General features: G+C 40.3%; 1 protein-coding gene across 1 annotated transcript; it reads left to right on the top strand.

Moving 5' to 3' along the window:
* Positions 1-25,662: 25,662 nt before the first annotated feature.
* Positions 25,663-54,732, top strand: TES (testin LIM domain protein). Its single transcript, XM_072861595.1, has 7 exons — positions 25,663-25,814; positions 37,841-37,926; positions 46,170-46,422; positions 47,572-47,901; positions 51,258-51,473; positions 52,037-52,195; positions 53,375-54,732. The coding sequence occupies exons 1-7, from the start codon at positions 25,788-25,790 to the stop codon at positions 53,564-53,566; spliced, it is 1,263 nt and encodes a 420-aa protein (XP_072717696.1). The 5' UTR covers positions 25,663-25,787; the 3' UTR covers positions 53,567-54,732.
* Positions 54,733-72,089: the final 17,357 nt, after the last annotated feature.

Here is a 72,089-nt window from a genome sequence, read left to right as displayed (position 1 = left end):
TTAGGTTTCGACATTCCTAACACCTACCAGCAACTTCCAAATCCGAAGGCCAAGAGTACATAACCACAAAGATTAGCAACTCTCTCCTCACATTTGCTTTCTAAATTATTTACTATAGCCAGTTTGCTTGCTATTTCTGAGTTTTGCCATTAAAATGCAAATGACCAATATACATACTGACAGTTTACAAAGTTTTCACGCTTCTGTCAGGCCAAAACCGCAGCCATTCCGCTGGCCACTGAGGAGCCAGGCTGGTACCCCACGAGTGTATGGGAACCACCTGGGTTCCTCCCACCCCTGCTGAGAGCACACTGAAGGCCACATTCCCATCTTAATGTTAGACATAACAAAATCTGATCAAATGTGGGTTATCGACCCTCAGGATGTTATTTTAGTTGATTTCCACCCATGCTACCCTTCTCTATACTCCCACGGTTTCATTATATTGCTTCACCTGAAATTCCCTGACTAGATACCCTGCTCCCCTCCCACGCATACAAATGCTGCTCCTCAACAGGCCATTTGGTTTGCACACTCCTGTGAAGGAACTTTAACAGAACATGTCCCCCCCCCAGAAAAAAAAATCTCCCTTTTCCATAGTTTAACCTGACTGCAAAGTAAATCCTCATGCCATAACAGCTATCCTGGGAAGCTGAAGAGTAGTAACAGCAAATGGCAGAAACTGACAAGTCACTCTTAATAGTGCTTAATAAATTTCTTCTTTGCAATGAATATATCCATTCTTTGTGTCCAGTCCCTCATTCAGCATCAGCAGCAAAATCTCCTAAGCCTTTAGAGATGAACCAGACCTTCTAGCCTGTAATATTACATAAAGTCTTCTGTGATAGGCCATTCTAAAGTATCTTCTAAGAGCCAAAGCTTCTGACCACTTTGTCTCTTTCTCCAGAATTTTTGATTGTGTCGACAGTCATGCTGAAGTAGGAAAAAGGAAATATTACTGGCATTTTTGTTATTATCTATTTTGTTATAGGAAGTTTTTCTATGTTTCCCTACTCTACTTACTGGTTACTTCTCCTTTATTCAATATGACTAATTTATAAACCGATAACAACCTAGTTCTTGTTAGAAACTCCCAGGAGGTGCTGTTGCAGCAGATGCTGGAGTTTAACTGCTGAGTCATTGTGTCATCTGATCATACCAAAAATGACTTCTAAATTTACAGGTTTATATCAAAATTAAATCAAAATCACTACATGGTCGTAAAATTCTTCGTTATGGATCTATATTTGTAGATAACTACTGTAAAGCACTCAGGATTAAGAAAATTTGCTGCAGACCTTTACAGTGGAGTGGCATGTTCAGTAGGATGGAGTGTCTGAGCTTCCTATCCACCACTCAGTAGGACCACAAGTCCCCGTCAACCTGGAAGAGTCCTTATTCTAGAAAACAGTGTTTCTTAAACTTAAGAAGAAAGAAAACTCTAGACATATAGCCTCAACTGACAGTCCTCGATATAGAGAACCAACATAGGTGTTGTAACATTTTTGACACTGATTTCATTAGCAATCTGTGGAGAGAGAGATTCATGTATTTTTAAAAGCTAAATCAAATGCATGATAATGACAGCAAATAGGAAGATGGAAATAAAGAAAAGAAAAATAATATGATTACCAAGACAAGGAGATGACCAGGGTATTGATGGCCTCCGTCCCTCTCAAAATATCTGTAGCAACACAGAAACTCAATACAGATATTGCAGGCTGGGTACCGCCACAGGCTGCGTCCTCAGGAGAGAGACAGGCAGAGGGAACCCGGGGGCGGGGAGGGGGGCACTGCCCCAGCACTTCCTAGTGATTCTCCAGCTAGGGAATAAGGAGAGGCAGGAATATAACCTGCGATAGCTGGGCACTGCCAGTAGTACCTACCAGTCCACACATTATATGCTTGCCTTAGGCAAACTAGCTGTCCTACTTTTTTCCCTCAAAGATGAAATCCTAATTTCAGCAATGAAATTCTAAGTCTGATGTCCCCTATAGGTTCCCTTGATTATATATGCCCCATATGTACCTCTTCTTAAAAAAGATGTCTATGTACTCTCCATTGATTGCCTGCTATCTGAATGCACATTTTTATCCAAATCTAGGAGAAGAAGGAACCAAGCTATAAGGGAAGAATTAGTAATTTTGTACTCAGGCAATTCTATCTTTGGTCATGTATTAACAAGGAAATGTTTAATGACAAATGATAAACTATGTCGCAAATAAAAAGTTTTTTCTTTGTGGTAAATAACTGCATGTCATGCTAGAACAGGAACAATAATTATTTCTTTAAAGTCAAAAGGAGAGATTGCTGGAGTGAGAGCTATATATGTTGTTCTACTCTGGCTTGCAATTTTATTCATGAGGCTTATCATATGACATACATACTTTTAAATTCCCTGAAAAAAAAACCCAAACTGATTCCTGCAATTAATACAACTGAAGTATAGCTGCAGACAAACCACCCACCCCACTGCACCTTCCTTTAAATGAGTAGCCAGGTAAAGACATGGAAGAGCATTAGATAGAAGAATATATTTCTCTAACTAGCATGAGGTTCATGCTTCTTTCATCTCTCTGAGTGTATTTAATATGGGCCTTACTCAGTGGGAGTTTGGCAGCTTTGCCCCAGAGACAGCAACCTCCACTGCTCCCTAACAGCCCTGTCCTCAACAGTGGCAATGAAGAAGACGGTAAAACCGCTGAGTGAAAAGGCTTAGCGTTCTGGCTTCAGTGGGGAGCCCACGCAGGGAGTGCGGTGTTAGGTACTGAAAGATATTGCGGAAGAAATCGCTGCTGCAGTGTGCATTGGTCCAAGCACCGTCAGTAGCCATCCCTAACCCGCAGTCAGCCACTAGAGGGAACACGTACATGCTAGAATTATCAACACAGGAAAATCAGATGTTTGCGTTTTCTTAATTGTTTATATTCCTTTTACAATTCCTTTATCAAAATTGTCACCTACATAATGTTTCTGAAATGTGCTCTACTGAGCCATTTCAAGTCAGAGGAAGTACAGCATTAAGGTTTAAGTGAAAGTGAAAGTGAAATTTTTTGAAGTGAAAAATTGTTACCTGCAATTCAACTTTTTGCAACCCAGTCTGCCCCATTTTCTTTTTGATTGCAGAAAAGCCCAATAATACTACTGAGCTGTTTGTGAGTAAATCTGAGTGAGAACTTTTCAAGGAAAATAGCCTAACAGAAAATGCTGACTCACTAAAGAATCCTCTTTTGCAGAAATGAAAACAATATTTAAAGTCAGTAAGTTCCCAATTTCAACTTCCATGGAATTTACAGGCAGAGCAAAAGTGTCAGTTGCAATATCGGAGAAGCAGTTCTGCCCTTCTTTCTGGCTTTCTTGCATCCCAGGTGAGAGACACAACCAAAGAGCTCTTGGATAACACTGAGCTGGTCTCTTTTCAGAAGCTGTTTCAGTTTGCATAAACACATGAGAAAACTTATTGAATAAGGATTTTTTTCCTTTCCTTATGAGGTGACTCTTTTAACTAGAGGCATATTTACTATTCTGGAACCTCTTTCTCCAAGAAATTTGTAAAGTTTCTGGTTTATTCTAAGTCAGCACAAGACTTTTTAAGGTCAGAAACTTCTGTATAACAGAAAATCTTTGCCCTACTCAGATCCACAGTTCCTCATAGTTGTCCCAAATAATATCATGTTTCGGTTTTTTCTTTGATGGGAAGCACGCTTACAGAAACACAAGAATTCAAATTCTGCTTGTAGTTGATCTTTCTTCCCTTGTACTTAAAAAGTCTGTAATTTTAAGTCTGAGCTTGTCTGACTTACGATTTGATCTGGATCAGTTACTTATATGTTAAAATGTATGGGAAACCATTATTATTTAATACGAGTATTTGCTTTTAAGATTAAAAAAGTTTTACATAGTCTTGACCCCTGGCCAGAGAGAAGGGCAATCCCTATGTATGGCACTCCAGAGTACATGGCAAGACCAGCATATCTTCAGTAGATATAGAAGGAAAATCCTTCAGCCATCAACAGGCAAGCCTATCAATGTAAAGCAGTATAGCATGTAGAGAGTTAAATGTCTGTCATGTGGACTGTTAATAGTGTTTTTAAAGTAGTAATTTAAGATCTTAAAAGAATTTCCACAAAATAATTAATAGACAACATAATAGACAAAAACTATACATAAGCTGCAATTAATAAAATATAAAAATGTGTATTTGAGTGGGGTGTTAATAAGTCCTGAGAAGACTGACCTTTAAAACATGAAATGAGGCAGTTAAATAAGGCAAAAAATATGGCAGTTCTTTTTTTATTAATATGCAATTAAAAATTAAAATAAAAAATTTAGGCTAGGAACAGGCTAGGCTCTCACAAGATCATCTATACATTAAGGAAAAGAATTTTAAGAACTATTCATAAGTGTTGCTTTACTTTTCGGAGAAAAATACTTCACAAAGCCATAAGGTGGCAGCAAACCCCTTTTTAGTTGAGAGCGGCAACTTTCCGCCCTTCCTTTTGCACAAAGGTGATGGTTTTGATGTGCTTCAGCACCGCCCCCCCATCGTCCAATTAACACCAAAACCATTAGTAAACCGGTAGCATATGTATTCCTCTAATTTAAAAAATATTATTTCTCACCAGGAACATCAGATGCTTTCAGAAAGTAAAACCAAACGCCAATTAGATCCTCAGGAAAAAAACCAAACCTCCCACAATGAAAGGACAGGACGTGCCCCACTGTGAACTGACCGGTAGCTCCTTTTCATGACAAATCCGCTGATCTCAGTGCTCTGGCTATTGAACGAGCATAACTAACAACACGGCTTTTGCAACAGTTCACTGTGGTAAAATCCCCTTCTCTAAGTGTTCACGTTACTGAGCCCCATGCCATTTTAATACTCAGTATCTCTGGAAAGCACGTATTTGCAAGCAGCATGGAAAATATGTTACTTTTCACAGTCATGTTTACAGCTAAGAAATCTCTCCATCTGTGCACTAGAGAGGTTCACTGTCAGAAATGAACAAGCTGTATTGTATATGAAATATTCCTATTGCTTCTACAACTCTACGGCTGCAACACAGTATCTGTGGTGCTGACAAGTCTGCAAGAGTCTCATCTACAAGCCCTGTCCTGTTTTTCAAATCTGCTTGATGCTGGAAACAAGTTACATATGTTTGGGTTTCCCCAGATATATTTAATCTTGTTGCACTGAAAATGTGTCCAGGCAGAGTGAGTGGTACTGTATGTACATCTGTCAAGGATTGCAAGGCTCGGAGTTATGGCTAGATGCCTGACCACGCAGAAATCCCAGACGCGGGTACTCTGCATACGCCTTCCTAACCTTGGTACACATACAGTTAGCCTGGTATTTCTGCAACGCATTTCATTCACTGAATCTATATTGCACAAACAATCCCACAATTTCATCGTATTTCCTGATTCTGTACAAATGCTAGCCTATAGCACCCACTGTACATAGGCCACACTAACAAACACACAGGCAAAAAATCACAGTTAAGTGTACATAGCAGCCATTTTAATTTTGATCATAATATACACAAGCCTAACCCCATTACTGGAGTCTATATTTAACAGTGAGAGCTTGTTTCTTCAGTTTTCAAACTAAGATGATTTTTATGCCTGCTACCCTGGCAATCTCAGGCTGGAGTTTTGCAAATCACGCTATGTTAAAAGCTGTTCATCTTGTAAAACATAGCAAGAATGAAGACTTGCATTTCTGAGTTATCAGAGCCTTCCTTGGCTTCATCATCAACCTAATGAATGAGCAACTTGTGGAGATCCGTAACAGTAAAACACAGCAGCCCGTGGAACTAGACCTGAACTAGATCACACTGCCTCATCGTCTGCAGGACTGACAGCTACAACTTCAACAGCTGTCACCTTTTCCTTGCCTGTGAAGGAGCGAGGAGGATTGAATTTGCTGTTTCCTGACTTTCTCACAGGTGTTTCCTTTCCTAGGCTTCTCCTAACTTAGTTCTTGTACTGTTCTGTAGACACTGTTTTCCCTGTTTCTGCTTCCATAAACCATCACTGAACATTGCATTTTGTCAGCTGAGACAAAAGAGGTCAGTGCACACTACGCTGATATAGAAATACCCAGCGTCAGGATATTCCTCTGACATTCAAAAATGACATCTTTTTTTATCTGCATTTCATGCATTAGTGTGAGCCATCTGTTTTTATGCTTTCCTGATTTCATAAGATCATATATTACTTTGTCATAATTAATGCACCAATATTAATGACTATACATTACTTTAAATCAAAAGAAGGAAAAAGAATGAAACAAGTCTCACATCTGGTCATTAAATTAATATTATATCAGCTGTGAGCTAAACTTGTTCAGAAAATTGAGCTGTTTTAGTCAAGAAAGTTTACCAATGGAGCTTTTACATGGAAGAACAATGACCTTTAGTTAGCACTATACTTTCTTCTTTGGACTTTGTTCAAAAGCTAAACTAACTTTGACTCTTGGGGCAGAGCAAAATAAGTAATAAAATGTCTTCTCTATGTAACAAAGAATAATTCTTCGGGCGGCTGGAAGACATTCCTGCTTCAACACATACATATTTTGGGAATGGTTTAATTAAACCATAAAAAACACAGTGGTCTGATTCTGAAATGTTTTATATATTGAATACATAAATATTTTTGCATGGAATAAAATCATGGCATGGGAAAGACATCTTCATTCAACACTTACTTAAAGATATATGAATCAATGATAGAAATAAATTTTCTGATGTCATACAGTTATTCGGTTCCTTCAGAGCTAGAAACAGCTCTTAGGATTGCCATCTTGGGCAATGGAAAACATGGGCCATTCATACTGCTACTTCTTACGTCAGTGGTTCTCTCATACCTCTCCCTTTTCTCCATGGGAGCTGTAACAATCTCAAGTTTATTTACATAAGCTGAACCCTTAGGAAAATTGAGCTTTTTAAGCAAGACACATCTTAGAGCTTTTATTTGTATGTAATTTCAACTGAAATGGTTGGTATGCTTTTAGAATAGAGAACAGCACTGCCAGAGCTGGATTTCTTACCATTGTAAGAAGTTATCAGCCTCTCACCCTTTCATTCCGTTTTGCTTTCTAAGATGCCTGCTGAGTTGTGCCAATTAAATTGTTTTCAGAGCCACATAATAAACGAGGCTGCTGTGATCCACCCACGCCAAAGTGGGCAAAGAAATGTGCACATGGGCACAGTTAAGAAGGAAGGGGATTGCTTCAGGGAAGTCAGTGGTGATTTAGATGTATCTCAAACTACAACCTGAGGATGCTGTTTTGACAGCTTCGGCCTATCATCTAAGTCAAAGGTGTCACAGTTCCTTCTGGTCACTTATTTCCTCCCATCCCTTGATGCCAACACTGGCAGAGTGAACTAATTCACACAGGTAAACTGGCAGAATATTTCTCTTGTCTAGGTTTCCTGCTGGCTTAGGAAGGTGAGAAAGTTCATTGCAGCATCAGACAAGCGGAAGAGAGTTGGTAAAACCCTGAAAATAGGAGCCAGAAGGTGCTGGGCAGCCTCCTGCCAACACCAAGTTTGATCAGCTCAAACTATGTGGAAAGGGAAGTGCAAAGGGGCAGCGTTTCACTGGAAACAAGTCTGTGGCTTTCAAAAGGAAGAAGGCGGCTGGGGGTGACGGGAACCATAAGTTGTTACTTTGCAAAACGGACTGATGAGCTGGGAAGCTCTGGAGACCAACGATTAATTGTAAATGACTAACTGATGTTTATGATATTATTTGGTTTTCTGCTTGACATAAAAGTAATCAAATCATAATTTTACTCCATTACTTTGTCAAAGTCAAATGCAACTGCAATCCCTTAGTATTATAAAAGGGCAAAAGACAGTAGTATTGCCATCATTAACTGATTCGAGCATTGATTAAAATTTGGCAGGGGAAGGGGTTAAGCAGGATGGATTGGAGGAAAAACAGGCAAAGAAACCAAAGTCATCCATGTAAGATGAAACCCGCTGTCTAAACTCCTTTGCATTATGCCCGCAGCTAGATAAATCAAAATACTACTGACTCAGCACCCAGATTATCTTTGGGTCCTATGAGTAATTTGGTTGAACTATTTGGTTGGGTATCTACAACCCAAAGGAGCTTTCAAGGTTACTTTCTTCTGAGTTTCTACAAATTGTCTTGCTTTTGATGAAAAACTCTAAGAGAAAGTTGTATACCTAATAATATCCGAGATAGCCAAACTAAGCAATATTTCTTGGAACCTTATTTAATGGTTACTCCCAGTTAAGATGTTAATTCATACAGTCCTCCTGCCACCTTTGCTTGGCTCTAACGGATGTCCAGAGGCCCTTCCAAGCTCAGCTGTTCTGTGATTCTGTGAAAATAAGTTAAACTACTCTGGCCTCAAGGCTGCAAAAACGCACGACAGCTAGAGGTGATCTGACAAAAAAGAGTGTGATTAACTAACCATCAAAGATAAAAAGAAACTGCTGTTTCTAAAGGATGAATCACATCACCCTAAGACTGGTGCCTAAGTAAGCCAGATGAATCACCCACTAGTAATACTTATTTCTTTCCATAGATGACTATAAAGGGAGCTTGGAGTGACTAGCTGTGACTCATACATTTAACTCCTACACATCTAAAATTGAATTATGAAAAGCTCTTGCTTAATAAAGAGAGACAACTGTATCTGTCTTCAGAGGAAATACAAGAAGTTGTAGATGATCTGCGTTTATACCTAGCAATAATGATGACTGGACAGATTTCTACTGAGCAATGATCTGTGGTAAAAGTAGGTACTGTTATCAGCAGCACTGCTGTTACACCACATATAGCCCCCATTGGTAGCTCTTTTCTCCCCAGTAGCTGGGGTTTGTTCTTTTATTTGCTTATTCTGGTTTGGGGTTCGTTCTGTTTATTATTCTTCTTCAGCTTGCTACTTCTTGTCGCTTCTAGGAACATCCACAGATAACAGCATCTGGGTGACTGAGGCTTTTTTAGGCTGGTTCATGATTAAAAATCACCTGCCTCTTTAGTCGTTAGCTTCCTACTGATTAGGGAGCAATCTGCTGTTCATCCATGGTGGGGACACCTATTTAACTGCTAAATAGGAATGCAGCAGACTTTCGTAGTTAGTAGGGCAGCTTGTTTAGAGAAGGCTTAAAAAAAACCTGCTCCAGGTGATGTGGGACTGCGCAGCAATGGTGGTGATGTGCTGTGTGGCACAGTCTCTGTCACCAGCTGGAGAAAGCACCCTGGCAGGTAAGAGACCTCAGACCCTGATGGCAGTCTGGAGAGGATATGTTGCGGCCAGGTGACAGGCTGCAGGGAGTCTCTGGGACAGGGTTAATGGTGGCCTCATCTGTGGGAGATGTGCTCTGTTGAGGCTGACAGGTAAAGGGGTTGCGGGGTGAGGTGACGGACTGCACACCATCATGGAGGAAGAAGAGGAGACTGCAGGGACTTCCCAGACACCTTACAGAGGCAAGAGCCTCAGCTACACAATGAAGTGAGTAAGCATGGCATGAGGCTATGCTTGAACCTATGGTGGATGGAGACTCCCACAGTGGGGGAAACTGGAAGCTTATGACTTCTGGCACCAACAGAATGGGTCCTCGTCCGCCTTCAGATCTGAGATAACAGTGTCCTAAGAGCCAACAAAGTGGCACAGCCTCCACTGGGGAGACTCTGGAGTCCAAAATGCGCATTAGCACCAAGACAACACGGTGGCTGATAATGGTTGGAGATCCCCTTATGTAGGGGATGGAGCTGCTGTCATGGGAGTTTGCTGTTGGCTGTGGACCTGGTCCAGGACATTGGGGAGAAACTGCTGGAGATCATGATGCCCTCAGACTATGATTTCTGATTGTTGATCCACACAGGCACCAAAGGAGACCTGCAGTAAATCTAGGGGGTTTACAGAGCTCAAGAGGCAAAGGTGAAGGACATGGGAATCCGAGGGGAATTTTCCTCAGTCCTACAGGTGAATGGGAAGGGTCTGGTAGGATTGAACATCCTCTGGCTGCTGTTACCAGCTGGCTGCGTGGCTGGTGTCACAAGCAGTACTTTGACTTTTATGACCATGCTGTAAATCCTTTTTCCCTGATAGGGGATCAAGTCAGAGGGATATGCAGGTCACAGCCAATATTTATTAGAGCACCTTTTACTAATTAAGCTGTTGTTATTAATAGCAGATAACTATTCACACAGTACGTTTCCCTCACACGGTTCATTTAAACACACATACACAGTTCCCAGTTGGAGCAACAGTTAAAAGGCCAACCCCAGCTGCTTACTCAGAAGCAGAGGGTCATATTGATGCATCAGTGGCTTGTACATAGGTGTTGAGAATAGTACCTCCAACGATCCTTTGTTTCACTAGCTGTATATGCAATCCTGTAGTATTCATCTGCATACAGCAGCCACCACTGCTTCTTGAGGTGGTCTGAGCTACACAACCCATTGTTGATACTAGTGTAACCTAGTGGCCAACTACAGGTTCAGCAAACTCTTCATGTCCTGAGTTTATCAGTTCTTCTAGATTCAAAAGGACCACTAGTCTGTGGAGATCCTGGAAGACCTTCTTCACATGCTACTTCTCAGCATGTACTTTTCCTCTCTTCAGACTGCTGTTTTCTGGTTACTATTTCTCCATCCACACCCATAGATACCTATAGAGCCCATCCACAGAAATTCACACAGAAAGGGCTCTTACGAAAACCGCGAGTCCCTGTTTCAGGAATGAGGACTGCTGGCAAAAGATGGGATGCATTTGGAAAAGGTGGCCAACTTGGCAATGCACCTCACTAAAGTGGTGTAAGAGTTTGCAGTTAAGTGAGTGAACAGAGGCTAGTAATTGTTAGCACAAGAGGCAAGGTGGTGAGAACAAGAGAGCCCTCAGGAAGGATTAAAGAGGTCAAGAGTTCCTACCCGTACACAGTTGCACACAGCTTGGGAGGTGTAAGAGCTCTGCGTGCAGATGCAGAACTATGACATCACTGGAACTGTTGCCAAGTGGTGGGACAACTCGAATAACAGGACGTCACTGATGGGTGGACACAAGCTCTGCAGAAAAGACAGGCAGAGCAGAAGAGGAGGGGGCATTGCCTTTTATGTGAAGGAGCAGTTTGAGTGTGTGGAGCTCTTCTCTGGAATAGGCAACAGACTGGGTGAGGATGCTTTGCACCATATCTGAAAGACTGTCGAAATCAGGAGAGGTCCTGATGACTGGAGAAAGGGTAATGTTGCATTCATCTTGTTGGTCTGAGGAAACAGCAATCTGGTCAGCCACAATTTAGTCCCTGGGAAACTCACAGAACATGTCCTCTTGAAAGCTATTTATGGGCACAAGAAGGCAAAGAATGTGACTGGGAATAGCCAGCATGGATGTATCAAGAGTATGCCATCATTAACAAATCCAATGCCAAATGCCTTCTATGATGAAATGACTACATCTGTGGATGTGGGGAGGACAGTGGATGTCATCTACCTTGACTGTGGCAAGGCCTTGAGAAGATCTCCCACAGTGTTTTTTTATCCATGTTGGGATGTTACAGTTTAGGTAGATGAACTACTAGATGGGTATACTGGTTTTGGCTGGGATAGAGTTAAATTCCTTCATAGTAGCTTGTATGGGACTGTGTTTTGGATTTGTGCTGAAAATAAGGTTAACACACTGATGTTTTAGTTATTGCCGAGCAGTGCTTACACAGCATCAAGGCTTCTTCCACTCCTCACACTGGCTGGAGGTGCACAAGAAGCTGGGAGGGGACACAGCTGGGACAGCTGACCCCAGCTGGCCAAAGGGATATTCCATACCATATGACGTCATGCTCAGCAAAAAAACGGGGGGGGCTGGAGGTTGGTGGGCACTGCCATTGCTCGGGGCCTGGCTGGGCATCAGTCGGTTGGTGGTGAGCAATTGTTTTCTTTTGCATTGTTTGTTTTTCTTGGGTTTTGTTTTCCTTTCTCTTTGTTTTTTTTTTTCTTCTTACAATTTTTTTTTAAATTTCTTTTTAATTATTAAACTGTCTTTATCTCAGCCTACAAGTTTTTCTCACTTTTACCCTTTCAAATCTCACTTCCATCCCACCAAGGGGGAGTGAGTGAGCAGCTGTGTGGTGCTTAGTTGCTGCCCAGGGTTCAGCCACGACAATGGGTAAAAAAATGTCTGGTTCTTCAGGCTAACTGTGTACTGGGCTGTAAAAAAAAAAAAAAAGACTGCAGACACTAAGTCAAGGGAAATTATTAATCCCCTCAACTTGGCACTCATTAAACCACTTCCAGTGGGGTCCCCCACTGTGTGGAGCCCCACACTCAGTTTGGGGCCCCTCAGTCCTTTAAAGACATTGATCAAGTGGAGAGTTCAGCAAAGAGCTGCCAAGATAGTCAGTGGCTGGTGCATCTGCTTTGTGAGGAGAGGCTGAGGGAGCTGAGCTTGTTCAGTTTGTTCAGAAAAGGCAGCTTCAGGGGACCTTAAGGACCACCAAGAGGACAGAGCCAGGCTCTTTACTAAGGTGCAGTGGGACAATGAGACAGTGCCCATAAATTGACTTGACCTGACAAGGAAAACATTCTTCACTATGAGTATAATTAAGCACCGTAGCAGGTTGCCCAGAGAGGTTGCATAGACTATACTTGGAGGTTTTCAAGACCCAAGAGGACAAAGCTCTGAGCAATACAGTCTGAGTGTTGGTCTTGCTCTGACCAGGAGGTTGGAGTAGACGAGCACTCTTCCAATCTGAATGATTCTGTGAAATATTCTTTTTCCCTTCCATCATTTGTATACAGTGACAAATCATGGGTAACTCTGTGAATGAGAGTGGACATAACTGAGAATGGTGAGGCTCCCACTCCCATCCATGCAGCAGCTACTCTAGAAATCCCATCTGGCTTTCCAAATTCAATTATTGCTTTTCTTTATAGCTGGGAACCTCAAAAATACTTACAAAATATAATATTTTGAGAACAGTATCACCTTCCCTTCACTGACCCCTGAAGTATGCCAAGATTACAATCTGTGGTATTCTAAGATCTCACTGTAGTTCGATGATCTGCTTCTCACCAGATATACCTTCCCTTCAAAAGATAAAAGAAAATAACAAATTATTTTTCCCACAAAAAAAATTCATACCAAAATTGTGATGGCAGCCATGGTAGAATTTCATCCTTAGTTATATCAGAATTTCAAAGTAGAAGGTATACTTGTACTATACCATACTAAAATGGGTTTTACAATTTAAATCATAATTATTTCTGAAAGCTAATTCAAAATCACTGGCATTTATAATGATCATCCAAAGATGTGAAAGTCTGTAAAGCAACTAGAGCATTCTCAGACTTCACAACAAGACTACTTTTAATGTAATTATAGCAATTAAGACCCTTCTATTAATAACTTTCTTTTCAGATTAACAAGCCACTTATGTAGTACAATATAAAGAGACTTCTAATTACAGTGACAACATTGTGATTTTTGAAAACTGTTTAATAATGCGTGATAAGTGACTGCCAACTTGCATTAAGATGTTTTAGGAATCCTGCATAGACCTGATGTTTGATAATCCTGTTTTGAAGACATTATTTGAATTGCAAATTGAATTCAAAGGAAAATGTAGCATTCTTCTGCCAGAAAGAGTAGAATCTTTATTTGCAGTGCTGAGCAGACCTCTAAAAGCACAGCAGCACTTGGTAAAACAAGTCTGTAATTTGTTGTTATTTGATGTAGCTGGCCATCTGATGCAAAGCAGATCAATGACAGAAAAACTTCTCTTAATAATCTGAGTGGACCAAAATTGTAAGTGAATTATCTGGTTTAAACAAGGCATCTTCTCAACAGGAAAGATAAGCTAGTCCAGAAGAAATAAACAGATGCATGTTATTTGACTTACCTAATATCAGGAAATTGTAAAATGTTGGTACTGAGTCTCTATTTGATTGCTCCAGAGTAATGTATCTATTTTAGGTATTTATGAAGTTACTCCCTTACTGCACATTAAGCTCTTGGATTCTTGAATATATTTTTTTTTTCAAGTGTCATATGGGTTTAAGGAAGAGTTATTACTCATATTTTATACATGAATACTGAGATACATAAACATCAGATTTTTCAAAAGATAAATCAGTAAGATTTAAAGAATGTTAGCTGAGATTTGTCTGAAATTTTTATCTCCAATACATTGTTTGGAGTCATGTAACCGTTTCAGTTTACTGAGCCTAGGGTGAACGATTGCTGAGCTACATGGTATTGACAGGTTTCAAACTGAGCTACCAAATTGTGACAAGTTTTTGTGAACACAATTTTTCAGAAGTTTATAATATGGCAAAGTTAGAATCAAATTCACCTATTCTTTACAAAACATGAAAAGAGAAAACGCAGGCTTACTTTCTGCAAAAATTCAAGTATTCATTGCACAGATTAGAAATATTAGACTTACAGTTGGATGCATTTTTGGAGGGAATAATCAACTTAACAAAAAGGCAGTTTTACTTCATCTGATGACATTTGTGAAACTGGGCTGAACTTGACAAATAGGTTTTTGACAACAAAAGGGGGGGATATTTACAGGGGACATTTACAAAACCAGGAAAGAAGGCTATATTTTCTTCCCAAACCTTATCTTCTAGTGCATAATAAGTTGCCAGGGATTATAGAAATTTCCCAGTTTATATATTCTAAGTGTGACTACACTTGCAACTATCCCACATTACATGGAAGGGATAATTATCCAGAAGCAGGGGTTGCTCCTTCACAGCAGGGATTCTGCACAAAAAGGAATGTATCAGAAAAAGAACATTTCTTATGAAAGCTGTTCTGCTTAGTACAAAATATTTTAAGTACATACTTGGTGAGACAGAATGTTTCCTTACCTTATAGGTTACAGGATTCATGTGGGAGATTCAGTATAAAAAGACAAAGTACTAGAGAGGATCTCCCATACTTCTGCAGTTAAAGGCCCTAACCACAAGACTATCCAAGAGGAGATCAGTACATCCACTTAGCTTGTTTGCTGAATGTAGCCATTAACTTCTATTCAAAATGCCTCCAAAATAAGCTTCTAGCTGTCAGTAAAATCTTCAGTGAAACAGACACAAGAATTTTTAACTCTGACAAAAGAAGGCAAAATATTCTCCACAATTCATGTTCTAGGAAACACCTTAATTATCTGGCATTAACAATAAATCAACTTCTTTCTCTCCTCTATTGTTCCACCTCCACAAGCAAATAAAACAAAAAAGAAACAACAATAAACAAATTTTTTAAAAAGAAGTATGCTGGGTAGGATGTGAGACAGGGAAGCTTTCATCTAAAATGGTTGACATTTGACAAAGTTATAACAAACTGAAAATAGACCCTGTGCTGGGAAGTGTTGGATGGCCTTGGCTGTTGGTACTATATTTTGTCATTCATGGAAAAATGAGCAAAGAAAGAAAGAAAAAAGCATTGAGAGGTAGACACATATGTGGGCACACTGACTGCTGACTTTCTTTTCTTGTGTACCTTTTTGTATATATCCCCTTAGTAACAGATAAATACAAGATGCTATCAAGCTGTATTAAAATACTTTTTTTGAGAAAGGAAAGCAAAACATGGATGAGAAAAGTAAACTAAGACTTCAGTCACTCCGTATAAGGGGGTGGGAAGAAGATGGAAACCAAATAAAAGCGCAGCAAAGGGTAAGAGAATGCATACAGAGAAAAAAACAAGGAAAATATATGAAAAGCTCTAATCTGATGAACCATATTGTTCATACTGTTTCTTTTTATTAATGTCTTGTGAATCCTTTAGTCTTTACCAATAAAGGAGTACAGCTGGTGCATATATAAAACAGCTGTCAGAAATTCTGCTGTAAGTTTTCATGCCTAATACATACAGAGACAAGAAGAAATACACCATATGGGCAATGAAGAAGTGAAAACACAAAATGAGGTATAATTTCAACAGCTTCTGCTTTCTTCAGCATTCACGCATCATATTCTATCCAACAGCTTTGAGACAGCAATACACCCATTGTTCATTAGAACTAGATGCTTGACCAGTGAATGATCTGGTTTTCAGTCCTTAGCTTATATACTGTAATTATTTTACTGCTGCCCAGTGAACAAGCCAGAACCTAGACAGTACTGTACTTCAAGGTGTGCAAACATACTGATAATGTTTGTGACTCACAGATTTGTTTCTTGCTCTGTGGTATGTACAACAGCCAGTTTGCCAGTGATACAGTATGGAAGACATGAATTCTAGAGTGTCTCCTGAATAACCAGCCACTCATGCTTGCCTCTGCCTGTCCCATCTTCAAGGCCCAATCCCTAATCTCCTCTGGACATCATTTTGTAGTAAAGCTGTCTCACGGCTGTATTAATAGTCCTACCACTTCTGCTTCTCCAGTGACTTCTCCCTTTATCTGGGAGAAGTCCAGATTGTGGAGTTCCATGAGAACTTCTCTGCTCCCAGCTACACCATCCTGTCCCTCTTCTCTGCCATCTCTGGTGTTTGATTTCATCCACAACCAGTTCAGCTCAACTAAGCTGATGGGAACCTAATCAGTCAAAAGATGAATACATTTCTTCTGGTCTACTGAGTTGAACTGGCTACTCAAGGAATCAGAGAAGCACCAGAGGTGACAGAAGGAAGGTCATGAGACTGCACAAAGGGCAGCAGGGAGGGAAGGAGGAAGAAACAGAACTGCTTCTTTAGTCAGAAATGCCTGTTAGATATGATCAGTTGTCTTCTCTAATTGGTCCTCAGCTACGTAGGTACCTTTACTGAATTATTTTTTTAAGCACGTGAAAACCTTTTTATTTCTCCCCAAAACACACTTGTTAATTGTATGCAAGCCAATACACCATTTGAAGTCACTGGCACTATGTGGCTGTGTAAAGCTAAACACATAGGCAAACTACTTGTAGGACAAGGCCTAACAAAGACCAAATGCAGTAAGTGTATGTAAGCATCAACCTGTGGCTGAACTCACGCCTTTGTAGGCTCTTTGTCACAGGAAAAGGAATTAAGTTTCCTGAAAGCTTTTGAAAATTCTTTTTCATTTGAACTGAATTTGAAAATGCAGTTTGCTCTGATTCTTGATCTGTTCTTGAGACAATGTCACCTTTTTTGTAGTGAATACCACTCCTGCAGATCAGTCCTCTTGAGCCATGCTTTTCATCTGTTTCAGAGCTGGAAAATCTCTACACTAAAGGCCTCCAAGTCAAACATCAGAGTACAATGGCCAAAGTGAATTGCATGTGACAGACTCCACAGCTGCCACAGATATAAACGACGCCTTTTCAATTTAAATGAAGGCACAAATGTAGGGAAATGCTCTCCATGGATGATTTAGGAATATTTCCATCTGCTGGATTAGGGCCTAAACTTGTATTTAAATGGAGCTAGCAAGTGCTAGACTCATAGCAAAGTCATATTATTATATGACACCACTTAAGTCTGAAGAAGGATTAGAGTGCAGTAGAAAATCTTCCGGGACTGAAAAAAAGAGAAGTAGCAAGCCCAAGCAGGGTGTTTACTTACTCTAGTTTAGATAATTGTCCTAATTTTAATTTTTCTTACTGTATACTATACATAACACCAGAAACTATAAATCATTCCCACTGAGTCTAGTCCTTTGACAAGCTGTAAGTTACTGGGTAAGATCTCAAATGGGTACCTTTTTAGCTTGGGCTAAGAGTGGGTTTGATCAGTGATAGAAAAACCAAGAGCGTCTGATCTATTGAAGCGGCAGCTTGGAGACGTATGACCCTAATGACAGCCTCAATCCACTTGAGAGAAAAATTTCTGCTTGCAGAGCTGAGCCAGAAGATTTTTCAATGGCTATAAAAGGAGCCTGGTACGCAGGAAAGCTGATGATCAGTGCCTGTTTCCTAAGACTTAACAGACTTGCTTTTCTCAGATGTGGGTGGCAAGTATTGCAAGAGTCTGTAATTATGAACGTACACATAAGGAATTCAATTACCTATTAATGTTCCTTGGCATTTGTAGTCATAAAAGCATGATCTCATATACTGTAACTACTTTATTTCAATAGTGTTAGACATCATCTCTGCAAGCCTAGGCTGAAGTTATTAAATATACATTATAGCAAAAATTCGCTATGTTTCTATCCAGCTGGTACTTATGTTATCCCTTTTTAGACATTATATACAATCTCTATGTAAATTATTACTAATGGAAAATCTGAGAACTGCAGAGAATTTGCTGGAGCTCTCTTGCATGGGAAAGAAGCCAAACAAGTGCTCATAACATTATATTGTTAGCAGAGCTGTACAGGAAATTATTTCCCATCCCATAGTTTTTTGAGAGATCAAAAACTGTCTTTCATTGCATTGGAATGAAATGAAGAATGTTCAAAGTGAGAAACCTGACAGAAACACCCTTTGCCCTTTACTGAACTAACTACCCTTGTAGTGAAAGCATTCACCATGGTTCCATTTTTCTAGCCTGAGCCAGGCAGAGCAGGATCAGATAATGGTCTTCTGTAACTCATGTAAATACCTTAATCCTAGGTGAGATAGAAATCTTTTTCCTGTGTTCTCTCACTGTGATCACAAATTCCACTTCTAGTGTTTGAATTCCTGCACAAAGTTTTGATTTCAAAGAACTGGCCTGTTCTCATGACCAAAAAAAAAAAAAAAATTAAAACTCTTTAGCATAAAATTTCCAAATAATTCTAGTTTCAAAATTTTGCTACTGGACATTGAGAGACCTCTGACATCATTTTTAACAACAAAAAAGAGTTAAACTCATTGACTTAGATAAAGTCAATGCAGCTAATAGATAAACATCAAAATTTTTGGCTCTCTCTTCAGATGGAAAATACAAGTGTCTAGATAGCTGTTCCAAATAAAAGTAAAATATTAGAATCCAACAGAAATTATAGTAAGGAAAAACTGCCACAACAGAATTCCTAAAAAAAAAAAATCATATTTGCCTTTTGCTATTTTTTCACATCTTTAGGTGAGACAGCACCTCCCAGTACTGTCAAAAATGAAATCACAGAATGGTTGAGGTTGGCAGGGACCTCTGGAGGTCGTCTGGTTCAACTCCTCTACTCAAGCAGGGCCACCTACAGCGTATTGCACAGGACAATGTCCAGATGGCTTTTTAATATCTCCAAGGAGGGAGACTCCACAAACTCCCTGGACAACTTGTGCCAATGCTTGATCATCCTCACAGCCTCACACACCCTCACAAAAAAGTGTTTCCTGATGTTCAGACGGAGCCTCCTGTGTTTCAGTTTGTGCCCAGTGCCTCTGGTCCTGTCACTGGGCACTACTGGAAAGAGCCTGGTTCCGTCCTCTTTGCACTCTCCCTTTAGATATTTACAAACATTGATGAGATTCCCCCCTGAGCCTTCTCCAGGCTAAACAGTCCCAGTTCTCTCAGCCTTTCCTCATATAAGAGATGCTCAAGTTCCTTAATCATACATGCTGGCCTTCACTGGACTCTCTCCAGTGTCTCTTGTGTCTCTCTTGTACCAGGGAGCCCAGAACTGGACATAGCACTCCAGGTATGGCCTTACTAGTGCTGGGTAGAGGGAAAAGATCACCTCCCTCGACCTGCTGGCAACACTCCTAATGCAGCTCAGGATACCATTCGCCGCCTTTGCTGCAAGGGCAGATTCCTGGCTCATGGTCAACGTGGTGTCCACTAAAACCCCCAGGTCCTTTTCTGCAAAGCTGCTTTCCAGCTGGTCAGCCCCCAGTATGTACTGGTGCATGGGGTTGTTTCTCCCCAGGTGCAGGACTTTGCAATTCCCCTTGTTGAACTTCATGAGATTCCTGTTGCCCCATTTCTCCAGTCTGTTAAGATCCCTCCAGATGGCTGCATGACCCTCTGGTGTATCAGTCATACCTACCAGTTTTGTGTCATCAGCAAGCTTGCTGTGGATGCACCCTGCTCCATCATCCATTAATGAAGATGCTGCTTTCATCTGCCAAGCCAGTCATCTCATCATAAAAGGTTATCAGGTTGGTCAAGCATGACTTCCCCATGGTGAATCCATGCTGACTATCTTTTTGTCCTTTATGTGCCTGGAAATGGTTTCCAGGATTAGCTGGTCCATCACCTTCACAGAGATCAAGGTGAGGCTGACTGGTCTGTAGTTCCCTCGGTCCTCCTCCTTGCTTTTTCTGAAGATAGGAGTGACATTTGCTTTCCTCCAGTCTTTAGGCACTTCTCCCAGTCACCATGATTGATCAAAAATTATCAATTGGCCTTACAATGGCATCATCCAGCTTCCTTGGCAGTCATGGGTACCTCCCATCAGGGCCCATAGACTTACATATGTCCAGTTTGTTTGTGTATGTCCTGACCTGATCCTCTTCCGCCAAAGGTACGTCTTCCTTGCTCCAACCTTTCCCCCTGGTCTCTGGGATTTCTGAAGGCCGATATCACTAGTAAAGACTGAGGTGAAGACAGCTTTCAGTACCTCAGCCTTTTGCATGTCCTGTGTCACCAGGGCCCCCGCCCCATTCAGCAGCAGGCCCACATTTCCCCTACTCTTCCTTTTGCTACTTGTGTACTTAAGAACCCCTTCTTGTTGCTTTTGACATCACTTGTCAGGTTCAGCTCCAGGTGGGCTTTTGCTTTCACAAACGCATCTTTGCATGCTTGGACAGTGCCTCCATATTCCTCCCAGGTTACCTGACCCTGCTTCCACCTTCTGTACACACCCTTTTTATGTTTGAGTTTTGCCAGGAGCTTCTTGTTCATCTATGAATGAAATATTTATGGACACCTACTATACAATAAGCTTTTCAAAGAACAATAAGTGTTTGTCTGGCTTTACTTAGTATTTTTCTGATACCATATTTATAATTTTTTGATAATATAATTTATGATACATTTTAAGTAAGTGTTGGGGTTTTTTCGGTCTAATTTACCTCAATTAGAGATTTAATAATGCAGGAACCTTCTTCAGGTTGGCATGTTTCTAACTATTGATTTTGTGACTGGGACTGAAAAGTAGAGATGAATTAAAGAATTAGCTCCATTCTCCACTACATAATTTCTGAGTTATATCCAGTAAAGGACTTAAAAGCCTAAAAGTTACACACTATAATGCTTGGTTTCTATGCTAGGGCACCTAGAGCACATAGAGTTCATGGAGCAGTTCCATAATCCAGAACAGACTCCAAGCCATGAAGTACACTGAGCAAGAAAGGAACCACAGTCAGCAAGCAGCTGCCTCCCAACTTCTCCGAATCACCCACACTTGATAGAAAACATCTCTGCCTGTTGGGAAACAGAGCGTCCTCCTATCGCAGTTCTTTCAAAGAACAATGCACAGCTCATTGTTTCCTTTTGGAAGAGGTTTTTCTTTTATTGTTTTCTCCCCTACCCTCCCCTTCTCTTTCTGCCTCTAATACTGTCCACAAGGTGGAAGATACAGGTTCAAGTTCCTCTTCTGATTGAAGGAAGCTCTGATTTTCCCAGCAAGTGCCATAATCATGAAGCTACAGCACATCTTTCCACCATTTTGCTTTGCCACTGTTTCAAGAACTGAATACTCACAGGGACAGACAGGGAGAACAAGAAAGGCCATGGCTGTAGCCTGTGTTAAGGGTTCTTTGGATAACAAGTCCTCCTCACTTGTAAAACTGTAGGTTTACCCAATATCTGGTTAATGTAGGTCTTGGGACTGCATACCCACTAACTTAGATAGACATACTACGCTCTCACTCTTTCAGTAGACCTCTTTTTCTCTTCTGTACAGTGGCACTACTTCAAAAGCGTAGTCAAAACACCTCATTTAACTATGTAGCCAAAGTCTAGTAGCTAGGCCACAGTCCTAACAGATGGAAGATGCAGCTTGAATCCCCATCAGGCTGGGGAAAGCTTACAACTTCATACTCCGACTTGGGGGCAAGTTCACTATCTGCTAGGGCATTACAAAAAAAGTGGGGCAGAGCCCCTTCTTAGTATATTCTTTTAAAAAAGCAATAGCTATTACTGAATTTTGTAAGGATCTTAAATCTGTCTCTATTTCATGCATGGCCTGAAACTTCCTAACACATTAAGCCTCTGTGAAGAGTCCAATACAAGGAAGTTTAGTCTCTAGATCTTGAATAGACGAAGCATGAGACAGTTATCAAATTATTTTATCAATACTAACATTCAGACAACCTCAAATCTAAGTAAGCAAAAAGTAAAACAACTACCGTACAATGGAGAACTAAGTATATGCTTAGCTGGGAAGCAGATAATCAGTAATGCAGTAAGATTTGCAACTTTTGATTTAGGCACCCAAGTTCCCTTCTGTTGTTGTTTTTTTTTTTTAATTGGACCTGCCCCACAACATTCCATGTAACTTTCCTTTGTTTTATTCAGATGGGTACAAAAAGGCAAATGTTACTCCTTTCTCAAACTGAAATGTTTTGTGAAAACTAAATTAGTGTATTAAGCCACTTTGAGGCAAGACAGACTCCTATATTTATATTACACTTAAGATTATACTTACAAAAAAAAAATCTTAAAAGCACACAGTGTCATTAGTTATAGCATATGAAGCACTGAGTAAACAGCGCAACTAGAAGAATTTAGCTGGAAGCTAGTCTGAAGTATTTGCTTCAAAGTTTAAACAAAAGAACTGTTTATTAAATAACAGCTTTACTAGAAACAAATTTTCCGCATTGCTAAGCCATTATGATACTATCCTTTCTCTCATTTGAGGATGGACTTATAAATTATCTATATAATCTACATATCTAATGTTTGGAGATATACAGTTACTCCAAATGCATTCATCGTCATGGTATCTGAGCGCAAAGAAAATTGTAAAACCAGGAAGAAAATCTGACAGATTGTCCATTCTTCATTGTCTATGTTCCCAGAAGTGTGTATGGTAGAACTATTAGCTTTTTCCCACCTTCTGCCTGTTGTCTCCATGAAGGTTATTGTGGGAAAATTAATGCTGGGATGCGCCTTGCTCTTTCTTCAAAAAGTAGTTAATATTTGAAACAGGCATTTGATATTTCCTAGACAGTTATGAAAAAGCCCAGCTCTGTGCCCTCGCACATTTCAATGCTGTGTGCCTGGCAATTTCAGAATCCTTAAGGGGAAGAGCTATACAGGATCACATTTACAGAATAGGAAGTTATTTCTGCCAGACTAATTAAAGTCATAGAAAACACAGAAAAGAGTTAGAATCTTAAAATGCATTCTTTATTGATCCAGGTCTCAGAGGAAGTGTGTTCCAACAGCAATCTGCTGGTTTGCAAAACAGAAGTCTTATATTACTGTCTGCATTTTCCATTACATACATGAATTTGTAGGCTTCATATACAAATTCATAGGTAGGAAGGCTGTTAGAGTTTACTGTATTTTGGCACTAAATTACACAATTGAAAGATGCACAAATCACAACCAGAGCATCTCCAGCTCAAGAGGTTCAAGAAAAATATAAGCAAAATAAATTATTATTAACCCAGCAGTGTCATAGCTTCGTAGGGGAAAAAAAAAAAAGAAAAATTTAATGATCAAAACTATGATTATGCTATTATTCTCAGGGAGATAAGAATAAGCAAAATAGACTTAAATCATACAAGATTTTGTTTTACTTTTTTTAGCTTCCTAAAATGAAATAGGCTTCTACATCCATTCCCGTATGAAAAGCATATAATGAGGACTATGATACTTTCATTTCTTTGCTTAGCACAGTCAAAGGTACCTAACAAGTCTTTGCAGTTACTGGCATTTTTCACTATTACATTATATCATTTGACAGCACATTCACGGAACAGAAAAAATCTCCTGCTTAGTCCTTTGATCTTAGTCTGAGGAAGTTATGGTATTCAAACTATATTGGTCCCAGGCATACCGACATTTCAGGCCCTCTAACTTCCCCTTGTCTTTCACCCCCAAAACCAGCAGGAAGGAACCACTAAACTAAAGCAAGCAGAATGAGAAAAAGAAATTATAAACAAAATTTCAAAGCCAAACAAACAAAATTCAAGCAATAGCCCTTATTATTCACCTCTCTTTGGAACAGACACACAGTGAGCACAGGAGCATTACCTGATGGTCTATGTTCTCTCATTTTTTCTAATGTTACGGCTTGAGACCATCCTCTCTTAGTTTTGTATTGAACTTCTTGGTCAAGGTCTGCTGTATAGATTAATTGGTAGGAGCGGTTGGCCCATGCCATACACCGTGATGCCTGTTCCAGCAGAAAAGTCAAACAGAATTTTGCTTTTACCTGTTAACAGACAACAAACAGACCTAGACTCATTTTCACTTTGTTGCAAACATCTTCCAACAAGTGATGGCAGACAAAAAAATTAAACACTGAAAGAGAAGTATATTTGGCCTCTGGGAAAGAAACAAAATGACCTAAGACTTACTTGAGAAAAGTTGGTCTGTGTGGAGAGAAAAGATTAGATTCTGCAGACAAATGACAAAATAATCTACCAAATTATTCACCACCGCTGCCTAGGGTAGCTATAAAGTCTGTATGAATGTTTGTTGCTTTTTCCAAAGATCAGAAGAAATACAAAAGAAGAAAATATTTATGGAAGTATTCAATCCTGCAACAATTATTGTGTCATTTTATATTACATATACATTATATATAAAAAATATTTTATATTATCAGTGACATCCCAGGACTGATCATGTGCAATAAGACTGGGATCAAAGTCTGAATTTTTTTCACAATACTCATCCAGTGCCAACAGGAGAAAAAATTTTTGTTCGGTTCAATGAATAGACAAAAATCACTACTGTGAAATGCGGTAACACATGATGAGGTCAGGTTCTGGACTGTCAAAACCTCCTGAGTGAATTCAGGTGGAAGCAAATCCACCCGGGCAAAACGAGTAATTTCCTCCTGATGTAGCGGAGGCGAGAGGGAGCAGAATGGGCCCACGGAACTCGCACGGAAGAGCAGTTCTACACAACCTCGCGGGACCGGGCCGGGCAGGTCAGCAGCGGGGCCCTGCCCCAACCGCCGCAGCCCCTGCCCCTGCCGCCACGTCCGCCGGGGCCGGCCCAGAGCCCGACCCCTGCACAGCAGCCCCTCTCCCCACCACCCCCTTTGCAAACGGGCACAACCCACGCTCCTCCGCCGCCTCAGCGAGAGCCCAGCCCCAGCGGGGTGGCATTTTAACTGTTTTTACACAGACGTGCCCAGCCTCTCCCCAGCACAGCCCCAGCACCAGGCAGCCTCCTGGGCCGCCAGCAGGACGGCGGAGGCTGGGACCCGGCCCCTGCGGGCACGGCACTGTCTACAAGTCGCTGAGGGAACCGCCCCGGCAAGGCGAGGACTCGCCCGCTCTCGCCTCCGCCTCCCACTCATGTCGATAAATCATTAGCGGCCGAGATTTTATTTTTTTTCCCTCCTCCGGGAGGCACGGCGTTTCCAGGCGTCTGTACTCGAAGGTAAACCGCCGCGCCAGCAAATGCCTTCCCCATGACCGTATCCCCGCCAGGGACGGCTCCGAAGCCCTGCCCGCCGGCAGGCCCCCTCCCCTCCCCTGCGCTGCCGGCACCGGGCCGGGCCGGGCAGGGCAGGCGGGGCGGGCAGGGCGGCGCGGCGGCGGCGGGCGATTGGCTGGCGGGCGGCGGGCGGCCGGGCGGGGATTGGCTGCCGCCCTGCCTTTGTTCGGCGGCAGCCACTGCCGCAGGGCAGCGGAAGTTTGAGCGCGGCGGCGGCGGCTGCTGCTACTACCACCGCCACCTCCACCTCCTCCACCACCTTGGCTCTGCGCACCGCAGCCCGGCGTCGCCGGCCGGGAGCTGCCTCACGCCCCGCTCCGGAGCACGGCCCGGCCCGGCCCGGCCCGGCGGCAGCATGGACCTGGAGAGTAAAGTGAAAAAGGTAAGGTGGGGGCTGCCCGCTGAGTAACCTGCCCCGCCGGCCGGCGGCGTCCGCCTGCCCAGGGAGTGGCGGCCGCGGACTGGCCTCGCCGCTGCCGCCCGCGGCGGGGACTCCGCTGGAGCCGCGCCCCGAGCGCTGGGGTCGGCCGCGGAGCGGTGCGACCTCCCGGCGCCCTGCTCCTCCCGCTCGGGCTCCATCGCCCCCTCTCAGAGGGTGAGGGGGCAAGGTGAGAGGCAGGCAGAGCCGCCTGCCAAGGGACCGCCTGCTGCCTCGCCCTCGAGCGGAGCAAAAAACTTCTCCCCTGCTCCCGGCGCTGATTAAGAGGCTGCGGCTCTTTCTCCGGGTAGCCAGGCGGGTACCCCCGTCCTGTGTGCAAGCACTGCTGTCTTTTAAGTAAAAGCATGTGTCCCCCGAAGGAGCTGTGGTCTAATTGCGTTCAGGTGTGTGCTCTGTGTGTGTAGGTATGTGCGAAACCTAAATTACATGCAACCAGAATGCTGTTCGTGGGTATGCTGAAGATCAATTTCTGACCTTTGATGTGACTAGCCCATTACAAATGTGCTGTCAGCGTTTGTATGGATTACCCTCCTGAGACAGAAACTTAGGGTTTGGGGTTTTTTAAGGCATATTGACTAGTTAGTTTCGAGTCAAACTGGCAAGCAGTGAAGGATAAGTAACAGAAAGTGATAAGTAATCCAATTGTATTAGTTCTCTTTCCAAAACTCGCTATTTAAAACTTCATATGTAAAACTGATTTCATGTGGGACGCACCTCTGAATCTTTGCTTCTAGTGCTTCTGCAAATTAAATTCAGCACTTAAGCAATGACTCTTTTAATAAGAACATCTTTATAGTACATGTTAGGAGGCTACTTGATAAAGGCAGAAGGAGCTTTGCATATGAACATGGGTTAAATCTGTATGTAACCCTCTTTGGTATATCAAAACTAGTCTTTTGAAATGTACATTGTATGGACATGTGTGGTATGTATTCCTGAATTGTTATATTTAAGGGTAGTAACTTGTTTTAAAGTATGCGTATGTGCTTTTGTATACCTGTATGCTTTTCCAACTTGCAAGCTAGTAACTGACCCAGATATGGAAGTAGTTGTGCAGCGTGGAAGGCTACCCATTAAGTCAAGGCTGAATCCTATTGAAGCAGGTTAGCCTTGAGTTACAGCTTTCTCTGAGTGATATCACCATGTGATGATGTCACCTGGATGAGGGTCCTGGTTTGGAGAAACTACATGTCTCATTCCTCAGTCAATGTTAGGCTATCAGTGTATAGATGGGTGTAGCTAAGTACTGTCACTATCTTCAGAAGCTAGTCATGTGCACAGGGTTGTCCCCTTTGTGTGACTTCTTGTATGTAATGAAAACAAGCTTCTTGAGTAGATTTGTTTATATTTTCTAAGCATGTTTTAAAACTTAAACTTGACTGCGTCACAGAGCTTGTTCACTGAAAGGTTTTTTTGAACTCCAGGAGGGGAGAGATGCATATTTGTGCAAGATAGAGCATTCCTATTCAGAATTTCTTCATTTAAAGAGAAAATAAATATTTGCTGTGAAATACTGATAACTGATAGTGGAGGCTTGGTTTGAGTGAACTTGTAGTTGCTGAACATCCACTTTAAATTGCACTGTAATTACTGGGTAGTTGTGTGTGTTGTAAGTTTTATCTGACTATTTTTGTCATGCTTTTCTTTGGTCATCTTTTCTCCTTCATCAACTTCAAAGATTCCTGAAGACTTTTCTGAACCTGCTCAAAGAGATGCAGAAGCTGGTGCCACAAAAGAAACCAGCAAAGCTCTGTTTGTAGAAAGTAATTTGTATTTTCTATTCTGTTCAGCTTTATTAATACAGTGAAGAGATGTTTATGATGTGAAGAACTTCACGTTTTCTCTGTTTCTACTATATGTATGTTCAGGAAACTACTTCTGTTCTTCCTCTGTCTCCCCTCCCTTGTTCATATCTCCTCATCACCTTCTTTCTCTTTATAACTTGGGTGAAGCTCACTTCCCAAGAGAACAGACAAGGATCTGTGACAAGTCAATGCAGGGAGAACTGGGAAGCTTTGCTATGTACCAGTGTGTTTGGTACTAAATCCTTTTCTTTTTTGACTATTGATATTTACTTAATCAAAACTTCTTCAGATCTTGTATACCGCAATGAATGAATAACAGTTCACATCAACTCTGCAAAGGTTGCAGGTCTTCAATCTCTCCATCCTTTCATTCCTATTCTCAACCTGTTTGTTTCCTTATCTTTTACTTCTGTCTCTTTGCCAACTTCCCCCTTTCTTGAAAGGTGGAAGAACATTCTGGGAAGTTTCCAGTCAAGTTTACCAAAACCAGTAAACCACTTGGCCATTAAGAGAAGCTTGCCTTTAGGTGGAGATGGCCCTATCAGATTTTTAGTCCATCAGCAGTAATGGATTACTTAACCACACATTGTGGTTCTCACCCTGTCTTTGTCCTGCACCCTGGGTCAAAGTAATGTGAATCATTTCACAAAATCTGCTTGCTACCTTATGTTAACTTTTTCTTTTCTAGTGACTTGTACCTATTTACTGCCTGGCAAATGAAGGTAAATGTTAGGGACTAATGAGTGGCTGACCTGCCTGTTGGGTAGAAGTTTCAAGAAGACTGAGCAGAAGAAAGCAGGAATTGCCACGTTGTCCCCAAATAAGTTGCCATTCCCTTACTCCTCTGAACTCAAAGTCTGAGTTTAGAAGTTGGCTGTTCTGTAAGCCTAGTATTCCATAGAGCAGAGGGAAATGAATGCCCAGTGGAGCAGGGTGTGGTGTGGGGGCTCAGATACCCAGCTGATACTGTAAAAGAACAACTTTTTCCCCCACCCACAACTGCTAATGTATAACTGCACAGGGTAAAATAATGGGGCTGTTTTCTGCTTCTAGAAAACTCAAGAGATAAAGTTTCCCAGGTGACATTTCTAAGACTTCTCCAAGTGTCAGTAGTCCATGAGTCTGTTCTTCAGTTGTGAGCTTCTGCATTGTCTCTCTGGAAAGCTGCCCTTGGCTTTCAAGGGGCTGGTACTGTACTGGAGAAAAACATGCACATATACATGAATAGTGCATTTATATCTATGTGTCTGGGTTTGTATGAAGAGAAAGGACACTTCTGAACTGGCTCAGGAAAGACTGTTTTCAGTGTTGATATCTTTTTTTTTTTTTCCCCCAACATTTAACAGTTCTAGCACAGTTCATGTGACAGGAATTGCCTCCCCTCTGGTACAAGCCCACTAGGACTGAAACAGCCTACCTGTCCTTCAGCAGGAAGCACTATTGTCCCACCTGCCACAATTTCAAGCCCATCCTTTTAGCAGCCAATAGCTTATATATTTGCTGTCTTGTAAGAGAAAACCAGTTTGCAAGAAACACAAATTTCACACTGCATTTTCAGCACTGAGAATATATGTGCAACATGTACATATATACGGAATAACGTGTAACTTTTTTGCAGTCAGGTCACTGTGCTTCTTAAAAATGTAAAATAACTCTGGCATATATTCTGGCAGTGAATAGTGTGGGAAAATATAGTTGCACCACAGTCTTTTTAGCTACAATGTAAACCCCAAGTCCAATTCCTTACTGTCTGTTACACTCTCCCTCTAAAGGAGATGAGGAGTTCAAGGCTGACTGTACAGTTTTCTCCTTTTTCTTGGGAGGAATTGGATTTGCTGTTGCATTTGAGGATCACTAAGATAGCTTTGTATATAAAAAGAGATTGCATAACAGAGCTGAAGCCTAAAAACAGTAGCTCCAGCTTGAAAAGCACTTGTGCAACAAACCGACCACTATTTCTCCCAAATACAATATATGCTGTGTTCTCCAACCTTGCTTTGAGGGTATAGGAAAAATGAAGATTTAGTGCTTTTTGTTGAAGACCCTGTTGGAACAAAGTTCTGCTAGTCTGGATTCCTGCCCTGTCTGTCACCTCCCTGAACTTTGTAAAATGAATCAGCAGGTCATGGTCCTGCTTTGCAGTCCTGCTGGCAGCATCGTCTTGTGCTTCACTAGAGAAAAGAATCTGGCAGCGAGTCTGCTGGGTATAAGCTTTCACAGTATAATACTTCCTTTATGAAAGGAACTTTGATTGCAGTGGTGAAGGGGCAGGGGAGTGTTTTGGGGGGAAGAGGTGCAACTTCTTGAATGTGGAACATCTGCCTAGTTTTTCTATGGGCGTGAGACTCGGTTGTTCTGTTACAGTGGAAAACCAAACATGGAGTGCTTTAGACATCATTAAGTCAACAACTGTAATGCTCTTTGATAAATGCATGGTGAGTAAAGTATGTATAGGGGCAAAGTCAACTTTTTCGTGTTTTGCAAAGCATGATTTAGTACTATCTGCTGGGCTACGCTTCCTGTTGATGTCACTGTTTGTTTTGGTGTTCCTGCCATGGAAACCCAGGATAGTAGAGCGCTTTTGCTGTTCCTTATGTATAGTACAATCAAGGAAATACAAATCTATTCATGGGTGAGTTTTGCCTGCAAGAAGTATGAAAACAAGCATGGAGATGAGAGGTACTACTTGAGTTTTGTTAACAAGGAAACTGAGTAACTGCTTCCTGCATATGTTGTGGTGGGATTTTTCCTCTCAAAATATTGATGTGAATAGTTTTCTGGAACACCTGTCTGAAGGCACACCCCTAGTTACTTTTTGTCTGTCATTCCTGGATATCAGCTTGGCAAAGATGGCAAGGCTAAATTAAACTTTTTCGACTTTTTTTTCTGGTGAAAGTACTCCCCAGGTGTTTGACCTTAAAATATCATTAAATGCCTGAATAGCAAACCAAGAATCTCCATGGATACAGGGCTGCATGACTTCTAAGATTAGGTGAAACTTTCCTTAATAAGCATAATTTATATGTCAAGTATTAAACAGTGAGATGGAAAACTAACTTTAACTTAAAAGTATTCTGTCATTAAAGGCACAAATGTCTGTTTCTGCAAGTGTTCCTGGAAATAGAAGAAATTTTCTTCCTTTTCTCTAAGTAAAATAATAATAATGGTGAGTAGCAATTGTGAAGGAAACTTTATTTGTAAAAATTGTTTGAAACCACTTTTTTTTCTACCTCAAGCAGGTATACGGAACAATTCTTGCAAATGAATGGCTTCCTCCTAGCAGATACCGAGTTTACAGATGTAATGGGATGGATGTAAATATATATATTGTACTGTAGTTAATTGTATTTTTATAATCTCTTAAATAGATATACATGTTTGGAGTGTATATATAATATACATGCACACATACATTTGTTTTATATAGGGTGTATATGTAAAAAACCCCTAATACATACTTTCCACTAATGTGAAGAGTTGGTGAGGTTCTTCTAGGTGCTGGAGACCTGCGGGAATAGTAGGGCTGTGAAGATGAGATCTTGTCACGCCTGTTATCTAGGATCTTGGACTTGGTCAAATGAATAGGGTCAAGAGTCAAGGGAGTAAGGAGGCCTCTGTCATGACAATTCCAGATTACATCAGATGTAACTGTACTCTGGTACTGCCGTACGTGTGTTTCTGGTCTTTTTGTTTTTTAAAGTCTGCCTAATCCTCCTTTTGTATCTTGTTTTCAGTCTGAGGCTGTCTAGCTGCAGCTTCTAAAAGCACTGGCTGAAAAAAAACATGCACTTTCCTGCATGACTAAAGTTCCTAATAAGTGAATATGTAGATTTCCATGTCTGCTTCTGAAAACCTAATATTAGAAGATGCAACTGTTGCTGATGTCAAAACAAAATACACAAGTATTGTGAAAATGCCTCTGCAGCATTGGGTGATGGATAGTGCTGTATTGGAGGTTTACAGACAGTGTTATAGCATGTGTCAACTGCATTCAAACTTAGGTAGCATAATACTGGACTTTGTGAATAAACACCACTTGTTTTCTGTCCAGCTGAGATCTTTAATAGCTGTTAGTCTTTTGGTAGTAGACTGTATAGCAGTGTCTTGAATATTTATATTTTAAGCTGTCTGATGTTTAGTTGAAGACATCACAATAAAATAAATTCTTAGTACTTCTGTACTATCATAGACTGCTGCAGCTCCTTGGTTTATTCTTCTGCCCAGATCGTCTTTCAAATATTTTTCTTGGGTGCAACCACTTTTTGGCATCCTTCTTTCTGTGCAAATGGACTTCCTTACCCAAGCTTCTACATCTTAATCCCAGTCAACTTTTCCCTAGATCTAAATGCATATTTAAAAAAAGCTAGGACAGACTTGCCATCAATTTTAATGGACATGTTAAATAATAACAAATATAGAGTGGTCTGTGGGATAGTGCTTTTCACTACAGATGAAACTTTTTTCTCTCTCCTCATACAGTGTCTCTAGTCTTATAAGAGCATTGTCTAGATATAATCATGTCTTGTGTTTGGTGTTTTTTCATTCTGGAATCATAAGAAATAACATAACTGTTCTGTTTTTAAAGTTTAAATGCTGTAACCTATTTTAATTTCCAGTTTGTTGTGTTTCCCTACTGGAGAAGACTTCTGCTGGTACAGACAGTGATACAAGATCAGGTCTCAGCAATAAAGCATGCACAGCACATGAGATTTCTGGTGTGTCTTGTTCTCACGTTTTTTGGGGTTGTTTTTTTTTGCACACTTGGCTTTACCTTGACTTCTTTGGCAGTTCCTAAGATACATTAGGATATGCCAGAAATCCATTCTGTTGTGCTGTGCTGGTCTTTTTCTCAAGCCTACATTGGAAATGGGAAACAGTATCACTTGATGTGGCCCCTGAAATATCTAAATGGATCAATAGTTAGGTAATCATCAAACCAGAAGATCCCTGGGATTTCATGCTAAATCCAAGAACAGCTTTAGCATCACTTCTGCCCTTGAAGCACTCAAGGGCACAGGAGAAAAATCTGCAAAAAGGACAGTGAAGAGGATTTAAGTCTGTTCTGGGACTCACTGTTAATTATCGCAGCCCACTAATGACAATTTTCTCACTGTATAGCCACAACTCTTCAAATTCTGGAGAGGTCTCAAACAATGGAATGACTTCTGGTCTTCTGCAGGGACTAAGTACTGGTTTTGTGTCTTACTGTCTGGGGCAAGGTGAAAGAATAACGCAGCTCACCTGTCTGGTGGTACAGGAGTCCCCTCAGGGGGAGGAAGGAAAAGGAGCCAAGACCCGAGTTAGCTCTAGTCTTTTGGTGGGACAAGAGGTAAAAGAAATCTTGTGGGAGGCAGACCTAGAAATGCCAAGTGGAGCTTCTGCAGTGGTTTTCTTACCACTGCACCCCAGGGGCTCCTTTGTAAAGGGACAGGAAGATCGGAGCAGCTAGTTTTATTTGAGGGCTGTATTTCTGCTGGGTGTGATGACTATTAAATGGTAACTATTAAAATAATTAAAGACTTCCAGTGGAACTCTGTCAGGATAGTCTTAATATTGTTTGTGTCCAGCTGCTTAGTGGGAAGGAATAGAAAAGAGAATCGGACTCTAGTCATGGTACAGTGATAATATGAGAGACAGCAGGCAGAAGCTGCAATGTGAGAAATTCTGCTTAAACATATAGATTTTCTTTCCTCTGTGTGGTCCGATGTTGTAATGGGCTGTTGAATCTGCATCTGGACAAGGCCCTGGGCAAATCTGATTTCATTGCACTTGTTCTTCATGGGCATTTGGGTGACCTCCAGAGAGCCCTTTCAACTTAAAATAATATATGCTTATTAAAAGCAAGTAGAGGCAAGCTTTAAAAACTACTGCTCTGTCTTATGCTTTAATTCATCTAAGATTTCTTAGGGCTTATCTTTGTTTTTCCTGTAACCATCAACAATAATCTTGTTCTGTGAGATTACACTTTAACTATTAAAAAGCTAATCCTCCATTCATCACAACATTATTTTTTTTACCAGCGCTGTGAACTGTAGCACAGTTCATTCCACATAGGAACTAACTTGTTAAACTTATCCATATTTTACCACATAAGAGAAACTGTAGCTGACAAAATATAATTGCGTTTATATTGGCCTGCAGACTAAACTGGCCATCTACCTCTACATGCATAATCTATTTGTCCACGATTTATTTTTTTAATAGCATCCCATGTGGGGAGGTGTTTTGTCTGATGGTCTGTGAAATCTGCTGTATTTACAGAATACAAATTCTGAAATTAGTATTCTAAAATTGCAACAAAGCAGGACTTCAACATTTGCTGGCAGGTTTAAATTAAGAGGAGGGAGACACAGGATTTGTTGTACTTTCATTCTTGGTCATGTTCAATAAATTTAACAATAAACCCTTCTGATAAGCCTATTTCTAGCAACTGCTGTGTTTCTCTTGCCCATCTGAACAAACTATTAGACACTTGAATTGGACCATTTGGGTTTTTAAGATGACATAAGCTTCTACAGATGGCTCTTTAATGTAATGATAAACAACTTTTGACACCGGATTCCAGTCTGAACTGAAATGGGGCAGTCTTTCAGTAATTCTCACGTAGCTGTAACCATTTAAAATTATTTGCCCTTGAGGACTATTTAATCTTGAAAGCAGCATGTGATGGAAGATCTCAGTCATTTATATCATCTTCCGTACTCAGACTATTTAAATCTGTATTGCGTATGTTTGTAATACCAGATGGTTTTGGATAGCTTTTCCTGTAAAATGAAAATTAATGGCAGTAGGAAGGCAGGAACCTTCTTCTGGCAGTATTTCAGCTGACCTATCTGTGCCACTTCTCCCATAACTCCATTTATGGGGAACACGGATTCCCTCCTGTTCTGAGACATGCGTTCCTGCTCCAGTGTGTGCTCGGCCTGCTCCGTATCTCCGGGTGCTCCAACACGGAGACGGCTGTGTCCTTTGGAGTGCTTAAACATAGGCGACAGCAGTGAAGAAGCACACTGCAGCTTTAGGCTCTCTGAATTTCCCAAATTACAGCAGAATTTGCTGCTGATGAGGAAACAGTCACTTCTGAGGCTTCCTTACCGCTGAAACGGGTCCTGCTACAGTGCTGCGGAGGAATATATGACATGCACTGACTGTTAGATAGCACACAGTGCTTTTGAGTTTGACTATTGTTATTTTATATCTTTATTTTTGGCAAGCAGCCACATAGCTTCTCTGTTAGAACAAAGGTAGGGCTGTGTGCGCATCTGGAATCGTGTCTAATTCGGTTCTCAGTGTGTCCCTTAGTTTTGAGCTAAACCTTTTCCATAAGGTGACCAGACCTTGCATATAGAAAGGTCATGCCCCTCTTTCTTTTTTTGCAGCAAACCAAGAAATACATTTCAAAACAAGTCTATCTTGTTTGCTAATTCAGTTTATTTGCCTCAAGCTGCATAAGCATTTACTTAATGATGTGCTCTTTATTACTGGGGAGGGAATATGGAATCCTGTATTTCCAAAGAAATCTGCACTGAGACTTCTGGTTGTGAAGATGAAGTAGGCTGGCTGGTTGTTGTCCACTTAGTCTGGAGAGGGAGTATGTTTTGGATGGAATGTTTAGACAGCAGATATTTCCTCTCCTTAATTTGCTTCTGGAGATGTATTTTTAGCTTTAAAAAGCCCTTAAATCTTAGGAGGTTTGGAAACTATACATTAAAAAATTGCAAAAAACATTTTCATCTTCTTACTTGCATTTCAGATTTTGTTTTGGGAATTCTTGAAATGTTAAGGCTATTTCTCTGTGTACTGTACAACAGCACTCTATACACAAGTGATCCTAGATTTCTAAGCCTTCTAATTACAACACTAATACAATTATCATTATTCCCCTTTCTCCCCCTTCCCCTCTCTGTAAAGGAGGGGAGAGCCCAAGCATAAAGAAGTAATGCCAGTTTGTAGCTGAAGTAGCAGCTAGAGAGAATGGGTTAATGTTGGCTTTACTTTTTCTTTGGGGGGGGTGGTGGGAAGGAGGCAGTAGGGCAGTGCAAGCATGTTTTAAGTTTAACAGCTTTTTAGGGAGGATGATTTTAAAAACCAACCAAAAAAAGCTAAACAACCAACCCCAAACAAAAACCAACCTGTGCTGAAAAAGCAATTGTTTTGTGTTGCTTTAGCTTCCTCTTTCTCTTTAGAGAGCATCCTGACCAACACTTTGTTCTCTTCCTGTATGACTCGACAAGAGGCCTCAGTTGTTTTCTGATATACGGTGTGTGTGCATGAGGTACAGTGTACGTATGGCAGAGCTCTGGATTCCAGATGAGAAGACCCCTGTAAACACCCATCTTCAGTGGAGATGAACTTTTATTAACCCGTTAGCTTTATATATCCAACATAGACAAAAATGTAGTTGATGAAAGAGAACTTAATCTTTAAAGTTATGTTTATTTTAGATGTTTGCTGGTCTGGCTTCAGGTTCACGCCTATAGCATGTGAACTTCTTAAGCCGTTAGGCTGATAAAGATGTCGCCACGATCACAGCAGGCTTGTATTTCTTCTTCCAGATAAGGAAGGAAGAAATAATTTCGTGTCCCTCTGTCCGTCCCTGCAGTTGCAAGCAGTAGCTTAATAGCTGCCAAAGTATCTCTTCTCCCTAAATAGACCATAATCTGCAGGAAAGTTTTGTAATTTCCTCAGGGATGTCTAATGACTGTAGAGGCAGTGATCCTTCAAATTATAAAATAACTGAAAACATGGTATTCCCTGCATCTTATAATGTGTTCTGTGTTGAGCAAGTGGTTTGTGAATAATCTGTTCCTTCATTTTGGACAGAAACAAGTTGGAAGTTGAGCTATTTATATCCTTGTACATACGGCAGCAGCAGTATGACTTCTCAGAGTAAATCGCAAACTTCTTAAGTAATAATTAGATGTGGCGCTACAGTTTTAACCCTGGTATTGTATTGTTCTTGCCAGAACTAAGATTAATACCAGAACTTGTCAGCTCTAGCTCACTTTCCATTCATGGTAAAAGCGAAACTGGAGGTGAGCTGTCTCCTTTGCAATGGCCATCCCTCCCACTGCATCTGCCTACAGCTAACCGGGAGTGCTCCTCACGCTGCTGGGGTGGTGGGTGGGAGCGTGGGATGGGTTCCCCTCTGCATGGTGGGCATGAGCCTGCACACCCAACCGTGGCCACAGTTCCATGGTCCTTCATCCGTCTGATGCAAGAGCAATGTTCCCCAGAGGTTTACAGAGCTGGAGTGGGGCATTTTAAATTTACTGTGTTATATGAATGCATAAGTGATGGTGCTTGGTGTCTATTTTTCACCTTGAACTTCCAGTGGCTGTTACTCAGTTAACTGCTGATGTGTTGATATGTTGTGTGAATACCTGGCCTTTACTCTGTGCTGGTTTATATATCTTCTCATATTTCCTCTGCATTATGAATTGGTCATCTGTCCTTTTAATCTTTTCACAGTGAAAACCCTTTGCATATCATTTATGGTCATTGCTTTCATAAACTGTGCTGTTTCTTTCTCCTTGGAAAGTAAGCCAGTGTTAGTCCAGCTGAAACATAATTGTAAAGGGTATGTTCTGCTCTCTATCACTATCAGAGTAGTCTCAAATATACTTGGGAATTAGACAAATCACTTAGATGTTTTCTTTATTCCTATCAGATGCCCAGGTTAGTGCATATAAATGTGGGATCTGTTTATTTCTTGATCTCCTGTATTTTGCCAAGTCATATACTGCAAATTACTTTGTCCTGACAGCTGGATTAAATGTCCTTTGAGGTCTTATGGCCTCACTTGCTGTGGTTTCACAGCCACAGACCTAAGGAAGGGCTGCAAAGAATCTGCTGCTTCCCTTGTGTGAAGCTTGCAGAGCAAGCTGGGCTAGGGAGACAAGTCACCAGAAAAATACTTGGTTTTGGCTAAGGCTGACTTTCTGCCTGCTAGCTCAACCCTATGAACAAGCTTGTGCGAACACTGTCACTTATGTACCTACAGTAGAAAGGTGAGTGGACCCCAGAATACTGTCCTGATGTCGGCCTAGTCAAATGCTTAATCTTTTGCTTTAGTTGTGGATTGTAGATTATAAATGCAGCAGTAAGATCGTTCATGCAGCGTATTTCTTGAAGCTGACTGTAGTCATCTTGCTCTGTACACAGATGGGCTTGGGCCATGAGCAAGGATTTGGTGCCCCCTGCTTAAAATGCAAGGATAAGTGTGAAGGATTTGAGCTTCATTTCTGGAGGTAAGTGACACCAGATGTCTCTTAAGCTGTGACTTGGCACTGCAGATCTTGACACATGTATACTGCTTTTGTTCTCCCTTTCAATTAAACTATTCAGGTGCTTTAAAGAAGCTGTGTCTAAGTTCAGGGCCAGGGCTTCTCAGATGCATTACAACAGTGTTTAAGTATGTAATCACTTACGAACATACATTTCATCTGCACTGAAGTCAATGGTAGTACTTCTACTGAAGCATTTGCTTAATAAACAGTTGAAGTAAGTTTGTAAAAACATCTCTATCCCTACAGTAAGAGAGATGACAGGGAAGAAGTGTGCTTTATCTGAGTAACAAAATGCTTTCTCAGCTCCTGACCAAATACATAAGCTTTGATCTGAGATTTTAGGTAAAATTATCTTATCTATGTTGAAAAGATGCTGAACTTTGTATACATCTACAAATGACTTAGAGAGGGAAGAAGTGTCATAATTCAAGTAAGTTAGATAGTACTTGGCCTTGGATGATGCACTGTTCCTAAACTAGTAAGAGCTGATGAGCTGATAATAGCTGCAGTAAATAGGCTATGCTATAGTCTATGCCATTACTTCTGCAGAAATGTTGTATTCCTTTAAGACGTTTCTTGTCTTACTGAAACCTTAAAGTATATGTCTAGCTAGCTCAGTTCACTGATTATACTGGGTGTGCTTTAAGATATAGCTTAGTGATTCTGATTTATAAAAATCCCTCTTAAAGGGAACAGCCTGCAAAGGACATAAAAATAAACAATTGTTAGCAGCACTAGCACATGCTAGCAGTGACAACGATTACATTTCACCAATGCTGTTTAGCTACAGTCATAACTGTACCTGAAGTAGGGTTTTATTTTGTGGGGCTTTTTAAGGTAGTCTTTACATCCCAGCCAGAGTGGCATCAGGTGCGGATAAGGCCTGGAGATTTTACATCTTTACCTAAGTAAGCATTTGACTGCAGCTGAGACTCAATTTAGAAAATAACCAGAGAAACAGACCATAGCAAAAACTTGCTATAAGTTGATGAGGATCTAGCTTCTCAGTTATGTATCTGTAATATGTAACTATAGAAACAACTTACAAATAATGACATGGAGCAAGAAGTGGTAATACACTAGTAAACAAACATGATCCTCTAAAGATAGAGGAAATTATTAATTTATGGAAAGACTTTTTCAATATGCCCTCAGTCGCTGAGGGGACTCATGTAGAGGTACTAGAAAAATAGAACACAGTTAATGTGTAGGTAATTCAATAAAACATAATAAAAATTTTTGCAGGAGTAAGTAGTGTTGTTTATCCATGGTTAGATGAGAAATTATGTCACTTCCTACTTGAGAGAAAGATCTTTGTTTAGAGCCAGTGTGTGGAAATCACAAGTCACGGAGAAAAAAGGACTAGGCCATTTAACTTTTTCTCAACTCTTCCTTTTTGCCCTCTTTTTCTTAGTTCCTATTATTAAGAGACCTTGTAATTCCTAGCTTATTCTTAAACAGGGAAGAATTTGGGATAAAAAGATACAAAATGTCTAAAGTTATTTAGTCATGTAATAGCATGTTTACCGAGCTAGAATGTGTCTGCTTCTGTGTGTGTATTTGGAGGTTTTTGTGTGTGGTTTTCTTTATATGCATTTCACTATGTTCTTGTGGTTAGGGCTTATTGTGCCAGGTCCTGAATATGTAGCTTGTCAGAGCACTGTCTGTCCTAGAAAGCAAGAGCCTGTAGACAGCAGTGGATTAAAAAGCAAGAAAGAAAAAGACATAAAAACAGTGGATCTCTAGTTAAGGTTTAATTTGGAAATCTAATCTATATAGGATAGGCCAGGTAGATAGGGTTGCTGGAAGTAGTCTAAGAAGCATCTTCTTGGTGTCAGACAAATGTGGCACGTACCTCCAAAGTAGTTGAAAAGTTAGCCATTGAGGCAATTCAAGAATGGGTTAGAAAATAGCTGTTTCTCCAGCGGAGCCGCTACTGCAGACAGGAAGGGTGTGAATCTGAAGTCTGAAATCAGTCTTGTGTCAACAGTTTTCAAAGGAAAAAAAATATATTAATATATGTTTTGCATGATACAGAGATTTTGGGATTCCACCACTTGAACAGAAAGGGATGGATCCCTAATACCTGTTCACTTAGTCATGTCATCCTTAAAATCTGAAACTCTCTTCTAAGTAGAAGCAAACTATAGCAGAAGTGGACAGAATATAGTCTCTATAACATGAATGATCGGGAGCAGTTCAAGGTTAATCACTAATTTCACTATTGTGTCTCTGTAAAAGATAGGTGTTGAAGTAGGGATTGTAGTTAAAGAAACTGTTACAAGTTGGGAAGAGTAACTGTGGTGGGTTGACTCCAGCCAGCAGCCAAGCACCCACACAGCTGCTCACTCCCTGACCCTCACAGCAGGGTGGGGGAGAGAAAAGGGAGAATAAAAGTGAGAACTCCTGGGTCGAAATAAAGTCAGTTTAACAGGTGGAGGAAAGAGGAGGAAAAAGCCCAAGTGATGCAAAGGCAGTCCCTCACCATGTCCCACCAGCAGACTGATGCCCAGCCAGTCTCCAAGCAATGGCTACTTTGGAAGTCAGAAACCCTGCCTTCTTCATCCTCTACCCCCGTCTTATTGCTTAGCATGACATGACATGGTATGGAGTATCTCTGTGGCCAATTTGAGTCAGCTGTGCCCCCTCCCAGCTTCTTGGCCACCCCCAGCTTACTTGCCGAGGTGGGGATAGAGTCCAAAAAAGAGTAAGCCCTGACACGGTGCAAGCACTGCTCAGCAAAAGGAAGTGCTATCAACGCTGTTTTAGCCACGCATCCAAGACACAGCACCCAACGGGCACTGAAGAAAGGTACGTGCATGCCAGCTGGACCCAGTACAGTAAGTGAGGCAGTAGTTGTGTTTGCAGCATGGGCAAGCTGCAGTCCTTGCTGTGGTCTGTGTAAGGGTGACACTGCCCTCTCCTGGGTGGAGCTGAGGAGCTTCAGCAGATCCCGTAATTCTTGTTCCCTGGTCAGATACATGAGAACTGTGCTGTACCTCAAAGAGCTAGGTGTAATTTCTCTGTGTGTTTCTGCACAAAAGAACCTCAATTCTGCCTTTGGGGAGTCAGATTGGAAAGTGCGCAAAAAAATTCCAAGTATACCTATCTGGTAGCAGGGTATTACATGGAGTTGGTATACCATTCTTCCTCTATACCGCGAGCATTTGGAAGATATCTTTTCTGGGGTGGCAAGTGCTCTTTAGGTGCTTTGTGCTATAATTCTTGGCACAGTGCGTGGGATGGTTATACAGGTGCCAAACTATTAATTTGGGCTAGTACAGAAATGGTGGTAAACAAAGCCCTTAGTAAAACTTGTTCCTAAATTTTGAAGTTCTGAAAGCCTCAGGGTTGTGAGCCGAACACAAAATGAATACAATGAGAGCCACAGTCTACAACGGTAGCTGAACGCTGAACAACTACCTGCCTTAAGTGTGTTAATAGCTTTTGCTTTTAAAGTTGTCCTCAGAATCATGCTTCTGTCCAAGTGTAACAGCAGCAGTGGGCAGGGTCTTCTCAGTTCACATGTTAGACTTCTTTCAGACTGCAAAACTGCCCCTGCAAAATTAGCAGGGTAGGCAGGCTGTAAGAGACTGCTACTCTGATAAATGTTTGCTCTTAGGAAATGTGTTTCCCACCAGGGGGAGGTGGGGACAGGAGTCGGAAGTTGCTAAAAGCAGGAGGGAATGGGTAACTGTCTCCAGTACAGCTTGCCAAGATATTAAAAAGCTTTTGGAGACAAGAATCTTAAGCTTGGGAATGACCACTTTCAGCATCTGGCTTCTTTGCGTGGATACAATCCCTGGAAGGCAGAGAGCCATTTAAGTTGGCTTTAACATTTTCTGGTACTAAGGCTGTCAGGCAAGTACTGAGGCACAGTTCAAAGCATTTGCAATTACTATAGCTGCATTAATAGCAAGAAAACATAACAGAAGGAATCGTGGGGAGAGGTTAGTCTTTCTGTGTAGAGGACACAAGGCTTAGGACTTGCTGGATATTTGTTGAGGGTTCCTCTGTGCTTGCAGCTGCCTCCTTCTGTCACTAGGAGCCACTGCAAAGCCAGTGTAAGAAGAGTCATGATCTGAATTATTCTTCCTCTCTCTATGCCAAAACATAGAAGAGTAGGAGGATTGACATTTGGTTTTGGAGAAGGAACTTTAAGTCTTTGATCCTTGCTGTCAGTAGAAATTCAGGACATGGGAATTTGCCAGCCTGGGAAAGAGGATGGAATCTGCTTGCCTTCCTTCTCCCTCTTTCTACCCACCCAAGACCTGGAAGCAAGACACAATCTACTAAATCTGTCTTTTACAGTGATATGCAACTTTTAATTCCATGAATTTTGGAGCTTTCTCCATATCTTCCATTTTTTGAATGGGAAAAGCTTCCCAAACTGCTGAGATTTGACTGGAGGAACATTTCTCTCCTTTGTTGAAGTCCTGAGAGCTGTGAACACATAAGCAGAAGTCTCTAATGCCTCCTTCAGTAGGGATCCTGCTGAGTGTCCTCAAGTGAAGGGAAAATCTTTTTGACAATGCAGATGGAGAGAACAAGAAATTCTCACTGCCTGTCTTCTAGGTAGAGACAGAAGAGATAAATCTAATATACATATACACACACATGTATATAATGCTATCTGGTTTTCCTAGGACATGTGAGATGTTTGCTTTAACACCAAAAGTAAAAATTAAGCATCAGTTATCAGACTGACTTGTGAAGTGTATGTTTGAGGTAATCGGACAGGGTCACTTCAGTAAGATAACTGTATCGGAGCCAAAGAAATGACCAGCGGATGTATTCTGAGTAGAAGTAATTGGCCATATCCCTTCTGCAGAAGTGACTAATGAACAGGACTCTGTGCTACTGATGAAGGTATGACTAAATTGTAAACAGCACTCTACAGGAAGAGTTATGTGTGTAAATGTAAATTGGATATCTTTTAGGACTGGAAATTATTCAAGAAAAGGGATTATAAATCAGAAGAGGAAACCTTTTTTTGGCTGTTAGCAGTGTACAGACATCTTCATGTGGCTGCAATCCAGTGGAGCCCTGAGGAGCAGGGGAAGTGGCAGCAGCCTTGGGGATTTTCCTGTGAATTACTGAGCTATGTGGACATCAGTTGTGACTCAGCATTCTCCACATTCTTTCTGGATTGTTTTCTGATGCGTTTGGACACTTAATTATCCACAAGCTCTAATGCCAGGGCCACCACAAGTGTAACTTTGTAACATAGCCCCTGTAACAGCTTCTTGCAAACTGCATGTAGGCAAAGAGTCATTCACTTAATCTTGAAAGAGCAAGGAGATAACATTAGACTGAAATGTACAGACTCAAATTCTTAATTTAAGGAAGTCCAGAGTGGGGGGAGGTTAGTGAGTATCTAAATCTTTTCAATGCAAGTATAAAGCACAGTAGTTTTATGCAAGCTTTCACAGTGGGACCCAGGAAGGACCTGAGGAAAAGTTGTATGCTTTCACTTCTCTGCAATTATCTGTTCATCCATTTATCAGGACAACAGAAAATTTCTCACCGGTACTGAAATTGGTGAAACATGTTAAGCCTTCAAGGTGGAACTGAGGATAAAAGCAGTTCAGTCAGGGTGCTTTCCTACTTAGAAACAGGATCTCAAAGCTGTTCTGCATTCTGAGAGACGCCTCTACTAGAAAATAGATATGCAATTTCATGATGTAGCGTGAACAAAAATAAGGTGCCCTTGTGGCTTTTCCAGCACATGTGAAAGTCTCGGGGGAAGAATTCCACGGTAGCTTGTTGGGGATGGTCTCGTCTCTGCAGGCTGTCGATGCTGCTTCACTGCAGTTCGATGCTGTACAGAGTGGGGAAAGCGGCACAAACTGTCACGCTGCTGTTGTGACCACACAGGCAGTACGACAATAGGAATTGTTCTTACTGAGGTCTGTTTTGCAAGCAGAGCAGCTCTGCACAGCAAGACTATACTTTATTTGCATGAGTCTGTGCAGGTTACCTGAGAATGATCTAATGACATTGGTGAACGAACAGAGACACATCATGTCAAGAGGCAAGACTAAAACTGGGGCTTACTATTGCTAACTTGAAAAAGTGAAGAAAAATCTGATAAACTATTGTTCAAATGGACTAACTGCTTGAATTCCAGTTACATGTGTGCTGTGAGGCATATAGGTGCACTTTAGTCACTGATGTAAGAATGAGCTAAACCTGCAAAAAGTAAGGTCTGATATGGTCACCTAGTATTAGATCTCAAAGACACAATTGCAAGTTGTTAACAAGGTGTACATATGATTATACCTTAAAATATGAGCAAGATGAATATAAATTGCTGTATTAGTATAATAAATAGTCTCTAAGTATTAGCTAGGTAAAGGACTCATGTAGACTGTTGCTGAAGATCTTACACAATTTCCTGCTGCGAGTGCTTGAGATGCACAGTACAGCATTTAGGCTTAACAGGCAATGCTAGTTCATGCTTGAATGTTTTGGTAAGCTAGGAGATTGCAAAGTGCTTAGCGTTTACTAGGTATCCAGATAAGTATCAACTCTGATATTCTGTGCATCTTTCCTGTTGTGGAAATGAGCTGGAAATCGTACAAGCCATCAGACTGCCTATTCTTCTACTTTAATTATTGATATCTTAAGGTTTTTTGTGTTGCGAAGTGAGTCTGTTCTGCTTACGCTCTTATTTTGCTAGTTGCTTTTAGAATGGAGTGACTTATTTGTATTGCAGAGTTAGCTATTTTTATTTGGAGTGGGCTTCATAACTTAGGTTACCATAACTTATGGTTGCTGTATAATTACATGACCAGGGCAGCATCCCTCACACACTGAAATGATAGTACCCCACATCATAAATGGGGGTACATATGTAGTGCATATCTTTGGGGCTGGCTGTGCATCACTTCACATGATCAATTATATGCAGGTCCTGCTTATTCCTTCCTTTCCCATCACCTAAGGGGTCTGCTGCAGTCATGGAGTGTTCTTGTCATGTACCTGTTAGATGCCTTAAGATAAGGTGTGTATCTTGCCTTCAAGACTTTAGAGAGCAAGATGCAGAACAATGTTAGAGTTCAATGGGTTTTGGCAAGCAGGGTTGAGAAGCATTTTATAGGTAGTAGTTTTATGCTATTCGCTATGTGAAGAATAAATAATGGGGTAAAATATTACTCATTCCCCTTCAAACTCTAGGGATCCAGAAGGTTGATCTGTTTTCTTAGGCTATAAGAAGAACCTTTAGTTAACATCCAGCTTCACTAATTTCCATATACTGTGGCTGACTGCTTTGAACTGAAGCTCTGGGGAAGCCATTAATAAATACTAAAGTAGCTTGTCTAATCCAAGGTTCTGTTTATTATATGTGAATTGTTTAATTATGCTTAAGGTAATAAATTGCTATCTAATATCCCTTAATCAAAGGAGTTCAAATGTGTTGTATATGAAAGGATACCATTTATATCTAAGTAAAGCCTTCTACCTTTTAAGGATGTTATCTGTGAAAATTCTCTGTACAGTGCGTGCCAGAGTACCTCTGACTTGGTTCAGAGCCCTTTGAAAGGCTTTGTCCATATAAGCCTTTCACTTTTCTTTCATCTTCTCTTTTAAATGCTGAACTTTGAACAGAACTTGATGCAATGACACTGTATATATGGCTGTATGCATTTTTTCATTTCTAGGAAATATTTGTTTCCACTTGATAGCAACCCTGTGATAATCAAATATCATGCATACAGTGAAATGTATATGAAGAAAGTAGTATAGTGTGTGTAATTTTGAGTGTTATAAAAAGAACCTGAAAAACTAAAAGTCCAAATAAATGACTGCTGGGGGGATCATGTTGATGCATTTAAGTTAACTCATGGGTGACTACCCATAATAAATCTGGTAGGTGGGTGATAATGGACATGTATGTATGTGATCAGTACCGAGATGTAACTAAAGGAATGGTATAGCATCATATTCAAAATGCGTTAGTGTATTTGACTGATACCTATCTGATCATAATCTCTGTGAACAAAGAATGTAAGTAATACAACAGGAGAAATAAAGAATGTCCTCAAGAGATGTTCGACGTATTGCAGAATAACTTGTGTATTCCCTAATCAAAGCACTGAAAACAAGGGTTTGGGTTCCCAGTGATGTTACTACACATGCAGCTGGTGTCAAGTGTAGTTTTCAGCTGAGACTAACTTTGTTGCTGTTTCCATAAATTTCAGAAAAATATGCCGCAACTGCAAATGTGGCCAGGAAGAGCATGATGTCCTCACAAGCAATGAGGAAGATCGGAAAGTGGGAAAACTCTTTGAAGATACAAAATACACAACCCTTATTGCAAAGCTGAAGAATGATGGCATTCCCATGTATAAACGCAATGTAATGATACTGACTAATCCAGTGCCAGCCAAGAAGAACATATCCATCAATACTGTGACTTATGAGTGGGCTCCTCCTGTTCAGAATCAGACACTTGTAAGTCCAACCCACTTTTTCTTCATGTTCAAGGCAGGAGTTGATGGGAGGTAGAGAAGTAGAGCTTACTGGAAGGATAAACTTGCCTCTTGTCATCATTCTGTGTGTACCTCTTCTTTTCTTCCTCCTCAAAACTGAAAATACGGTGCCTGTTTAACGAGTCTTGCCTGTGTCATCTTGCAGATATGGATGCTTGTCTAGGGAACTTCTTGAGAACTGGGAAGTTGAGGTGGTTTTTAATAGATAGGATTAAGTGTTATCTGCTAAGTCCCTGGAGTCCAGTTTCTCTAACCTGCCTTTTTCAGTACACTTGAAAAATGTGCATGGAGTGTGGGCTTAAAAGCAAAAAAAAAAAAGAAAACCAACCCCACAACAACTTATGTCGTTGTTTAAAGTTAAGGGGAACACTCAGTCTTGGATATAGCTTTTACTGTATATGGTAAGAACAAGGTCAGTGTTGACAGAGCAACTCTCTTCCAGTATGTTTTCAGCTGAAGTAAATGAGATGGTAGATAGCCTTCGGAGGATTTTGCTTCACTTTTCAAACTTTGATTGCTAATTTACTGTACTGCAGTGTTGTGTGATCTGTGCCGGAATCATGTTATGTCTGACCTACATCTCAAAATATCCTTTTTCAGTGAATTAATCAAACCTTGTGCATCTAAATCGACTGTTACTTAACATTCAGTTACCACATTGATTTTTAGGCTTGTTCTTGCTTTATTAAAACTAGAGCTTTTTTCTTCATTTAGCTAGAATTATTTCTGCAATGGGCTGTGTGCCCCAGAAAAGTATTTCGGCTTCCACTTTTTAAAGCTATACTGATGATCAGTAGTTTTAGATAGGTTTGACAAGACAAGGTGCTGCGTAAATATTAATTACTGTTTACTCTGAGAAGTAATAACTATATTCTGTAAAAAGCTTAAAAGAAAGCCTGCCTCTTACTCTGGGGAGAAGCGAATTAATGCATCTGCTGTATTTTGTCTCCATCTACTGTGTTTTGGGAGCTTAATCTTTATGGAAAGAACCTTGGTTTTGACAAATTTGACTGTCGCTAACAACAGTAGAGATTATTTTAGTCGCCTGTCTGCTTAAAAGGATGGGTCTATAGTTGAAGTGGCATCTGATATCTAATTCCTCCTGGTTCAGGCTAGACAGTACATGCAGATGCTACCCAAGGAGAAGCAGCCTGTTGCTGGCTCGGAAGGTGCGCAGTACAGGAAGAAGCAGTTGGCTAAGCAGCTGCCTGCTCATGATCAGGATCCTTCAAAATGCCACGAGCTCTCCCCCAATGAAGTTAAGCAGATGGAACAATTTGTGAAGAAGTACAAAAACGAGGCGCTTGGCGTAGGAGATGTCAAGCTCCCTGGTGAGGTGGAAACGAGAGCTGAGAAGAACGTGAACGATGGTGACAGAGGCACCTCAGCTGCTGTAGGAGTGATGGAGGACAAGTCCGCAGATCAGAAGGCATCTCAGTATGTAAGTATAAGAAAGGAAAGATAAAATAAGAAGGTATATTACTATCCGAGTGTTCTCTTTGGTCATTTTAACCCAATTAACTTGTTTGTTAACTTGGAATAGTGAAAATCTGGGGAGGGAACGAAAAGAAGGGGAACTGGAAAATATTGTGAATGTCTGCACAGCGCCCTGGGTTTTGACTGTATTTAATGCATTGCAGCAAATATCTTCCAAAGTGACCTCTTCATCCTTGTTGCAAAAACATGTTGGCTTGGAGATATAGCATTGCAGGGTGGCTTTTACAGAATAATAATCAAGAAACTTGTGTAGTCTTACAGACTAATTGCTACACTTTTCTCCTCAAGAGTTTAGTTTAATTTTAGAAGCCTGTTTTCTCCTCTTTCTTGGAAGAGCACCGAAATTACCCACTTGACAAATCTTGTTTAAAATTAAATGAATCTAAGAAATAATAAAGTAACACCTCTCCCTCCCATGTCCAACAAGCCAAGCTGTATAATGGCTGTTTTGACTAGCCTTCTTTTCATATTCAGATCTATCTCTTTTTTATCTATTATTTTCTTTGGCATCTGACTTCTGCCTTGTAATAGCTCAACAAAAAATAAGGTATGTAAAATTACCCAGTTTTCATTTATATTTCTAAAACTATAGCCTTAATAAAGTATTTCTGACATAACTTGCTGACTTCTGATGTGCATGTCTGCTACCAATTATGAATACAAAATAGGGGTAGGATTACTGATGTAACTTTAATTTAATTTAGTGAAGTTAGACATTCACTTCAGAGTGGCAAAAGCTCCTATAACTTGATTTCCAGAAATGTTGCTATTTTGTGTGAATCCCAAAAATTATTTGTTTCCAGGTTACTTACAGAAAATGAATATATAATTTCTAGATGGAGATAAAAGTTTGTTGTTTGACACGGTTGTAGAATATGGCTTTCTGTCTTATTGGGGGGTGTTGTGTGCTGCTTTTGATGTGGTTTTGTTTGTTTTTAAACTGCCACAGTATATTACTTCTGGTGTAATTCATATGGAAAACTAACACTTAAGTGGGCATGTTCAAAGCTAAAACTTACCTTAATCAGTCATATGCTGTGCCATTTGGTTACCTGTAGCTACTTTCTAAAATTAATTATTCAGTTATTTTTGCCATTATCTTCTTGTGGAGATTCTAAGATACTAAAAAGTTATTTGATTGTGCCTTGAGTAGGCTGCTGTCATTTTGTGTAACCCAGCCTCTCCTGCTGTGTTACTTCAGTTTCACAGCAATTCTTCACTTACCTCCTTGAGAAAGACCTACAGAAATACATACCTTGCATTGTACCCTGCTGGCCAACTGGCTTGGACTACGTTAAGTCAGGCGCAGGAGGCTCTCTGTCCTCTTGAGTAATTGTATCAAAAGGTGCTTTGTTTTTACATTCCACCTATTTATCACTTCCAAAGTTTTCTTTACTCAAGCACTTGAGTATACCTCCTGCTGTTTAGGCCAGGCATATCTCATCACTATGCACAGTGATTTAGAAAAGCTTAGCAGTGTTTAATAGTGTAAGTAAACATTCATGTTGCTTGTCTATTGTTAGGTACTGAGTTTACCCTGGGCTAAATAATAAGGATTTAGATATATTATTTTTAAGTATTTTTTGTCTGATTTCTGCAATGTGACTTAATCTCAGCTATATGCTGTAGCACTATCTGAACTTCTTTTTTTTAACAGTTCAAAATAAACTGATACAGAGAAGAGCGCTTAAATACCTTGTAGAAAAATTGCCATCCTTGTCTACACTTTTTTCTGTCCATTAGTGCTGCATCTTTGTTCTCCAAATTTTCTTGTACGTTGTCTTTCAGACTGAGTCTGAAAGCATGTATTCCTCTAGCTGTGGTAAATAGAATCTCTTGAAGAAATAACTTTCTTACAGAAATGGATTGCAATTCTTTTAAACGTGTTTTTTTTAAAAAAAACAACAACAAAACAAAAGCAAACAGGTCTCCACTATTAGTGTAAACATACTAATAATAATTGCCTCTGTTTTAAAAAAAAAAAATCTTTCACCATGATTGAAAGCTGAATAACAGAAAAAATGGATATTCAGTATATTTTCATCTTGTTAAGAAGCAGTTCTCTATGCACCTTTTAATCACCTAGGCTGGGGATGTTGCAAATGGTAGGTAAACTGTCTTGCCTTGATCGGGGTCCATACAACTACTAAACCTTCCAACTTACTCCTCTTGGAATATGAGGTCTAAAGTAGAAAGAAGAGTCAAAAAGCTTTATATACATATATATTTACATTTCCCCTTTCATTAGTTTCCCTTTCATTCTGTTCCCAGTTCTTCTTCCTCCCCTTGTGATGTCTTTCCATGTATATTTTGAAATTGCTTGTCTGAAACAAGTGTGGGGATCCGATCAATATGCCTTACAACTGAGAGAAAAAAAAATTAAAATACAGAGATAGATATAGAGACATAGATATGTGTACACAGAATTGAAAACTGAGGCCATTTGTGGCTGGGCTTGTAGTGATGTGAATCACAGAAAACCTTCCCAGGGTGTTCAGCCCAGTCCACGCACCAACTGGAGTGCAGGAAATGCCAAACTGGTGATTAAACTGTAGATTAAAATGTTTGTTTCAGTAACATAAACCACCTGTGTTTTTTGAATTGATGACAAAACCCTCTCTGTAAGCAGGTGTAGGGCAGAAGACTGACTATGAACATTTTGGAACTATTTATAGTGTAGCTGTGTTCATAAACTTTGTAGTCCCTTTTCCATAATCACTCTCCCCATCCTAAGGTCATTAATCACAGACTGTTGGATAACAGCCATGAGTGACTAGCATATCCCTAGAACACAGCTTTAAACAGAATGAGTTTGAAATACTCACAAATTTTTGTCTCACTACTGATGCAGATATGGCTTGATCTTCTCATGACCTGTAAGTACAGCCACTTTCTTGTCATGTGTTCTAGTCATAGTCTAGTCAGTTAGCTTTGGAGGCTTCTTATTATTCTTTCCTTATTCTTGAGTATGCAAGTCTCATAGAACATAACATGAATTTTAATTGCGTGGTGTTGTTTTCCTAAGAACTGGACTGTGGTTGCAAGAATGTCAATATGGCAAAATACAATAATCCATTTAAGTAGAGCTAGTGCTATGTCAGTAGAATGTACATCATCTTGAATTGCTTAGTTAAACCTGTACTGTGGCATCATGTCACACTACTATCGGATCATGAGAATAAACTAATGCTTTAATCTCAGTCTGGGAAGGTGGGATTTATTTAATATGTCAGAAATATGTAATTGCTATAAATGTACCTCTTCAAAGACTTATTTAACTTGGTAATAACTTCTCTCCAGTCCTGCTATCGCTGCAAACTGAACATGAAAGAAGGTGACCCAGCTGTCTATGCAGAACGTGCTGGATATGACAAATTGTGGCACCCAGCTTGTTTTGTCTGTTGCACCTGCAGTGAACTTCTAGTAGACATGATCTATTTCTGGAAGAATGGTAACCTGTACTGTGGAAGACATTATTGTGATAGCGAAAAACCCCGCTGTGCTGGATGTGATGAGGTAGGAAATATCCTAGTCCTTTGTTTTTAGCGCACAGGTTTGTTCCCCTGAGAAGTGAATATGACTTTTAGTGAAATATTTCAGTGCAGGGAGATGATGTGACTTTACCAGTTTTAGCTGATCGTAGTTGCAAGGACCTGAAACTGATACGGACACTCCACACTCAGGAAGATCCATAGTTTGCTTTGGATTTGGTGGGGATTTTGTGCGGTCTACAGGGACGTCGGATGTAATACATGAGTGCAAATTCTTCTCCGAAGTCCCAATTATGCAGTTGTTCCCTCATGAAGGGCACTAGGGGGAGCACCTTACTAAATTACGCCTTGTGGAGCATACAGAGAACAGCCTGCCTGGTGTCTCTGGCATCTATGGGCTCTTGATAAACGAAATGGAGGCTTTTGGAAAACAGTCAAACAAGTGAATGCATTCGTTTTGTTGAAATAATTTGAAGCAGTGGAATCACCAGGAGTTCCTTGAAATTATGAAACATCCTGAGGCTAGCTTTATTAAAAGAAATACTATTCAAATGCATATATTAATATTTGTTTGTATCTTCCTCATAGCTAATATTCAGCAATGAATATACTCAAGCGGAAGGTCAAAACTGGCATCTGAAACACTTCTGCTGTTTTGACTGTGACTGCGTGTTAGCTGGGGAAATCTATGTAATGGTGAATGACAAGCCAGTCTGCAAACCTTGCTACGTGAAGAACCATGCTGCGGTAAGATCCTTCCACACGTGTTGGTGCTGTGAAGGAAGGGAATGTACATTTATGGAGCTTGAAACTCATACTTTCTCCCAGTGTTGGGAGTATCGGAAGAGTATAAATTGCATGCAAGTTTAGGCTCAAGTCAGTCATCTTTTTCTGCTTTAAGTTTTTTTTTTCCAAAAGCAGACAAGTATTTTGTCAATTCATAAACTTGAACAAAAGCCACTGGTGGGGGGGGAGGCTGTTCTGAAAATACCTTTAACTTTGCCAGTGGTGAAGCAGGATTTTTTAACATGAGGAGTAAAGTAGGTGAAGATGAGTAATGCTGCTAAACATTTAGTTCGTGTCAATCATAGCTCATTATGACTAGTGGGATTCAACTTCAGCTGGTGCTAAAAGTCTGTAGTGGCAACTGCAATCTAGGTACTTTGTTTCTTTGTATTTCTAACCACATGAGTTATAAAGGAGAGCGACTGACAGGGTAAAGCTAGAAGTTTGTGAAAGGATGGTAGTTCTCTATTCCTAGGTAGGCTAGGAACTCTGATCTGAGATGATGGTCCATTCGTATCTACCAATTAACTAGCTATTAGTTGGGAGTTCAGTCTAATGTGCATCTAGACTATTTATATAGTTAATGGAGGGGAAAACTATTATCTCAAGCTGGCAATTAATAATATTCTGAGGTAGGAATTATCTTTTGGAGAGGCTTTTTTTCCTCTTAAGACACTAACTTTCTTAATCTAAATGATAATTTTTGACAACTGGATTTTAAGATGAATTGCATACAAGACTTTCTAGAAACCCCTAACTCTTTGGCATTGCCAATACACAACAAGATTTGTAACTAATCTCTTCAAATGTATGGGTTCATATATGAAGATCTGTGCTGTTTGGCATGACAAGATTTTACTATTATTTGGGCATTGGGAAATCCTAACCATCATAACTGTCTAAGTCTAGTCCCAGCAGCAACTAACTTAGGTGCATTTTATTATCGTTTTGTGTCCTCAGCTGCATTTTGATTGGGAACTCTGCTTTAAAAATAAAGGAAAATCAAAAGCTGCAGACTTATTTCAAAGGCTTCTTTTAACACCTGTCTCTCTTCTCCAAAAACACCTAAGAATTCCAGCTTTTATTGGACTTGTAGAGAGGATGTGTATGCCTCTAAAGTGTCATTTTGTTTCTAAACAGATCTGCCAAGGCTGTCATAATGCTATAGATCCAGAAGTTCAGCGTGTGACATACAACAACTTCAACTGGCACGCTACGCAGGAATGCTTCTTGTGTTCCTGTTGCAGCAAGTGTCTAATTGGCCAGAAGTTCATGCCGGTGGAAGGGATGGTCTTTTGCTCAGTGGAATGTAAGAAAAAGATGATGTCTTAAGAGAAGACGTGCACAGAACCAAGCATTGCTGCATTCCAAAGGCTCTTGCATTTCTACTGTAAAATATACAGTATCGGGGCATTTAAAATTATTGAAAGTATTAAATAGCATTTTTCCAAAGATTTTTTTTTAATGACTAAAACTTGCTATGTAATCTTCATTTCTTAGCTGTAATACTTTCTTTTTTGGAATATTGTTCCTGAGTCTTATGTCAAATGACTTTATCTCAGAAATGTCAGAAAAAATGTATTGTGAACTATATACACTTTAAGGGAGCTCTTCACCATGGAGGATCTTTTTGCTGTGTCTTGTCTATTGGAAGAAGAGAATGTGAAAATGCTCCAGTTTTTCTTGTTTTGTATGATAAATGTAACTCTTCCACTTTTGGTTTCACTAATTTATCATTTTTATAGTTTCCCTGCTTTCATCAAGCACTTTAGACAAAATGATCAGCTTTACTGCCACATACAATTTTGTTAACGAGACCTCAAGTATGCAGGGAGAATGAAGCTTAAAAGAAAAGTCTGTAATCATTTGCTTGTTGTTGAAACATGGGTTCTTGAGGGATAGTGACTACTCTCACATCTAGTTTGTAAAGTAACTCTGCACCAGTAGAAAACTGTGTTAGCTCATGTTTGTCTGTCTTATAACTGTTGATGCCTGGAAAAGTTTTCATTTTATAAATGTTGAAGTTACTTTACAGATTTATTTGGGGGCAGAGGGAGAAAATATAAAAGGAGGTCTTGCCCAGATTTAAAAAAAAAAATCCACCAACTTTAGTGGGTGTCACTTATCCTTTCAGAACTGGCTTCTGTTTTCATGAATGTTCTTTTCATAAATTGTGCCTTCTATCAGAGGGATGTGGCACACAATACCGTATGCATTTCCAAGAATGTAATTTTGCAAAAGGATCATACTTAGGCTTTTGACTTCTAAGTTCTTAACCAAAGTGCAAAGAAGTCTTTCCCAGAAGACTTCCAGTATTTGAATGAAAAAATCACAGCTGTGTATTCGCTTTGTTTACTAGATAAACCAAATGTGTGGTTCTCTTTCTTTTTCTTAAGAATTACAGATCAACAGTGAAACTTGTTAGCTATCTTTGTGCCAAACAGTGAATGGAGAGTCTTTGGCCTAAAAAACAATAAATAAAATTTAAAAAAAATCTATGCAAGTCTTATGTTCAGCTCTTTCTTTAAGTTTTATGGGTAACACCTACAAATAAAAATTAGCGTTGTTCACTTGAGTTGTCTACTAATTCTGTTCTTGTTGAATCCCCTTTAGGGGAGGCAAAGAGGAGGGGGAATGTTTCCATACTTCTCCCTAGCTTTGACATTATTTAAAAAAAAAACCAAACACTTAAGGCCTGTATTACTGTAAAGTGCTTACTGTCTTGTGTAATATTGTTCATGTGCTTATAGGCACAAAACAATGAGTCTTGTTCCAACAAATACACAACTTCAAAACCTAGTGTGAATTTACTTTTTGTTCACAAACTATGGCTTTAATTATATTTTAAGGCATAGCATGGGAAGTTTTGAATTCACACAGGTGATTCTATGCTAATGTGCTGAGAAAATAAAGTGCATTATGATCCTTTGAGTACTGCAAAACTAAGACAGTGGTGTGAGATACATACTTTGTATGTTATCTAAATTGAGATGTAAACTTTAGGTCTGTGTTCTGGAAGCCTGTACAGCTGTTCTCAGGGATCCCCAGGATGTCTTTCAGCTCATACTAATGGGGCTGTATTCTTGCTAGATTTGCATTTTTTTTAAAAAAAAAAGGAAAACCAGGATGGCTCAGTAAGAGAAGGTATTTCCGTTTAAGTGCTCCTTAATCTGTAGCAGGACATGCTGTGAGAATGCCATTTGGGGGGTGGGATAAGGTCTTATTTAATCATTATCTATAAGGATGGCTTAATAGTGTCTGGATTTCACTTGTCTTGAATGGATCAGTCCTCACCCTCTCACTAATATCTATTCTAGAAAGATGTAGCTGATTTTTATAAAGAACTCCCTGTGAAAAGCTGTTGTGCAACTTTCCCTGCCCCTCTCTTGCTGCCCCATTTAACAGCTCTGTTTCTCATTAATGTGATTGCTTGCACTGATGACAGTCTTAATTTTCACTTTAAATCTTGTTCTGTGTGGTTTTGTTTATTAAACTCTATTATTGTGTAACCTTCATTTAAAAGGATAAGCAGGCATTACCTCAGGACTTCCTCATGCCATCAAGACATAATTGCTAAGGAAATTCATGTCACACCAAACATCTCAATAGTCCATCATCTTCTGGGACTGGCTTTTTCATGCCTCTTCTGAAGCATGCTGGCTTGCTGTCTTTAGCTAGCTCTTCTTGAGAATCTTAATCTTCCCTTGCCTGCTTGCTCCTTTCTGGTCCTCTTCCCTGGAACCTGATGCATCTAGGTGCTTCTGCTAAAGTTTAATCTCTGTGCAGTAACTGGAAAGGATCATGTCTTAGGAAGGTCAAGTGTAATGTGCAGATGATACTGAGAGGACACAAAGATGCTGCTGTGTGACTACATAATAGTTCAGAAGATAATTAGGAGTGCTAAACAGTTTTTTGTAATGAGCTAGGAAGGAATTTATCTTCAGGAACAATGCTTTTAGCGTTAGCTGAAAGATACGTCAGTACACTGGAGCTTGAATATAAGCACTCAGGAGATTTCATTCTGTCACTGCCATAATAAAAATATTGGCAGTTAAGTGGGGTTTTTTGTTCTCTTTATTTTTCGGCTATTTTATCATGGAGGTCCCTTTGGATCTATCTATCTATCTTAGTAAGCTAGGAATAGAAGCTGGAAGTACATACTTTGCAGATGAAATTTTGAACTCAAAGTATGAAAGCTGAAGTTCTACCCTTAAGCCTTATAAGCACTTGTTATACCAACACAACTATTTCTGAAAATAAGAGTAACTGGCTGCAAGAAAGAGCCCGAAGAGGCACTTAGTGAGCTCTATTTGTCATGTCACTGCTAGAATGACATATTTGATTTTTAACTCTTCACATGTTGAGCACCAAATGAAGACAAAGATTCACAGCAGAAGATGCATTTGGCCTTGTTGCTATCAGCATGTGTGAGAAGGAAAAGCCCAAACTTACCTTCAGGATGTAACTTTCTGCCTGTCGTAGCTTTACGTTCTGTGTTGTATGTTAAGTGGCTACTGTGACAACGTAGGTTGTTAGACTCCAAGTTGGCGTTTCTAGAGTAGAGTTGTGTTTTTAGCAACTAGGTGTGGAGAACAAGTATGACTGTACAGTAGAACAACAATTTTAAAAATAGAGATTAAACAAAAGCGGAGGTAGCTTAAGCCATTGCAGCAGAAGGCACCAGAGAGACTATCCTGTCACTGACCTAACTGGGACATCTGGGAACTTGATTTTTCTTTTTGGTATAGCAGTAGCAGTCAGCCTTTTCAAAAAAACCCTTAAAATCACCAGGGTTCTGTCCATTTACACTTCTAACACACCCTGAAATTTTGAAATTTGCCTAGTGCCCAAAAATGGCAGACAAGGTGAAATGCCATTGAGATTATTGTTAAGTCCTGCTTCACTTAACCTATTTGTAACCTTCGTTGGAGTGTCTGGGTATTACCTTGGTTGACCACAGAGGCCAGGAACCTTCACCAGCACCACAAGCATCGCAACACATCATCTTCAGTGCTCTGAGAGCAAAGGAGGTCAGTGGCACTCTTAGCATCAATAACTCCCACTGCTCTTCAGGAGATATGGATTTGTATGCACATGAAGGGCTCTTAGCACAGTTACGTTTTAATCTTTTTTTTAACTGGTTTATATAGTAAAATTTCCTTGTGTATGTCATTCCAAATATTAGTGCATTAATTGGAGTCTTTACAATGTGAATGAAGAAAAAGCGGTAGTGCCATTGTAGCTCTCTTGGTACAAAGAACAAGATTTTCCTTATTGTTTATGGCTCACTGCTACAAAAATACCTTTTTTGTGAACTCCAGGCAAACCATTTCCTTTTGCTGTGATGAGGCAAAGTCAAGGCCGAGTCAGTGCTATACAGGATGGTATTTTGGAGGGCACCTTAGCATACAGCTGCAGTTAGCTTTGGATTTCATGAGACTGCTACTACCATTATATAGTCAGAATCCAATATTGCCTTTTGTTTAAGGAAGTGTTATCCTGAGGATCTGTAAAGTCCAGGGTGGCAAAGGCTTTGTCAAAACCACAACATCTATAACTTTAAAAGAACAAGGCTAAATAAATGCATCTTTGAATTAGGGACAGATATTTATACGTGGTAGGATAACCTATAACTTTTATTGAGATTAGGATTGCATCTCAAACTTATTATGGTTATACACATACTAGAAAGAAAAAGAAAACATGCTTTAAGCAGCTTTTTATGTGTATGTTTAACCTCTGGAAATCTAATGTTTCTGTCTCTTAAAATGACATGCTCATGAGCAAAACCGATACAGCAACTTCCCCTTTTCCTGCAGAATCCTAGGTATTGAGTGTTACAGAACACGGCTGATGGTGTGAAGCAAAATTATCTGGCTTTGTTGCAGTAATGACCGTTAGCACAAAACTGTTCACATTGAGGACTAACTTGAGGTGCTTGGAAGCTCTAGACCATCCATTCCCAGAAAAACTGCTGAGGTAGGGATGGGAGGGTGTTAATGCTTGGTTCAACAACCTCTGCCAAGTTTAGCCTGGTTTTGGGATGCTAGAGCTAGCAGCGAGTGGCAAAGAGGAGACTGGCAGTCCAGGAAAGGGTCAACAATTCAACTAGCAGCAGGCTCTCCAGGAGAACAGGGGCAGAATGGCTGTCCTGTAAGAACAGGGTGAAGGGAGCTAGTATGAGGATGCAGCAGTTCAAGGGCAGGGACTTGCTCCAAAAATTTGAGAATTCCTCTATGATGCCCTCAGGTTCTGGGTGTGCTCTCCCACCACAGCAGAGCCCCATACCCTGTGGCATCTCAGTGAAAGCCATCATAAAAATCACCTCCACAAGAGCAGTCCAGTGGGTCACTGGGGCCAGTGTGGTCTTCTTTCCCAGCCCAAGCAAAGCACTATCAGAGAAGATTCCGGTCTGATTCACATCAATATATATGAATGCTTTTGTGTGTGGAAAAAGATGTGACAGGCCAATAGAAAATCTTCTGCTAGGCCTCCACACCTCTTCATGTGTCAGGACTGTAGAGTGCCGTTTTGTCCTAGAACTGGCAGGAACCCAGTCCAGCTGCTGGTGTAAGGCTTGCTGCCCACATACCTGCCATACTCCACTGAGCACAAACATCATTTTCATTATAGTTTTCTGTGTGAAACACAGGGAGGGTGTGTTCACCTTCTGTTGTATCTCTGGATGAGTGAAGCATTTGCTTCCAGAAATGGGAAGTCTGGATGCGAGGTTGTCCTCAAGCATTTCAACTCCAAATTCTGCCTCGCATCTTTTGGGAGAACGTCCCAACCACCAAGCTGTGGTGTGTCACCACTGAGCAGGCACTCTTCATGCCGGCTGTTGGAGGCAGGCTGCAGCAATTAAGAATGTCATAGTCAACCTAAACTACACGAGACAGCCAATATCTGGTTTTGAATGTTAGCTGAAATTCCCTTGTGCTCTTAAAATTGTATCGCTGTGTCATTAGCAGTCAGCAGTGAGTAGGATTACACAGAGCTAGGTTCGGTGATTTTCAGTCTTGCAAATAGCTGCTTGCTAATGGTATAAAACTGGAGACTCTCCATGCTTACAAAGGCTGTAAGTGATCATCCACTTTCACATGTCACATCTATTACCCTACTGCTTCTAAGTGCTGGGGCCAAAAAAGCCTATAGCCCAGGACCTTCTGAAACTGTCTTTACTCATTCCTTCAGTAAATAAGTACATTGAGTTTATTAATTAAGTATAAGGCTTAAGAATGGTACTTAATAAAATTAATTGTACTGCCAAAGAGGTCCCAGAAGTAGGTGTTAAATGGAAAACAAATCATGTAAAGATCATCAACAATCCAGGAGAAGTGGAGAGAAAAAAATTTAGTCAAAGTACTGAAAATAACATGTTCATTTTTTCAATGTCTTTATTAACAAAACGATGGATAAAGGAACTTCACGGAACAAATGTCCAAAACCATCTGAGACAGGACTAGACTGAGACTGTAGATTGCCACCCTGCGTTCACTGCTTAAATCACCAAAAATGAGCCAGATACTTTTTACTCTGCACTCTGGCAAGCACCTGGGCAGTACCTGCTTCCCTGAGCAGCAGTGCTGAGTTTTGTGGTTGCTACAAGAAATCACAACAAGATGTAACAGATCAGAGTTTCCTCCATTGCCTCCCCCCTAAACAAGTGAAAAACGATTGAAATAAGAGGACGTTTCTGCTACAGATTAAGCCCAGCATTGTTCAGATTTGGCTTCAAGCCTAGCATTGTTGTTGAAAACTTTTGCACCCAGTTTATGAGAAACTAGTCAAGCTTCATATATTTGTTAACTTTTTGTTTGTTAAAAAAAAAAATGTAGCGTCACCATAAAATATCAAGACTATTTATTGGTTGCCCTGGATGAGTCATTTACATGAATCAAGACTTGACTTGTATGTTTGCAGTAATTGATATCTTCACAGCAGCCACATGATGTTCTTCAGTTACCCAGCAGATGCCGTCTGTGCTACGCTCAGCACACGTGCTGCACCCACAAGGCAAGACCCTGGGAAATACTCGGCAGGAAAAAAGAAGTTTTGAACTGAAAGAGATGTTCTGAAGGTTTTAAGAAAGGAATAAGCTGAGGAGGGGCCTGTAAATCCAGGAGGCTGTGCAGGAGTGGAAAACAGCATGATCATGATTTTGGATAGGAGGAGAAGGCACAGGCGAGGTATTTTAGGATGAACATGAGCAGAGTGGGAAAAGGGGGGGAAAAAGTGAAATAAGCCAGAGGAGGTAATGCTGACTCATGGAGGCACTCTGGAATAATTTTGACTTACTCGGAAAAGGTAGAAAGCTTAAGGTGGCAAAGGGCGATTGCTCTAAACAAGGAAAGTGGATAATGCTGTTTAATTGCTATGGGTAGAAAATGGGCCATGAGCTTAGGGAACAGCCTGCAATAATCAAGGTTGTGAGATAAGGAGAAGAGGACGTCGAAAGGACAGGTGGTACGGAAAGGTTGTTCTTCAGCAGTAATCCGCACTCTTAATGCTGCATGCTTACGATATATCTAAAATCTAATCAGTTAATGCCTGTACGTTGATTAATAGACATGCCCCGTTTAAGTAAAAAAAGCAAAACATTTTTTGTGTGATAATGGGCTGATGTTCTATGCTGAAATCTGCTGTCTGAGGTTAACTTTATGACACTTCTAGGAAGCAGATCTGATTCTGAGGAATCAGATCAGGAGTGAAACACAGGGTTCACAATAGAAGGCATGTGGAAAAGTCTGAGTCGATCCCTACGTTCCCAAACAAGCAAGACACTAATGTCTACTTAAATTTTCCAAAAGCTAAAGGCATCCAAGCCAAATGTTCATGCACTGGTAACACTTTGCTCCAGCAAAATAATGGCAAGACAATTATGTTGCTTTTAACTGTGAATTCAGGATTTGAGGGCTCATAACATCACAGAAAGATTTAAACTGAAAAGACCTCTGGGGTCATCTAGTCCAATGCCCTGCTCAAAGCAGGGCAAACTTCACGGGCACAGCAGGCTGCTCAGGGCCTTGCCCAGCCACGTTGCAGTCACCAACCTGCCTATTCCAACAAGGGGTGTGATTTAGTTTGCATCTCACGGCCTGCCCTGGTTTTCACTATTGCACATCACAAAAAGTTACCCACCAGGTGCTGTTTCTCCCTCCAGCTGAGATCATTGCTCCGTTGTGTCTTCCCTGATTAAGCCCAAAGCCCCCAGTGAAGAGGTGCAGCTGGATCCCGGGAATCAGAACAAGCATTCCCGAGTATTTGAACCAAAGCAGCTTAGCTCCCAGTGGTTTTGTGATTAATTGACAATCTAACTGTATTATATTAAGCTGCAGCAGGAGTTTATCCCTTACAGACTTCAGAGAATCTAATTGGGAAACCATACTTATAAATGTATTCATGACTTCTATCCTTGTCTGCATTTTACTAGGCAGCAGAGACTCCATGCAGGCGAGAACTCCAGTCTGAGATTTTTCTGCTGTTTAATACATAAATTCTGACTAAAGCATTTCCCATGGTTAGGAAATCCATTAGATCTCATTTGCCCATGTGAATTTTCTCTCATCTTTTAGAGGCTGAGCCTCAGCAGAGGCTCAGCATTAACAGACAAAACTTGTTTTGCGAATTTCCCAAAACTTGTAGGAACTTAACACGTTAGATCTCCATCCCTCTGCCAAGTCTGGCTGAGGCTACAGGAGCAGAGACTCCTCTGTCTCCCTGTCTCTGTCTCCGTCTCTCTCTCACCCTCCGCCCCATGGAAAATGCATCCACACATGACTCAGTCTGAAGAGCACTTTAGTGTGGTCTGCACCCATTTCTATCTGACACCAGTAAGCTTCAGAACAGGCTGAAAAATCTGTGTTCAGCATTTTCGGCATTTCTTACTGGTGTCTTTTGGTGGGCTGGCTTTGTGTTCAGCATGCTGGTTATTTTGGCACTAACCTTTTCTGTATTTCAAATTCTGGACCTAAAAATGACACATTCTGACAGCTAAGTTTTAGGTACCTACACCTTTATGTGGTCTCCAAGTGCAAAGAAAAGAGATTGTGTAGGAATTTGACTCAATGGAAGCTATTGGGGCTTAACTTGTCTCAGCTGGACACAGATCTTCATGAAAGAAAACATGGAAAAAACCCAACACCATAGCTTTAAAGTTCCAGTTGAAACAGGCTGGGAGGCATTTCTAATGAATAACTTTCAAAGTGTATTCAGGACAGAAATCAGAAATAATCAGTAAGAATAAAATCAGTAAACAGTTCATCAGTTCTTAGAAAACATTTTAATGGCCTTCCAGAATAGGAAGCCAGAACATTGTGGGCAGAATACAAACAGCATCTCTCTCATTCCAGGAATTCAATGCACGTTTTTCAATTTGAAAACTCTGTATGATATGCATTCAGAAGCTTTTCAGACTGGTTTTGTGGACTTGCATCTATTCCATCGCTTCTTTCTTTTTTTTTCTTTTTTTTTTTTTAGTATGCTGGGGGAATTATCTCTAAAACTGAATATTCCTCTACAAATTTCTTATTTAAAGCAAACAAATGGACTCTTGGCCCCTTCTAATTTAGTCATAATGCATTGAGAGTATTAATATAAGCTGTTTGGAAACCTTTTTATGTAATACTTTCTTCCTGTCTAAAGGCATAAGGAGTCGGCATGGTTTAGTAGACTGCAGACTATGACTGCAAAGCAGAAATATCTGACATCTAATTCCAGTCCTCTACTGAATGCAACGGGACATTGTCTAAATTCCTTGGGCATTCTGTTCCTCAGCTAACATCCTATGTAAGGTGGGTGTAATAGCAATATCACAGTGATATTTTGAGGTTTGGTTCACTCTAACTGGTGAAGTTTATTGAAACTGTAAACTGTATAACTGCAGCCATTACTATGCAAAAGCTCTTAATAGTCTTTTCTGGAATACTTTTTATTTTCCTCATTTTGGCACTCCCATACGAAACTGCCAAACAGAATTTGAGGTTTATATTTATGAAGCCTGTAATCATTCCATGAAGTTCAAGAAATCCAGCAGTGATCTGGATAACTTAGGAGGTAATAAAAGGTTATCAGCAGGAATGCAGAGCTGCCTTGTATGGTAGTGGAGAGTAGAACCAGTACATATTTCGATAATACAGCACAGCTCTTGTCTTTGGGGTGGGCCTTGATTGTATAGCTGTGCTTGCATCTGAAATGTATGGCAGTGTAAACATTCTTCTAATAACACAGAGATTCTCTTTAACATTTGTAAATAGTTCAGCAATTTTTGAGAAACGGGGTGGAGCCTGGAGATGGCTAAAGAAAGAAACATTATTCTCATGCTTGTTGAACTCACTGTCCCAAGCCCAGTTCTGTTCTTAATGTAAACCGCTGCCACTTGCCTTCAGGCGCAGTTGTACAACGTGCATCTGACCAGACTTGGAAGGCACACGCTGTTCCAGAGCAGGATGGGGCTGTGCTGCATCCAAACCTGACCCAAATTTGATACCCTAAACTGAGGATTTGTTTCTACTTAGCAAGAAAAGGTGCAGTATCGGCTGTATTGTGAGTGGTTTGGAGGAAATACTATTTTTTTTATGGTGGAAGATGTAGAGGGAAAAACAAAATTCTAGGATCAACTTCAGTAACATTTTTGCCAGCTTTGATTATGTCAGAAAAGCAATTTTGTAGTATAAAGTGTGAAGTCCACAGAGGATAGGAAATTCTGAATTTCAAGCATGCTTATATTAGTTAATCAGTTCATTAATTAATTAGTTTCATTAGAATTACAGTAATGCACTTCTGGGGACAGATAATAATACCAGACTTACTTTCAGTGGTAGTTAGTTACAAAATTAATGGTGTTCATGCAGGACCAGAACTCCTGAGGTATCATTTTGGGGTTGGCTTTTCTTCCTTTCACTGCTAACCACTTATAGAAAGCCATTACCTTTTCTAATTCTCTGGTCTCATTTTTTAAATGAGGATGGCAGCACTAATGTTTCTGGAATCTTCTGGAGTCAATTAATAACTTTTAAATAATTTGGAGGTGGAAGGTGATAAATGTTCTACTCCAGGTGATTGCCTGCGTTCTCAACATTCCAGTTTCACTGAACACAATATGGAGGTTTTCTTGGCCAACGTTACCTGGCCATTACACATGGGCCTCGAGGCTCTCATTGTATCCTGCCTCTCAGCTCCCATGCTCTGAATCTTGGCTCAGGGTGCAGTTTCTTGTATTTCAGAAATACCCTGATGCTGTTACTGCAGGTAACTTTCACTACTTAGTTCAGCCAGTTGAACTTGGACACTGGGTTAACTCCAGCTATATATTTACTTAGCATAAGACAACATTTTAAGTAAATAAAACATAAAATAAAATACAATTTAAAAAAACCCAACATCCTTCAATCCAAAATAATCCAAAATGGTTTCATTAAGATTGCCTGATTCTAAGTGTTTTTTGCTATGGCAGCACTATTACTGCTAATCATACAGAGAACATCTGTGGGGTGGGAGATCTCGTTAGTGCAGGAAAAGGTTGTATCTGCAAGTTCTTCATCTTTCAAATTGATAAGAACAGGTTCCCACTGACAGAATTCTGTGGGAACAGAATGGAATGTGGAATTTAAGACTCCCATCTCGAAGGAGCCTGCCAGCATTCATCATACGTGGCGGTACACAGGTCTCAGCCCCATTAGCGGAGGTAATAGGAAGAGGGAGCTCTGCGGAAAGGGTCCCCTAGAGACTCCTATAACAGAACAGGAATTAGAAGCCTCTGAGGAATGTCAAAGCCCCACCCCATTAGCTACCCCATATCCTTCACTTTACATTGATAGGGAAAGGGCTGTCATCCATAACTGAAGCAACAGTAGATCTGAGTAATCTAATCTAGCAAATTATTTTCACAATTATTTCGCTTCACATGAAGCGGACAAGAAATATGAAGGTATAATTTTTGTTTAAGCACAGCTCTTTTACACCAAGCCAATGCCATCACCTCTGCTATTGCTAATACTGACCCTACAAGAACAACTGTCAGAAGGGGAGACACAGAAATGAGACCTGGCCAGCTGCACACACCTACCAGTCTGCAGCCAGTTTAACTGCCTGACAGTTCTCAGGTTTAGGAAGGACTTCTTTCTTTTGGGCTTAAATCAGAAAATGTCATGGGGGAAGAATTTGCTTTACTAAGAACAAAAGGGCCAAAAAGCCCATTGTCCAGAATGTCTGCGTGCAGCTCTCTTGTGTTAAAACAAAGCTTGCTAGGTGCTCTTATTATCAGGACTGATCCTTACTATCAGGACTGTGCAGCAGCTTAGAGCATGACAATGAGGCTGTATGCACTGTATGCCTGGAAAAGTAGCATGAGACCATTTGGAGATAAGTGATGATGCAAAGTCTGGCAAATAATAGTAGAAAACTGTGTTGGGAAGAAGGGAAAAGTGGTTTCCTTTGGAAAATGTTGCTTTTGAGTCTCCAGAATGAACTGTCTCTTAGCCCGCCAGACTGCACTAGGTGTTGACTTAGAAGGAGCTATTAGAAGATGGCCAAACCAGAGCAAGGAAAAAACTGTTGAACAGCATGGATGATGAGGAGACAAGTGCTTTACTTCTGCCTCTGGTCTTTTTTATTTAGCAGCCTAGACATGACCTGACATTAGATTGACTTTATAGCCCCTCAGCAATGTCAGCACAAGCAGATACAGACAATGGGCTATTGAAGAGGAAATCTCTGAACTTTTCTGGAAGTTTCTGAGGTCATACTTTATATCATCTGTTCTGACATGTAGGCATGGAAGCAAACATCTAAAGATCTATGTTTCACTCTGATTCAAAGGCTCAGATTTATGGGCTGCTGGAGTCTGATGGCTCTGGCGTCCGAAGGGATGTGAAAATCCAAACCACTGAATTCCAGTTTTGAGACTGGACTGTAAACCTCCTACCACAGCAAGAGCTTCTTTCTCTCTTGTGCACTTCTGCAAGGCCAGAGCTGTATGCAGGGCTCGTTAAGAACAGTATATCACAAACAGGTCCTCTTTGGCATGTCCTTTATTACATTTTTGCTACTAATGCCATACCTGCGATGGTGAAAGGGTCCTGCAGCTAATTGCAGCAATTCTTCTTTGCTCCCCCTCTTTCATTCAGAATGGTGGAGGTTGCTGTTTTTCAGACATCTGATTTCAGAGCTCAGCTCTCAATGCCAGAGTTGTCTGTAAAACTGGCAAGTCTAAGAGTTATCAGAAATACTAACATCCACATTTTACCTTAATAAGCATATCAGGATAAGGCCTCTTCTTTAAACTAATAAACAATGCTTCACATCAACAAATAGATCAAGGTGGTAATTTCCCTTCCCCTTTGTGTAAGGAAGAGATACAAGTGTAGAAATTGGTCCGTCCCACGTGAAATTTTTTTTTTGCTGGTGCACTTCTCTAGCACACTGACCAGTCAACATCTGCCAGCTTAAGCAGATATTTCACTTCCTGCCATGGGTGGGAGAGTAAGGATTTAGGCCGCTACCTTAGACAAGACTTTTCTCAGAATGAAGCTATTTGCAGTGGAGCCTCACAAAAAATGTGAGTCATCTTGGACGAGCAGCACTGCCAAACACCTATTGTGGCAACTGGAGTCAGAGAAGCAAAAGCAAAGTCCTGTTTTATATAAGCTGTAAATAAGTCAGTATGTAATAGTCTTCAAAATCTGAAATGTTTTCTTTCCTTTGTTTTGACTAGATTTGTAATAAGTCAAACAGTATAATGAAAAGTCAGAGAAGAGCTGCTTAAGCCAATCCTCTCCTTGGCCTAAAACAACAGTAATGTAGGCGAGAGAAGTATTTTACTCATTCAGGTCATTTTGGAAACTGAACTGGGTGGCTAAGTGAGTCAAAATCTATTTTCCTGGAAATTTGTCACAAATTCAACATGTTTGTTTTGGCAGGATGATAATATGCTATACTCACCATGTTCAAAGGCAAGGCATAACATTGTTAAGTCCCTTCTATTTTATCTTTGTCATATGTACACAAATAGAGTTTAGCCTCTCATACTCAAACGGCAACACAATTTATGCAGGCTACTTATCTAGATTGCTGTGAAATAGTACTGTAAAATATGGTAAATATCGTGTGAAAAACATTTTTGTGCTGCTTAGACACAAGACTTCAGTGAAAGCAGGGTTTGCTTGCCAATTTACAGGGGAGTTAAATGGGCTCAAAAAGGTGCTCTGTGTTCTTGCAATATCTTATTTTTCCATGTGTACTTTATACCTTGCCAGGAAACAACCAGGCATTAATGTTGCAATTAAATAGCAAAATGGGTAACACGAGATTACAGACAGCTAGCTCTGATGTTCCCACTGGCCCTCTGAGTGTCTCTTCCCATGGACTGTAAAGGATATCTGGATTCCTAAACTTGTATGTCCTGAATTACACCTACGGTAGATGCTTAAAGTAAGCTTAGTAGATCATTAACTGAATTTAATAATTGTATGTGAAATCTATTCCCACTTCAGTGTCTGTGCTCTAAACATTTCTGCCTTTTTAAGAAGATCCCCAATGAAAATAACTTTCAGATGCTCAGTATTCAGCCAGATGTGAGATGCAAGCTCTTTTTCTACACCTTCACTTCCCTCTGGTAAAGACAGCAGCATGGACGAGTGATAAACAAATCCTTTCAGGTCTGGCCTTCACATTTTGAAGCTGTAACTGCACATTAGAGCAATGATATCAACAGGAATTTCAAGTGCTAAACACCATTAAAGATACAGTGTTTGATCCAGCAAACTGATGAGCACTCTGGACCCGCTCCAGCAAAACACTTAGGAAGATTTATGGCACTTGTCTTACATTTAAGTATAAGCTTGCCACTGAATGCTTTGCTGTATGGGTGGAAATAGATAAGGGCAAGATAAGGTTCATGTCACCCAATTTTAGCCATTTAAAAGTAAGGTGTCAAACTGAAGCTGATCATTGAAGCTCAGCCTGTTACAAAGAGGAGGAGGTAAGCATCTCCAGAGGGTGAGTCTATTTTAGACATTTATTTCTGAATGGACTGAATTGTACCCACACGTTCCTCTCCTCCTCACTCTCTTTTGATGGTAACTCTTTAGCTTAGACTAGACACTTGACTTTCAGACAGTCAAGTAATTCGGGTTAATTATCTATTCATTTCTGCAGAATTTGTACCAATTTCACATTTAATCCACATATTTTACAGATTACATTTAAAACATTAAACTTTATCAGCTCAAAATGTTGATATAATTTAAATACAAAGTTAAGGCCTGCATCTCTCTGTTATCACATGTAAGCAGAAAGAGAAAATAAATGCTGTCAGCCTGATAAACTCTTTTTTTTATATATTACACAAGGGTGGAATCACTTGGCCACCAAGTTGTCAGAGAGGAATAATTTCTTTTCTTCCTATCTATTACTGAATCTGCAAATTTCTCTCAGACCCCCAGTGATAAAAAATAAGGTAAATTTATATCTAGTTCTCTGATGGAAAGAATTCAGGCAGGGAGAGGTAGCTGCATGTTAGGAGTGGAGCTCTTATCTAGACGTGGAGTCTCAGCTAAAAATGAATTAATAACTTGTTGAGACAGAAAAGCACAGCATTTCAGTTCTTACATATTAAAGTGTTTTCACAACCAGTTGATCATAACTGAAGCTAAAGATTCTCAAAAAGGCAGCCACCCGGCATTATGGAAAACTCTGACGTTTGCCAAAGACCTCCTTGTGTGGTCCTGAGATCCTCTGAATGCTAATAAACACCCTAAAAAAAGTTATAATATCTAATGTCTTTTTCTCTGGAAGTACACTTGGCACTGGAAGGAAGACACAGAAAGCTTAATCATAAGAAACTAGGCTGAGTGAAACATAGATAGAAGATGTAAAATTTCACTTGGTACATGGCTACATATTTCATTTACATGTAGTATCAATAAAATAAAACTTTTATCACAATCTTGACACAATATATTTTTTAATGTGATGAAATACTGGATAAGGCACTTGGATGATATATTCCCACAAGAACAAGTTAGCACATCTTAATCGCCTGTCAGTCAAATCGCAGTGACTGCTTGTGCGCATGGTCCTAGCCCATGGCAGACATGCAGTCAAACAGGCAGCTTAACCAATCTTCATGGGTGACTTTTTATCAACCCATTTTACTTTGCATTTGCAACAGGCTAGGAGTGTGCTTGGAGCAGTCAGTCACTAGCAGTTAACTGAAAGCCCGTAACATCTTGCAGTCAAGAAAGCAAAGGGAATTAGAAATGGAAACCTGAAGAACTACTGACTCTTTCACCAGTGGATTTTGGGGGAATAAAAGGTAAGATTTTCCCATTTACTACATTTCTCCTTTTTAGCTGGCAAATAATTATATTATGGTGTAAGTTTGAGCCACAATTTGATTAAATTGTGTGAATCCACAAATAAGTTTGCTGAAGGAATAATTCACACATGGTTAGTTACTAGGAAGAGTAACTCCTATCTGAGGCTTCAGGAAAGCAATTGATTTGCATCCTCCAGCTCTTTTTTAATCATAGACTTCCCTCTGTTGAATCAAGACTGAAATTTGAAGTGCCACCTACCTTTTCTTCCTTGTGTTTTCCCTAAACATGGCAATATTTAAAATAAAGTTTTTATTTGTAGTAAAATTGTGATTATTTTTTTCATAAATTTGGACTATATTTCTACAAGTCATTGAGATTCACATGTGTTTCTTCTTAATATATAATTACAGTGTGGTTTATTTTGCTTCCAAACTATTTACATCAGCTCCAGGTCTTTCTTTTAATCACACAGAAATGTATTTGTTTGAAATAAATCTACTGGTGCGCCTTTGTTTTCAAGAGCTACATTACTCATCTGATAATTTAGACATCTGATTCGAGCTTACATGGATACTTAACACTTTTTCATTTATGACCCTTTGTACATTTTAATTCATTCCTGGATGTCAATTTAAATTGAATTTTCTCGTTAAGAAGAATTGACAAAATTGAAGTATACCTATCAAAAAAACATACTGTACTCATTATAAAAGGTAATGCACAGTCCTGCAGTGTGGTCAGCCTGTATGGACCCAGAGAGGTCACTGGGGTTCCTTGTGAAGGCAGGAGTCAGTGTGGGATGTAGGGCTGAGGCATAAGTATCTGTTTGCTTTATCTAGGAAATGTATTTGAAATACTCCTGAGAGGGCTTTCAGGCTCTACCCAGATGAATGTGTTCCATCCTGAAGAAGGATAATACTGATAACACACAGATGTTGTTTATTTGTAGAAACCCATTTCTTAGATTTTAGAACTATCAAGGGTATACTGAGGAAAAAAGATTTTCCAGTGTGGTGCAGCCTACCCTTGTTAACGAAGCATTTGACCCCTTCCATAAGCTGCAATCCCAACAAGTGACTCACAGACAGTCTAAAGTGGCTAGAACCATGCAGAATTGCTTCATTTGTAGGGCCAAGAGATTCTGGGAAAAGGTGTCTCTGGAAGCTACTTGGTGCCACAAAAACCACGTAGCATCTAAGAGAACTTCCAACAGCTGATGGGTTAGATCTTCATCTGCTGTCAATAACTGTCCCTCATAACATTATAGCCTTGGGACAGTTGTAGTAGGTCACATAAAAAACCCACTTAGACCAACATCCTGTCTCCAACAGCGACCACGAGTCAATGTCTAAGGAAGAGTGTGAGAACAAGGAAAACAGAAGATATTTCACTGAAATGCATTCTCACCCTTGAGTCATTTTCAGATAAAATTAAACAAATTTTCCTGAGATCAATACAGGTGGGTTGTTGGGTTCGATTTGGTTTGGTTTTGGTTTTATTTCGTAATATTTACTGATTTCTTACCCATGGGCTTGTCCAGTTCCCCCATAATGCTGTGTAAACTTTTAGCATTCACAGCATCCTGTGGCAAGCAGTTCCCAAGCTGAACTATTTTGTGAAGAACAATAATTGTGCTCTTCTTTGTTTCACACCTACCTCCCTTAACCTAGAGACAAGAATATGGACAGTCCTGGCAGTGCACTGAGATTTTTCACAGTGCTGCTCATTAAGAAAGTTACTAAGCTTTGCAGCTGATTCAGCTTTTGCACTGGTGAGTGCTGCTTCATTTACACCTGATGCCGCTTGTCTCCCATCCCGAGGAGCAGCCAGGGTCAGTTCCCAGCTCTCCCGCAGGCTGCCTCTGCGTTCTCTTGGGCGCTGACTTTATCTGCATAACCAAGTGTTGAAAGTTGCTGGCAGTTTAATCTCCTTATGCTTAATTTCCACATTCTTAAGAATAGTTTACTCCCCCCCACACCCTTTGCTTATCTTGTATATGTAGACAGAATGGTTTGTCTGGCAGAGGGTCTGCTTTTTTCTTAGTATTGGTAGTCCCCCAAATCCAGAGCAAGCACAAATAAACTTCAAGGTTGACTTTAAAATTGTGACACTTAAGAAATTAAGAAGAAAAAAACCCCTGTCTTCTTTCTATTCCATGTCTGGTTTTGAACTCTAAAGGTTTTTCTGCAGAGTTATGTGAATTAGAATTATTTTTTTTTATTAAGCAATAGTTGAGACTCTCACATTGCACAAGAAAATTGAAAAAGAGGCTTGAAGAAGAACAATAAAATTCTTAAAAGCCATAATAAAATCATGGATATTACTAACTTAAATCCCTGTATCTTTACACAGTGCCTAGCACAACAGGGAACTAATACCGTGTATTATTTTTACTCTCATATTGTTGACAGCTGCTGGTCTCAGGAGTATTATGCTTCTGAGGAAAAGAAAGTGGAAGAACAAAGCGCACTTTTGTGTCTTGCAAGTAATTTTCTCCTTGGTCTGGTTGTATTCATGATCATTTTACTTGCGCGAGG

This window comes from Ciconia boyciana, chromosome 1 (assembly GCF_034638445.1).
Source record: "Ciconia boyciana chromosome 1, ASM3463844v1, whole genome shotgun sequence".
NCBI classification, from domain to species: Eukaryota; Metazoa; Chordata; class Aves; order Ciconiiformes; family Ciconiidae; genus Ciconia; species Ciconia boyciana.
The sequence above is the reverse complement of the archived record's forward strand: the minus strand, read 5'-3'. Positions and strand labels throughout refer to the sequence as shown.

Bases quoted from the DNA above. Each gene is read 5' to 3' on its own strand.
- TES (XM_072861595.1), top strand. From the start codon at position 25,788: ATGGACCTGGAGAGTAAAGTGAAAAAG. The intron at 46,423-47,571 runs GTAAGTCCAACC...CTCCTGGTTCAG, and splicing joins CTGTTCAGAATCAGACACTT to GCTAGACAGTACATGCAGAT. The intron at 47,902-51,257 runs GTAAGTATAAGA...ACTTCTCTCCAG, and splicing joins ATCAGAAGGCATCTCAGTAT to TCCTGCTATCGCTGCAAACT.